This window comes from Amaranthus tricolor, chromosome 7, assembly GCF_026212465.1.
Source record: "Amaranthus tricolor cultivar Red isolate AtriRed21 chromosome 7, ASM2621246v1, whole genome shotgun sequence".
Classification (NCBI taxonomy): Eukaryota; Viridiplantae; Streptophyta; class Magnoliopsida; order Caryophyllales; family Amaranthaceae; genus Amaranthus; species Amaranthus tricolor.
Genome location: NC_080053.1, coordinates 11016496 through 11088584, shown reverse-complemented (window position 1 = coordinate 11088584; position 72089 = coordinate 11016496). Strand labels below are relative to the sequence as shown.

The following is a 72089-nucleotide window of genomic DNA, read 5'->3' as shown; positions in this document are numbered from 1 at the left end:
TACATCAAATATAGTCAAGACTCAAGAGCAATGCAACTTTACATTACCCCAAGCCATCATGTAGGTTCCACCTAAGCTTGGGGGCGGATGTACACAACTTTACCTTGTAAAAACAAAGAGGATCAATCAAGATAAGTATGGTTATTACAGAGATATTGGTTTCTCTTAGCCGTATTTCCCTAGAGTGGAATCAATAGGTCAGAAATGTTAGCTACCACCACACTCTTTCCTAAAGGAAGGAATATAGTGACATAAACACAAAGCAAGAAATAAATGTTACACAATCATTTATAATGCAGAGAAGCCATGGTTACTAATACGTACATAAACATAACTGTTGTACACCTTTTTCATCAAAAATGTCATCTAAAAAATCATTAAATGATTTGTCAAGCACAAAGTCCAACAAAATTTTTTCTTTTCAGGAGCGGAAAAGAGACCTTAAGACAAATATGACGAGCACCGGCCAACCAGTCACACAGCGCCCAGCACACCTAAACACCAACCCCTTTTTATAATCTTATTTTAAGGGTTTTTCATCCATTTCATCACAAAGTTTGCTTTTTCACAGTTCCACGAAGTGTTCCAAAGAATATAGAATAGAAAGGAAACGAAGAGAACAGAAGGGGAGGCAAGAGAATAGAAGGGGAGGCAAAAGAAAGGAAGGGTAAGAGGGGAAGGAAAAGAAAAAAGAGAAAAACTATTTTCCTTCCAAATCTTTCTGCTTTTGGAGAGATTTGGTCATCAAAAAAAGTAAGGGAACTAATATTTACAAATCTCTTCTTACCAAATTTCTCCCCTCCAAATTTGTTATCCAAAGAAAGAAAATTGTATCCATACAAATCCCTCCATGTCCTTTAATTCCGATTCTTACAATCCAAACAAAGTGTAATTGTCAATACAAAGCATACCTTTCCTCCTGTTCATCATATAGACAAAGTAATAAAAACTTTTCTTTGCAAGAAATAACAAACTAACAAATCACCATTACAAAATAATATAATAAATCCCTTGTAATAGTCTAGACTTTTCCAAAGGTTCTTCAAATGTCTCTTGTGCCCTTGTGTAGTTTCCTAGCATGACACCCAACTACCCCGTACATGTCCTAACATTCGTGATTAACATAACACATTTATGAAGTCCTGTTCACAATCTGCCATAGTTCATTTATGATCCAAACAAAATTTCTCTCACCACCACTTTTTTCAGATTCTTGAAAGAAAGGTTCTCCTTGTTAGTTGCTAGTGCAAGTATTACAATCAAACCTTTTGATGTTTTTTTAGCTAGGTATGACACATATTACAGGCACCTTCTATTTCTAATTAAGAAAATGATGTTCTAATAGCAAGAAGAGAATCAGCAGCATATGGTGAAATGGAAAATGAGTCATAAACATCCATATAAAGATTGTGAAATTTCATTCAATCCCATATTTAAGGAATATCCAACATCCGTAAAATGATCACGGCCAAAAGCCCAACATCATATGCTACTGAGTTGAGCTTATGAACAATCCCCTTGATGTTTAAATCATAGAGAACTGAAGGCACTCATATTCTCATAAAGAAATCTAAGTTCAAGACAGCAAACAATCAAATTCTTCCAGCAAGTGCTCTTTTAACCTTAGAGAATCATAAATGCAGCCCTCCTATGATAAATCTTGAAGAAAACAGATGTTTTGAGAAATCTTTAAGCAGTGTTGTCCCACTAGTATCCTAGGTTCTATAAAACATATTTCAAACTAAGTATGTGTTATACTTAGCTTTTAAACGTGTTTCTCCAATGAAGAAATAAAAACTAGGCCAAACACACTCATTTTTAGCAGACGAAATAATATTTGAAAAAGTCAAAAGTAACCTCTAGAGGGTGTAAAAGGAGAAGCTACAATTTATAGCTTCTAATTTTTACTTCTCTAAAAAATTGTGATTTATTATTTAATAACTTTTTATCACAAAAATTTACCTTGAACTTTTCAAAATTAGCCTATCATTTCCACCTTATGTCTCATAAAGATATTCTGAAATATATCAATATTATTTGTCAGAAGATGAAGTATTCCTCTATCTTCTCTCTCTGTTAAATGTTAAAAGATATATTTTCTACTTCCCCGCTCATGTGTTATTGAATTTTTTAAAACTTATGAACAAACTTTTTTTTAAAGTATTGGACATATTTAATTTGATCACTATCATAACTATATTTTTCCATCAAAAAATATTATTAAAGTGTAAGAGTGAAAAAGGAAAAGGTAAAACACACAAAATTTTTTCTGTTTTCAGACTCAATTTAGAAATATAAGTCCAAAAAATTTGTTTTAAAAAGTGTTTTCCCAAAAGCACAGTTTTCTACACGGGAGTTCTTTTCTAAATGTTTAGCCAAACATACATAAGGTATGTATATCCAACAAGAAGATGTGACATTCCATTTTACACTTCAAAGTTCAAACTAAGGAAACAAAGAATATAAATGTCCCTAAATTGTAAATTATTTGTTAATAGGAGATAGAAAGTAATTTGCAAAAACTTTAACACAAATTTCAAAGAATTTTGAAGGAGATACCTGAGGGAACTTTCGAAGAACCAACCCTAAGTTTCGTATGATGAACAAATCAACTGTTACAGTTTCTAGAACAAAAGGCCTTTGCACTTTAACAGCAACCACATCCCCATTCTCTTTCAATCGACCTTTATAAACCTGTCCAAGAGATGCTGAGAAAGCATTTCCAAGCCATATTATTAGGTATCTCAATGGCAATTTGCAAATGGATCATTATACTTCAAAAACCAAAAAAACTGTAAATACTCAATTACCGGCAGCGATGGGAGATGGTGAAAGCTCATCATAAATTTCATGCCAAGGTTTCCCGAGCTCTTCCTCTATCAAAGCCATTGCAACATCATCTGGAAATGAAGGAACCTAATGACACAACCAACATAGAGCAAAGACAGTCATCAGATAGGTAGAAGGGAAAAGGCTAAGTTTTAACAAACAAGACAAGCATTTTTGTTTGATATAGCAAAAGTTATGGTTTCAATATGAAATAAATCTGGCTAGGATCTCAAGGCTAACATCACAAAGCACATTAAAATTTTCCAAAATCATCCACATGACACCCTTTAACAAACCTCGACTAACACTTATAACATACCTAACCCATGCTCCATCAATGGGAAGATTAATTTGCACATATATAGAATAGAAGTTTAACTAAACGTAAGAGCTAAGTTAATAGGGACACTTTAGTGGCATTAGGATATTGTTTTGTAAGATTATAATATGGTCTCTTTCATTCTCATGATAGACGTCGTAATGACATTACAGTAATAAATAATAGGCAAGAAGAATGAAGCTAATAATCCACTGAGTTGAAAGACTACGGAGAATCAAAGAAACCGCGGTATCTAAAATCAACTCACTAGACAAAAGAAAAATAAAGTAAAAATCCAAATACCACCATTCCAAAGGCAAAACATATTAGGCACTCAGTATTCTAATCCCTTAAACTGATACATACTGACTAATAAATAAAATAATTTAAAACATAAAGAAGCGAGGAGCAGGTTGAACAACTTGCTTGAAGGCTTCAGAGTAGATGAACAACCATCAATGCGTACGTAAGCAGCCATTAAGAGTTTTTATCATAGCAATTGGTAGATCCAAACTTCAAAAAGGGGCAAAAAAATTTCAAAGAATTCCATCATATTACCCCATTGCCATTAAGTGGCTCCCACCTAGATTGGGATTTGGAGGGTCAGATGTACACAAGCCTACCCTTGTTGATGATGAAACTAACAAAGAGGATGTTCCCGACTGACCTTTGATAGCAAACGTTATGTGCAACTACACATAAATAAAAACTAGTCAAGATTTTATGAGTTATTTTTTTAATCCACTATAATCTGAAACCAAAGAACTATAAAACTTTAGCCCCATTGAAATTGGCATGAAAAAAATTTCAAAGCGATCAATCATCATTCAAATTGGAAACAAAACATTTCATTACCCCCAATGCCATTAAGTGGCTCTTACGTGGGGTTCGAAAGTCGAATGTACACCATTTCACCCTTGTCAGTGATAACAAAGTGGTTGTTCCAATTGACCCTTGGTAGAAATTAGCAAACATCATTAGCAACTTTCACATAAAAAACAAGCACATAATTTAATACGTCATTTTAATATTTATCCATTATCATCTGCAACCAAAAAACCATAAGGCTTTGACCCCACCAATATAAGGGACTCTTGATTCGGCTAAATATATTTTTCAAAGAATACCAATACAATTTTGCCGTTAAACAATAAGAATGTAACTAGAACTAGTTCTATACTTTTTTTTCCCATTTTTGAGATTGTGAACTTTGTCTAGGGTTTTGTGGAATTTCCTTCAGCTTCAAGTTCCTCATTGTCACACCAATTAAAGAGACAGTCACTTTCAAGCGTTGAGATGAGTTTTAAGCTAAGCAACTATAGTAACATACTAAAATCTTTTCCCAGAAAAAATGTGTGCACTTGTTGTGTTAATATGGAAGTAAAGATACTTTAAACTAGCCCACCTTAGGGAAAACAAAATTCCATATTCAAGATCATCTTCAACCACAAAAAGCATCCTACATTACCTTATCACAAAGCTTTTGGAGTTCCATCATTGCACTTGGTGACAATATATCCGGTCTGATGCTAAGAGCTTGCCCCAGTTTGATATATGCAGGTCCCAAAGAAGTTACTATCTCCCTTAATTCAATTGCACGTGCAACTTCATTCTGAAATAGAGGGGGAACTACAATATCAGCATCACATAAATCAGGATCCATTTAGAAATTGAAACTTGATAATTAAGTTTGGAGAAAAAATTTAGCAACACCTTTTTAGAATTAATTAAAACATTGTATGTTAGTTTTTGATAAAGAAAGAGAAAAGATAATAAACACAAAACCGCAGGTGAATTGTTGTTACTCTTGAGCGCTTTTTCTTTGAGCTCTTTTTGACAACACAAATAAAGCATATAAAGCAAGTACAGAATTCCATTTTCAAAACTACTGCTTAAGTAATGCTTGGGCAAAACCCACAGTTGCCACAACTATCAACTATTTATGGAGACTTCTGCTCTAACCAATAGATGGACAGCCAATCATCTAGGACAAGATTTACATTATGTTGGCTGTGAAACAAGATTCATAAAGTCAAAATTTTACTTTGTCAAATATGAGAGATACCAAGACACAAGCCTTGCAAGTATACAGAACTAATTAACCACCAACAACATTTTATTACCCAATGCCATTAAATGGCTCCCACCTAAGCGGGATTTTGAGGGGTGGAATGCACTTACACCACAACAAAGAGTTTGTTTCGGATCAACCCTTAATAACTAGCATTATCTACAACTTCACGTAGATAAAAAAAAGTGCATGTGATTCAACGAGTTTTTTTGATCATTGAGCTTATAAGAAGATACAATTGGACTTGTAAGACAATTATGTTACCTCCAGCAGATAGATACTTAATAACTTGCGCGAGAATAAAGAAAATAATACATTATCAAATGAGAAAACTAGATCCCATCCCAAACAGTGGCATTAACATTGTAATTAAAAAAAAAACTTAAAAAAAATATAATAAAAAAAAACAAAAAACAAAAAACAAAAAACATAAGCAGCTGAATAGCAAAAAATAGAGATGAAGGCATCTCTTGTATGATAGAAGTGAAAATGTTACCTCCTTGACTTTTTTATTGATGACATCCAATCCAAGACGAGAAAGAAAGCCACCAGCAACAGAAAGCAACTGTACAATGCGTGTGGCAACAGCACGTGGACGTTTACCCCAGTAAGAAGATATGCTAACAGGATCGTATACCAACGGCAGGAACTCGCTGCTTTCATCAACCTAGTAAACAATTCAAGTCCAACAAACAATCACCAACAAATTCTTCATCATAAAGTATAATTAAGATTCAACAGTAAAAAGGCTAAAAAAACTAACCTCAACCAAACGGAGTTGAACATCAGCAGCAGCAAATTGGGAGTCGGTCAAATTTTGTCCCCTTAGACCTCTCATCAGAATAGCTAACTCTTCATTCTCTTCCATCTGTGCTCTCACCCTCTTAATCTCTTGAGACATTTCACCAACTCTCTTCATCTGCAAATTGCAATTAATCAATTCAATTGTACGAGTAATTGTTATGAGCAACTGTACAAATTCAATAAAAAAACGGTGAAAACAAAAACCTTTCCAAGAGAACCAGGAACGGAAGATCTATTACTGGAGTCAGAAACAAGAGGGTCATTGCGGGAGCCGGGAGGAGTAGCAGTTGCAGTGGCGCGAATTACGAATTTATGGCGACACAAATTGTTATTGGAACTGGAGTAGTAGTGCGAAAACTTGGGGGTCTGCGAATGAAGATCACTCAAGTATGCTGGAGCTGGTGAACGCAGCGCCATTGTTGGACTGGTCTGTACTGGACAGGACTACACTAGATAGAGAAAAATGAGTCTTATTAAATGTGTGGCTTCTGAATTTTTTATTCCTGACTCCTAACTTCACTTTTTCCTCTATTTTTGTAGACTCCTCCGTCTCGCAGTTTTATTCCTGCGGTCTGTCTTTTCTTCACATACTTGTTCTTCTCACAGCCACTACTATTCTCATTTTCTTTTGCAAATCAATTAGTGGCAAATCTTGGGTGACATGGTCACGTACTACCTACAAATTTAGCCTTTAATTTAAAAGTTGTCATTTTTTAATTTAAATGGAATATTTTTGAACCTTGAAATTAACATTTGAAATCTTGAATTTGACAAATTTTAAATCATTGGAATATGTATTTTAAGTCTTGAAATAAATATTTTACATTCAAAGTAGGTAAGTAAAATATAAAAGTAATGGTTTCAGTATGGGATTTAAGAGTTAGAATTGCATTTTAAATAGTGGAATGAGTATTTTAAGAGTTGAAGTCGATAACTTAAAAATTAAATTAATCCTCTGAAGAAGAAAGATTGAGGCTTGGAGTAGGAATTAAGGCTTTGATGTTTTAAGGCTTGGTTTCGACAAGTATAAAAAAATTTTTGTCGAACGCATGAGGCGGCCGCATACAAGTTTTTTTGATATCTCACGTACGGGTCCAAAATAGGCTCAATGACCCGATCTTTACCCGACCTTGTAACTAAACTCGATTTGATCCAACATAAAAATGGATTAAGAATTATGTAAAAACCAACACGAATACAAGAATTGAATTTAAACAGACCAAAACCATCTGACCCAAAATCAACCGATGATACAAATAAACAGCTTTAGTCTCATGCTACTTCCATAAATTTTTATTTTGTCAAATACATCAACATTCAACACAACATTGATTATTGCATTTCGTCTAAGGGCTGTTTCACAACTGGTTGTTAATTATTGTTGTTACTTGTTGGTTAGTTAAATTAATATAATATAATGTAACCGAAGAGATAATAAAGTAAGAATATAATATAATAAGAACATATAATTTTATTTGTAAATGTTAAATAAAACTACGATTCTTTAAAGCTGAAAATGGGTTAAATAGTGTTCTAAATTAATATAAAAAGTTACTAAAAAAAATTTAATATTAAAAGTCAATTATATTCAAAATTTATTCCGAAAAAGTGTTTTTATAAAAGATTATTTCAAAGAAAAATTACTTAGAATAATCCAACCTTTTATGATTTTCCTACAATATTCCCACCTATTGAATAACCATGAATAATCCCAACTTTAGGGGGTATTTGCCTATAGTAAGCTTGGGTAACCCGATGACTTGCTATAATATGTAATTCACCAACAAAATAAAATGAAAATTGATGTAAAATTAGAAAAAAAATTTGAAAATTTACATAAAAAATTTTGAATAATAAAAAAAATCAGAAATTTTTTTAATACTTTTTAAAAATGTTTTTGAAATTTTATTGTAATTTATCTTTTTTTTCAAAAAAAATAAAACTTAGTACAATAAGTCATTTGGTTACTGAGTTTACTCTAGAAAATACCTTCTAAAGTTAGGATTATTCACGGTTAATCAATAGGTGAGATTATTGTAGGGAAATTATTAAAAGGTTGGATTATTCTAGTTAATTTTTCCTATTTCAAATAGGAATATATTAAATTACCGGATAATTACCTCGAAATAACAAAATAATGTATCAATTATAGTTAAAAATCTTTATAAATAACGAAATATGTTTAGTTGACTAAAATAAATTATTATGAGATACTCCATTCCTTAAAATTGTTTATTTAAGGAACATTTATGGAAATTAAGAAAAATAAAATATAAGAATATTATATATTGGATATATTATTTTCTTGAATAATAAATTTAATGGAGTGAAAGTGGGAACCATAAACATTAAAAAAGTATTAAAATAAAGTTAGTAGAAAAAATCATAATTATTAAAAAAAAATTTAAATATAGTTAGTGGAAAATATTCTTTTTGTCCCAATAGATTTGAACCAAAGAAAAATTTTGAGGTTTTAAAGAAATAGGTCATAAATGAAGAGAACAAATAAATTGTGTAAATGAAATTAAAAGAGTTTTTAAAACGTTGGACAAAATTAAAAGAAATTGGTGAATCATTATCTAAAAATAAAAATGATGCAAAATGAGTGAAAAGGACCAAAATGGTAATTGATGCAAAATAAGTGGGACATATATATGGAAACCATAAGCAATATAAAAATCTTAAAATGAAATTAGTGGAAGGTATAAGGGGATAACTTATGTTAAAAAAAGATATAAATTTAAATTTATTTAACAATTTGAATTCTTATTCTTATACATACTAAATGTAAACTGCAATTTGAAAGCAACAAGTTTAGGTTCATTTCTACAATATTGAAAACTCCAAGTTTGAATCTTCTCATTATTATCATCTACAAGTTGGACTATCAACGTCATCATCAAAAATAGAAGGAACCTGAAAAAATTGATGAGTTATCTATATTAGGAGCTTTTGAAGGTAAAAAAAGGCTTAAGAACAAGCAAAAGTGTGACAATTATGTCTTTGAAGCGGAAATTAGAGTAAAACTTACTTGGGTTCTTTTTCTTTTGAGTATTAGTTGCTAAAGAATTGACCTTTTGAATATTTGTGTATGTATGATCCTCCATTTGCCATTGATAAACAAAAAAAATAGAGGAAGATGAAAAAAATTTGAAATTTAGGAAACTTAAAGAATAAAGAAAGAAAGAAATGAGAGAATAGTTATGTGTAAACTTAAAAATGGAAAACATATTGAGAGAGGGAGTATAAATGGAATATAGAAAAAGAAAAATCTAAAACTTGACAATGAAAAAGAGGTAAGTGAGAGTAAATGAATAAAAATGACGAAGTGGGTTTTATAGAAATGAGAGGGTGATCATAATAGGATTGGTGATCTTAATTATGAGTGAGACAATCAAACGACTATGTACAATTTGGCAAAAGCTATGTTCCCTTAGCAAATATCACCCTTACTCTATCAATGCTTGTGTTGATTATTACTCAAATATTGTGTAGACTTAATTTGCAATCATTTGATTCCTTGAGTTGAGCTTATTACTTTATCTTCATGGTAGAAAATTTATTCTTTAAATTGCTCCACCAAATTGTTATGGTTTTTAGAGGATTTTAATTGGTGGGTTTTTTGATGTTCAGCTTGGCAACAGTTCTTTTGGCTATGTGTTGAAGCTATTGATTTGCTGCCATGATATAATTCCCACTTTGAATTGTTCGACTTAATTATTTTGATATAAGTAAGATCTGAGCCTTCTAGACATTCTTTTCCTTTTATTATAAAAAGCGTTAAAGAGTTTGACACCATTCATTTTGGGTATGGGTAAACCGCTTGTGCATGTTTATTCATTGCTTCTATTATAAGCAACAAGACAATAGTCTTGTTTGCTTGCTAATAATGGTTTCTTTTACATAATACCCGATTTTGTTATGATTTTTTTTTTGTGTTGTGAAGAATGAGTTGTGAGCGTATGGCTTAACCAAATGACTAAAGTGATGAGCTTCAATTACAATTGATGATTTGTTATCTAATTATGTGAATGTACCCTTTGATGTTTAGTGTTTTTATCCTTTGCTTCTTTTTGTTAGTTATCTCCAACATCTTCTCATTTATTGCCCTTTTTTTTTTTGTCTTTGTTTGTTCAATCTCAATTCTCAAATTTCACCTTTGAATTATGAAATTGGGCTACTTGTTGATTCATAGTTGGGAATTTGAATTTGATCATCATTATGATATTAGGTATTGAATTTGATAATATGATTCTATTGTGAGGTTGAATTGGATTTCGAAATTAGTATAAATTAAATGTTAAACAGTGGAAGATTGAATATATGTTGTAGAATGTGTGCTTTTGTCATGCAATTCATATTCACGCAGGAGATCTTTGAGAATGGTGTGATTCCTTATGAGTAGATAATTAATTAAGTTTCGATGATTCCTTATGAGTAAATAATTAAGTAAGTTTCGATACCTTTGTTTAAATATTTTTAATGTTGTGATTTTTATGTAGTTGGAAATTTGATGATTCAATTTTTGTTTGATTAGTTTAACTATTAAAAGTATATTAATTTATCTAAATTAAATTTTTATATTACATAGGAGTTCATGGGGAGCGCGTGCGTAGCAGGCGCCCCACCAATTAGTCATCTTTTAATATAAGTTCCCTCTAAAATGTCAAATCTTGAAACCTATTCAATAAATAAAATATTTCAAAAGTAAAGTGATAAAGGTAATATCCAAAAGAGTTAACTAGACTCAAGGAAAGCCTCATCTATATATGGAGTTAGGTCTGTTCAAGATGCATACAACTTAAGCATGATCGCACTTTCGTGATGGCCCTAAGACCCCAAGCCAAAGGAACAAAGAATCTCAAAGGGGTATCTTTCCCTAAGGTGTCAAATCCAAATAATCTACCCATAAGTTCATGGTTCTAAAAATTGAGTCAAAGTATCCAAAGAAATTCTAGGTCAAGTAAATATAAATAACTTGACAAACCAAACAAATCTCATATATGATTAAATAAAAATTTCAAAATCCAACTTTAGTAAAATTCATAACCATCCACTCTTTGGCTATTCTTTTCTTGAGAGACAGCTGCTTCTCTCGAACTAGCAGAGCCTTCTTCAAGAATCGATACCTCTCCTGCATGCCATTCAGGGAGTGACGGAGACCCTTATTTTTTCGGGTTAGGTTAATAACTTGATCATTTTTTGTGATCAATTTGGCATTAAGCTCGTTAATTCTCTTCTTAGCCGCTTGATAGTCGGCTTCCATAGTCTCTGACCCGAGCGCCGTGGTAATTTCATAATGCATACGAATGTTTACCTAACAGAAGAAAAGTAAAAGTGAGAATCGTAATAAGAACCGAATAACACTGTCCAGTTGGCTAAAAATCTACCTCAACCTGGAGGGCAAGCAACGCGTTCACCCTCGTCTTGGCAGGGACCAATCCCATTTGGGTCAGATCCTTGTCCCCGACTAGTTAACCCATCGCCCTTTTCCAGCACACCTTGAGCTCCTTTGGGGAGAGATCCGAGAACGCCTGGTCCGAGCAAAAGACCACCCCTGTGTCACGGCGGGTGATCTCATACTCGGAATCCTCAGCTGTGGGAGCCTGCCCCTTCTCCTTCGACACACCAGTGGCCTTCCCGTTACCTTTGTCTCCCTTTGGCAGCAGTGTCTTCTGTCGTTTTGGGGGGCTGGGTCGAAGGAGAATCACTCTTCTCTTCAGTCGCCCCACTTGGAGTGGGTTGGGCGGACTCTTCGTGTAGCTTCTTATTCGCCCCATCCTTAAAACAACAGATACGTGTTAGCCAAAGAAAAAAGGATCGAACAAGCCGGAATCCATAGGCAGTCCCAATTACCTTTGGGGGAGGAGGAAGAGAAGATTTTTTTGTCTGTGCGTTCCTTTTGCGAGACTCGGCCATCATTTGAGCAAATTTTAAGGAGTTCATGATTTCCGGATATTTCTTTGTAACTCTTTAAAAGCTACCATTGCAAAAGAAAAATTCAGATGAGTAGCCGAATACAAAAATAACAATTTATAGGGACTCCAACTCAACCTGATGATATTTCGGACTAAGGCATAGGGCAGAGAAAAATAGGTCATTCTGAAGATGATCTAAGTTCACTACAAAATTTTTCTGAACCAAAACGGGCTTAAAGCCACCTAATTCTACTTCCTTAGTAGCATGCTCTATGAGGAAAAATTCCTCTAAGTTACATTGGGGAACGCTGTTGTTGAATTGGAAATTCGGCTGCTCATCGTGACTCGTCTTGACGAGTCAAGGATCAACTTTGTACAAAAAGACGAAATCATTCCTGAAGCGCTTCATACTATCCCTCAATCCTTCAACTATCAAAAATCATTGCCTATGTTGGAAAGTTACCCAACCTAAGCTTTGAGCCGCTGTACACCTTCTAAGCCAAAATATGTACCTAAATGCCGTTAGAGTCGGCTCTACACCTATTGATATACAAATCATAGTAGCTATAATGCAACCCCAACCATTGGGGTACAACTCGGACACTGCGATGTTGTAGGACTTGAGAATCTCTATGGCGAAGGGGTGAAGGGGAAACATCAAACCCGTTTCCATGGCGTCCTTGTACACGCCGATGCACCCATCGGCCACATGTTTGATGTTGTCTTTCTTCCCCGGCTTCACTATGGAATACTCGTCCGGCAGGGACCAATGTTCCCTGACCAAGGATAATTCCTTATCCAATGTCGTGCTCCAAGAGGGCCAAATAAAGTAATTCAGGGGACCGAAGCCGGGACAATACTTCGGTCAGTCATAACGTGGGTTCTGACCCAAATCTATTGAGTTCCCTGTTGAAGTAGGATTCATTCTGATAGCAGCTCTTGGATACGGCCTGTATGATGGGGGAACGATCGTTATACCCTCTAAACTACTAGGATCAATCTCATATTGTCCGGGAGCAAAAGCAACAATGGGTTTCCAGGAAAGAGGGTGTAAAACTTAAGAATAAGATATAAGGGAGTCCATATTGATGAGTCGGGGAGGGGGAGTCCCCTCTTATTCGGCACCCCTGCTATATTCGGCAAGTGCCTCAACCTATTCGGCTCCTTCCTTGGATGGATTCCAAAGGGGTCCAACCTATTGCCTTAAACTTAGGGCTCATTAGCCCAAGTGTTTCAACCTTGGGGCTCATTAGCCCCCCATCTTGATGAGTCGGACTCCATAGGGGAAGGGGAGTTCCCTCTTATTCGGCACCCTGCTATATTCGACTGGTGCCTCAACCTATTCAGCCCTTTCCTTGGATGGACTCCAAAGGGGTCCGATCTATTGCCTCAAACTTGGGGCTCATTAGCCCAAGTGTTTCAACCTTAGGGCTCATTAGTCCCCATCTTGTTGTGTCGGACTCCCTAGGGTATGGGAGAGTCCCCTTTTATTCGACACCCCTGCTATATTCGACATGTGCCTCAACCTATTCGCCCCCTTCCTTGGATGGACTCCAAATTGGTCCGACCTATTGCCTCAAACTTGGGCCTCATTAGCCTAAGTGTTTCAACCTTGGGGCTCATTAGCCCCCCATCTTGATGAGTCGAACTCCCTAGGGGAGGGGAAGTCTCCTCTTATTCGGCACCCCTGCTACATTCGGCAGGTGCCTCAACCTATTCGGCCCCTTCCTTAGATGTACTCCAAAAGGGTCCGACCCAATCTTTTTGTTAATCTGTCATAATTTACCTCTTCAAATTCAAATATAAACTGTAGCAAATTTGAAAAAGTTAATCAGATTTTACAAAAATTTCAAGTTTAAACATTTGAAATCATTTAACTTATGTACTTAACAAGAAACCATTAAAATTTCCCAATAGTCAGTTGTTTATTTTACAAAAACACTTTAGTTTTCAAATCTTTATCATGATTATCAAAAGTTATAAACCTTACCAAAACTAAAATGGAGGTAATCCCTAATTTTTAATAAAGAAGAAGAAAGAAAGGGGCAAAGGAATGATGGATACTAGATAAGCACACATGAAGAAGATAAAAGGAGGAGAGAAGGTGAGGGATAATTTGGGTAACTTGGATAAGATTAAAGATAATTTATTTAACTGTTATTAAAAAGTTCTGTAATCGAATTCCAGTGACATTGTTACAATAGATACACTTTTCAATTTATAGTGACTATAAGTTGTTAAAAATGAATTTGCGACTATAAATAATAAGTATGCTAAACTATATGACAATATTTAATAAACGAATCAATCAATATATTGCTCTATCCGTTCTTTAAATAAGTTCCCATTTGCTATTTTGAGGTGTTATATTTGTTGTTTCAATAAAAAATCTTTCTATTTGTAACACACATTTTGGAAAAAAATAATATAATCATCCTCAATTTAATATTTTAATAATGTTGATGGTCTCCATATGTTTTCAATTAACTTTATAAACATATTTTTTTATTAGTTATGGTTCCCATATTTTTATTACTAACTTTTTTTAATATATTTTAATGTTCATGGTCTCCACCTTTCTCCATCAAATTTATTAATTAATAAAATAATATCTCTACAGTTTAAAATATTTTATTTTTTGGTTATTCTGTGTGGAACTTCGTTAAGAAAGAGCGAGTATATACTCCTGTCTCATTGAATTTGCAACATTTGCTATTTTAGTCCGTCCCACTTAATTTGCATTATTTCTATTTTGGATAATAGCCCACTACTTTTTTTAATCTCATTCATACATTAACTTTCTTTTAATTTCATCTATACACTTCATTTTATATCTTCATTTACTAGCATTATCCAATTCTTTTTTAAAAAATAATCCCATTTATATTTTTCACACTTGCCGAGTCAACATTTTAACCTTTAATATCTCTCATTATATTGAATTAAAAATTATGCAATTTTGATATTAATAATCCTTGCATTGAGACGAGTCAAATAAGATCCAAATTAATTATCTTTTAACTTATATATTAAGAATAAAATAAATATTAAAAGTTATAAATAAATAGTAAATCAAAATAAATAGGACTAATAGATAAACACAATCCTTAAACATCGCCACCCTTTTCATTTTATCGCCATCCCCCTAATGAAATTATGATTTTTTCCCTGGACTTAAAATTTCTTACATATACTCTAACCTCACTAAATAACACCTTTATCACACTTAAAAAACAAAATTACAAAATAAAATTTTTGGAGCAAAAGCTAAGGAATTCAATCCGCAAACAAATAATCGAGGTAATTTTTTTTCGAATCATATTATTTTTTAAAAAAAAAGGAAAAAAAATTGAGTCGCACTCACCCAATTTTTTTTTTAAATAATATAATTATTAGTATTATTATTATTATTATTATTATATTATTATTATTATTATTATTATTATTATTATTATTATTATTATTATTATTATTATTGTTATTATTATTATTATTATTATTATTATTATTATTATTATTATTATTATTATTATTATTATTATTATTATTATTATTGTTAGTATTATTATTATTATTGTTATTATTGTTGATGTTTATTACTATTATTGTTTCTAATTGTTTTAAATATTGATATTATTATTATTTTTTTTTTTTAATTTATTATTGTGATTATTATTATTATTATTATTGCTATTATTATTATTATTAACTTTTTATTTTTCCTTTAAATATTATTTTTATTATTTTTGTTGGTGATGTTGTTGTTATTATTGTTATTGTTAGTAAGTTTTTCTTTAATGTTATTTTTACATATTGTTTTTGTTATTAGTGTTATGATTATTATTATTTTTTTTGTTATATTGTTATGATTATTATTATTGTTATTTTTATTTTTATTGTTATTATTATTATTATTGTTAATTTAGAAAATTAATTACAATAAAAAAATCAATATTTTGTTAAATTATATTTGTTGATCATATTAGTTAAATATTGTTGTTGTTAAATTATATTTGTTGGTAATGAGTAGTTTAATATGTTAATGAATTATTGCCATTTGTTCATGTAGTTAATTTAACGTAACGTTTGATTATTTTTATTTATTATTAATAGTTAATTAAATTATCAAAATTGTAGTAAATGGCTGGTAGTCAAGAGAAAGAAAAGGGTTTTTTTACACTTGTTGAGCGAATATAGTTCTAGGCCTACCCTACTCAGAGGGGACCTCATGAGAGGGGGGTAACGAGTTCTGCTAGGAGGGCTAGGTAGAAAGAGGTTGCCAGACACAGTGAGGCCCAACGGTCAAGTACGTTGCACCATATGCGCACTCGGTTTGATGACCAAGCTAGCATCTAGACTAGTTGGGGGGGTTTCTAGTGATGATGATGATGATGATGATGATGATGTTGAGTACCAAGGCGATGTTGGTCGCCCAGTGGATTGGATTGTTGTCCGCGGGGTCGACGGTAAATTCACACATGCCGCCCGTAGTTCTGCAGGCACATCTGATCATGCCGGACGTAGTCACGTTGATGATGAGCCGCCACAGGGGAGCAGGCACTCACAGTCCGCTGGAACGGACTGGTTGGTCACATCGCCCCAGCCCGGGGGGCCCACAGATACGCGCCTGATACCCAACTATGGCGGGCACATAGCTAAAGTTATTTTTGATGGCTATGAGCATATGCTTCCGGTTTTGGAGTGCCGTAGTAGAAAGAAGCCGTTGGAGGTGATCATCGGACTGCAGGATATGTCTGATGCGCTTTATGATGTTCTACTTGCCACTCCCCTCGGCCGGCTACCCTACATAATGCACCAGCAATTTAACTAAGGTTTGATATCGACCTTCGTGGAGAGGTGACAGCCGGATACGAACACCTTCCACATGCCATGGGGGAGATGACGATTATGTTGCACGACGTGCAACGCATATTGGGCATAGGTATTGAAGGTTCACTGCCGGCTGAACCTGCTGAGGGGGAGTGGAAGGGCGCTATTGCTGGTCTGTTTTGGGAGCCCATGTCCGAGCTACGACGAAAGGGGATATTCGCCAGCGGTGGCATCAACGTTGTCGAAGTTATGCAGTTGTGCCATCGGTCCCAGGCTATGGAGACCCAGTCGACAGCCTATTACATAGCTATTGTCGACTCTACATTGCTGGCGGATAAGACCAGAACCGACATGCGACCTCACCCGATACTAACCGTCAACATCGATCAGGATGAGATCGCCTGGGATTCGGTGACGCTGGCCTACATGTATCGACAATTGGGAATGGCGTCTAGGGTTGTTTGCAAGACCATTGCTGGTTGCCTGACATTGCTTCAGACATGGATTTACGAGTACTTTTCGTCCTTCTGCCCTCATCCTCGTCAAGCAGATGTGCCTAATAAGACTAGGGCGGAGATGTGGTCCACGCCCAAGCCAAGTCGTGAGATCAACAGTGTAACGATCCGGTTTAAGTGACCGGAAAATCCATATGAAAAACCAAATTCCGGTTCACTCTTTGGACTCTAGAGAAGACTTTTCTCTAGGATCGTCAACGTTTCGTCGATAAAGAAATATAGCTAAAACGGAAACAGTACCAGCGTGAAAGAAAATAAGTCAGCGGAAGCTCTTACGTACAACTCGAGAGCCTAAAGGCCTCTAGACAAACTAATTGAAATAAGTGGAAGCGAAAAGAAAACTACACTATCTCTTGTTACATAAGTACAGAGTTTCTTTAATAAAAATCCAATACAAACAGGTAAAAGCATAGACTTGATGATTACGGGTTCTAAGTCGAGACCTCACTCCATACCCCACCTGCAATCAACCTACTAGTCGTCGTATGACAACACACAGTAGGTTCCAAAGAAACAAACCAACACGTCAGAGACTTCATACAAATATCAATTAGTTTGAATACAAGCAATATGTTTATCCTAGCATGCATAGGCTCTAATACATTAATTATTAGTTAATCCCAACTTGTAACGTTGCCCGTTCTGTTCGGGTCGTTCAAGTATAAATCATTCATTATTAGATAATTCCAACTTGTAACGTTGTCCGTCCTGTTCGGGTCATTCAAGTACAAATCCAAATCTTTTTGGAGGAATACACTTGGGAGAGCTAATCCCAAGGCAACCACCGACCTAAGACGTTGCCCGTCCTGTTCGGGTCGCCAAAGGCTAAAGTATGCATACCCCCATGGTGACCGTAATGATCCAAAACTGCCATGGGAACAATAATTGTTATAATCCAAACCAATACGTTAACCCCTTTGGGTAACATAATACAACCAAACGTCAACCCTTTTGGGTGACAAACACACAAATTCTCAATTTCAAAATTAATTTCTTTCAAATTATTTGAGGTGTCTAATCCTTATATGAATTACAATGCCTCGATTAGAAATGAAACAACACTACTTGCACAACCACATAAACAGTATGGTCTAAGCATATACCTTTAAGCGCTGCAACCAAACGATATTTAACCACGATAGAAATTTCGCCCTCTTATGAATCGAGGTCCTAAATATCACACACCCACAAAACAATCACGTATTAGAACGTGTTTATACATTTAATTTACTCCATACTACTAAGACATCACTAGGATTTGATAATTTTAAATGTTTTCTCAAATTCCTAATAGTTCCAATTTGCAAACTTTAACCAGAAACTTAAATGATCGATTTGGACAGTTTAGAAAATTCAAATGAAAAATCTGACTTCGCCGTTGCGTTCGGAACGCGTCAATTACCTTGGGTACCAAATTTCATAATTTCTAACATCCAATTACTATTTTTAATTATTTTAAGCGTTTAACGAGTTTTTTAACGCATCGGTACAATAAACAACAACGGAACACGACTAACATTTCCGGGTCGGCACCATCACCGAGGCAGAAACTGTTGCTGCCCGGAATATATATATATATATATATATATATATATATATATATATATATATATATATATATATATATATATATATATATATATATATATATATATATATATATATATATATATATATATATATATATATATATATATATATATATATATATATATATATATATATATATATATATACATTTTTTTTAATTTTATTATTATTATTATTATTATTATTATTATTATTATTATTTTATATATACATTATCAAATGATTAACCTTTTAAATCCCATGACCAAAATACATCTAGCAAGGCCACATTCACAAAATTCTTCAAGAAACTTAAAATTTCATAAATTATGATAATTAAATTAAATACTTAATTATCTTGACAAATTAAAATTTTGTAGAGAATCATAAAACCAAATCACCCTTTTAAATCAAAACGCATATGTATAAACACAATCCTTCAAACAAATCAAATTTTGCTAAAGGATTTATAATCTCTTGAATAATTACACTACTTGGTTTATACCATTTAAATTTCATCTAACAAATTGAAATTTTGTTAGAGAAAAGTAAACCATAAAAATTATTTAAATATTAATAAAACTTTAATTCTTAATTCTTATAACAAATTTAAATGTCGTTAAAGAATATTGCTCAAGAAGTTCTTTTCTTAATCCTTTTAACAAATTAAAGTTTATTAAAGGATTATTCGAGAAAATTTTCATATATAAAAGAAAAATATTCAATCCTCTTATAAGTCATAGGATATCATCATACATAATATATAATTCATTTTAGAAATCCTTGTATATAAAATCTATAATTAACAACTCAATTAAACTTATCCTTTGATCAAAAGATTGGATTGAACAACAAGAATTTTTTTTTCTTTTGAATGTGCCAAAATCAAGGAGCAAATGGGAGAAAAATTTCTGAATTTTTTTTGTTTGATTGAAGTTTCGAAATGGTGAGGAAAAACAAAGGAGTTTAAGGATTAATAGACACTTAAGATAATGGTCATAATTGTGCCATAATACACAATTTTGAGAGGAGTTACAAGACTCCTCCCATGCTTCCACCAACCGGCCACCCCCCAATTTCCCCTAATTATTATTATTTTTTTAAAATTAATTAATTAATTAAGTAATTATAATGATATTGTTAAAACAGAAAAGAAACGTCACGCGATGACATCGTACGCGATAAAACTCGTTACCGTTAAAATTTAATTTACTTTATTCTTTTAATTATATATGTAAAATAGTATAACTTAATAATCTTGTTTATATTTATCTTATTATATTTTCTTTCTAACCCGATAAATTACGGGGTGTTACAGACTACCCTCCTTAAAAGAAGTTACGCCCTTGTAACTTGCATGGCAACGAAAAAAACGTAGGACACACACACTATCTTAACACGACACTTGTAAAGAGGCAAGACTATAAGTCAAAGAGGTTACGCCCTCACAAAACACTCGCGCGAAATTCCTATCGCCTTCTACCCCCCTTAGGAAGTTACGTCCTCGTAACGCTACTAACCTGAAAGAGATGAGGATACTTTGCTCGCAACGAGCCCTCCGTTTCCCATGTAGCCGCTTCATGTTCGTGATTTGACCACAAGACTTTTACCATAGATATATCCTTCCGCCGTGTACTACGGACCTTCGTGTCAAATATTCTAACCGGTTGCTCAGAGTAAGACAAAGATGTATCCAAATCTAAAGGTTCGGGATCTAAGACATGAGAGGCTGCGGCATGATATCGCTTAAGCTGCGACATGTGAAATACGTCATGTACCTTTTCCAAGGAGTTTGGAAGGGTTAACCGATATGCCACCTTACCCACACGTTCCAAAATTTCATATGGTCCTATGAATCGAGGGCTCAAATTTCCACGAGCACCAATACGCATTACTCCGCGCATGGGTGACACGTGAAGTAATACCCGTTCGCCCACAATGAACTCTTCTGGTCGTCACTTCAAATCAGCATAAGACCTTTGACGATCCTATGCCGCTTTCAAACGATCCCTTATCAACTTCACTTTTTTAGTCATCTGAAATAACAACTCAGGTCCCAAGGTCACCGCTTCGGTGAAATCATCCCAATAAACCGGACTACGACAACGACGCCCATACAAAGCCTCGAATGGAGCCATCTGTATAGATGCCTGATAACTGTTGTTGTAAGAAAATTTGACCACGTCCAAATGTTCATCCCACGACCCTTGCCATTCCATGGCAATAGCGCGCAACATATCTTTTAGTATCTGATTTGTCCGTTCCATCTGCCCATCCGTCTGCGGATGGAAAGACGTACTATAAAGCAACGTAGTGCCCATTTCCTGTTGCAAGGTTTGCCAAAATTGTGACAAATACCGTGTATCTCTGTCGGATACAATAGTACGGGGCACACCGTGAAATCGCACGACATACTTAATATAAGCTCGAGCTAATTGTTCCATCTCCCAATGACAGTTCATAGGTATGAAACGTGCTGATTTAGTCAAACGATCCACTATGACCCATAACGCATCATTTCCTGCCTTTGTCCGGGGTAAACCCACAACAAAATCCATAGAGATATCATCCCACTTCCATATTGGTATCTCCGAAGGTTGCAGTAAACCTCCTGGTCTTTAATGCTCACTTTTAACCTTTTGACAAGTCAAACAGCGTGAGACATAATCCGCAATATCCTTCTTCATCCCAGACCAGCAAAACATTAGCTTAAGGTCTTGATACATTTTGTCACCGCCCGGATGGACTGAAAATTTCGTACAATGGGCCTCATCCAAGATACGTTCCTTCAAAGATTCTTCCCCTGTCGGCAAACACCAGCGACCATTGAACCTCAAGCTCCCATCTTCATGAACAAAGAATCCCTTCACTTTTCCTTCCCGAGCTTGTTCTTTCAACTTCAACAGTTTCGGGTCTTTATCCTGGGAATTCAAAATTTCTTCAAAGAACGAAGGTCGAATAGAAAAAGCATTCAGGCACCCCTGTAATTCACCCTTACGCACCACCTCCAAGTTCAACCTCGCAAAATCCCGATGCAACTCTTCAACTCCATCCAAGGCAGACAACGAGTGATTGGGCTTCCTACTCAACGCATCGGCTACTAAGTTCGCCCGTCCTTCATGATATATGAACTCCAAATCATAATCTGTCATCAACTCTAACCACCGACGTTGTCGCATGTTTAAGTCAGGCTGAGTATAGAGATGCTTCAGATTCTGATGATCAGTGTAGATCCTACATTCAACGCCATACAAGTAATGCCTCCATATTTTGAGAGCAAACACTATAGAAGCTAACTCCAGATCATGGGTAGGATAATTAACTTCATGTACTTTTAGTTGTCGTGATGCGTAAGCAATCACCTTACGGTCCTACTTCAGTACACAACCCAATCCTTTCTTCGATGCGTCATTGTAAACAGTATAATCCAGCTTTTGGTCAGGTAGAGTAAGAACAGGGGCCATAGTTAACCTTTCCTTCAAAGTCACGAAGGCCTATTCACAATCGTCAGTCCACTCGAACTTCTTCTCTTTCTTCATCAACGAAGTCATAGGCCAGGCAATACGCGAGAAATCCTTGACAAAACGACGGTAATACCCAGCCAAGCCCAAGAAACTTCGTACTTCGGTGACATTCTTTGGTGACGACCAACTTCGTAATTAATTAATTAAGTATTATAATGATATTATTAAAACAGAAAAGAGACGTCACGCGATGACATCGTACGCGATAAAACTCGTTACCGTTAAAATTTAATTTACTTTATTCTTTTAATTATATATGTAAAATAGTATAACTTAATAATCTTATTTATTTTTATCTTATTATATTTTCTTTTTAACCCGATAAATTACGGGGTGTTACAAACAGGCTGAGGGACTGCAGGAGTATATTGGACTCCATGACGAAAACTCAAGTATTGTACATCACATCACACTTTGTTATTCATGTTAATTTAATTTGTGTTTATTTTTGTATGTTAATTTTGCTTGTATGCAAGTGGAATGGACTCCGTACATGACTTCTCCAAGGGCATTGCTAAATGAGCACCCACGCACCACCTAAATCGGGGGTATCACTTGCTTTGATTTTGTCGAGGTGTATTTGCCGGAGAGGATAGTGCGACACGTCGGCTTTCTGCAGGCTATTCCCCCTCCTATCAGACCAACCCAGGCTGTACGACCGGCACACAGTAACTATTCCGTGACCTTTGCTTCTCCGCCTATTTACACGGAGGCATGGAGTAGGTTCCCTTATTGTGGGCGCTTTGGTGATCAAGCACTTCGTCAGGCATCTGTTCCATCAGAGACTGATCCTAGTTACGTTAACTGGTTCAGAGTGTCCTCTCACCCATACGTCCTCCCTGGCGTAGGACCGAGTGCCGGTTTCGGTCCAGCTGAAAGCAGAGTGGAATACGTTAGTTTCTTTAATTTATTTGTTTTCTATTATGTGTTTGTGTTATTTAGATGATGTTTAATATCTTATTCACACCCTTTTTCTTTCTTTTTTTTTTACAGTTTCTAAATGAATGGCCGAGTCGAGTCGCTCCATTAGTGAGACTGCCTCCTGTTGCGGAAATGAACCCCCGGGAAATACATGCTTTAGATGTATAAGTTTCTGATATTAGAGATTTATTTGCTGAATGGCAAGCTTTTAAGGGGCATGGCACTTCATAGACTGTTGGTTTTTGTAATTGAAAACTAATTTACATCAATGCTCATATTTATTTACATCAATGTTGTTTACATTATAGTTAAATTAATTTACATCAATGCTTTGATTAATTTACATCAATTCTATACATATTGAATTCCATCCACGTATTGAATCCCATCTATATGTGTACTTAAACTAAATAATGATGTACACAATGTGTTACACTATGGACTATCTAAATTTACAACATCTTCAGCGGTGTTATTACATTGTGGTGGTCGTTGCCCGTATAGTCTATTCTGAAGCAAAATCCTGCTACTAAAATGTGTTTCTATATGTCTGGAAAAATTGTCAACTGCTTCTCTCCATGATTGCTGAACTGGCTGCAATGGAGATGAATCGTCGTTCATTAATAGTTGAACAAACTGATTTCTATTCACCCAACATATATGTATAACTTTATTTACACTATGCACACCCGCTGCTTTCCTTAACAGAAGAACCAAACAGTTGTACATCGGATTACCGTCAGCAGAACCATAATAAGCAATGCCAATGTTAAGAAATGTTGCTGCAGAGTACAATGTCGTCGGTACTTCCATCAAGTGAATATAAGGAGCAGGTCCATTGTTGTGTGAACCAATTCTGAATATAGCATTTGTCTAACGCCTGCTCTGATAGATACACACGTAGGTAGTGCTCTCTGTTCATTTGCATTTCCATGCACATTGCACGTCTTAAAAGAGGCCATGCCTCCTCGCCTCCTAACTCTGTGACGACAATAGCTCTAAAACCACAGTTACCATCATCTATAACATCAATCCAGTCAAACAAGTAAGAAGGGAGAATGTGCGGGATGTGATTGGGCCATGGAAACAGTGAAAAATCACGACCTACTGGATCATCTGCAATTATTGAAAATAAAGTTAGTAAGATTAAGCTGTAAAAAACTAATTTAAATAACGGCAAGGAAAGTCATGTATCGGATAAGTTGAAACTAAACTTAATTCCAACTGAGGATTGTGTTTCCCGACCACAGATATACCACTAGATCTCACGCGGGATGAAGATCTAGACCCTCGACCATGAGAAGATGATCTATTATATTCTAATGCGCTTTTATTTCTTCTAAGGGTTTTGCTTCTGGTTAGTCTTCCCTTTCTAGGTGGACTTGCGTAAGGCTCAGGTATATCAGCTCCATCAGGGTGTAATTCATGTTCAAGTACACCTGAGACAAGTGTTGTACAACAGCCGAATCAGCTTTTAAGACTTCATCGACCAACGATTGAAAGTACTCTTTGTCATCGGGGTTTGCGTGCCGTAATCCTTCGTTGGTGTGATCTTGTAACGGCCCGGTTTAAGTGACCCGATAATCCATATGAAAATACAAATTCCGGTTCACTCCTTGGGTGCTCGTTGGTGTGATCTGTGTACGTCAAAGTACTCCAGAATGGATGAATGTCATCGAAATACAAAGCACCTTGTGAACCGATCAACAGATATAAATAACAAGCACACGACAATCCATGGGTGCGTTGAAGTACACAACCGCATTTGTTAAGTACATAATCACCCAAATCTAACATACGGTTATGCTCAAGCCGCAACTGCTCAAAGGCAAAAATAGATACATGTTGATATAAAGGTCTAAAGAAATGATGTCACAACGACCTTGAAACAGAATTCATGGCTTGTTGGTTTGTTATCTGTGCGTGTGCCCTTTTAAACAGGGTATCAAATGAGCTATTACCGCTACCAAGATAATACTTGAAAGACAAGTGTTGGCTTTCAACGCTGCTGGTAGTCTGGTTACCCATGTGTAAACAGTCATTCGTCCATGCACGCACAAATTTCTCTTTAAGTGGAATCCATGTTCCAACCAAGTATCGAACGACCTTTCTGTTCCTAACCGACCAGGTAGTCACAATCGATTGCCATCTCTCTTCAAATTCGTCGAGTGTAGAACTTTCAACCAAGGAGTTCCATCTACTTTTCCTGAATACTTGCCTTTGTTGATTTCTTTTCCCGCCACACAACTTGGCCATCATGTTCTCAACGTCGTTGGCAATATGCTACATGCATAACAAATGCCGCACATCTATATTAAACACAACATTGAACGTAATTAAGACATATTTAATAAAGAGAACGACAATAATCAATCAACAAAACCTTTTTACTTAGGAAGACGTCACGAATACCTGTAGGTAAACCCTCATCTCGATCAGTGACAATGACGCTAGGAGTCTGAGTTGTGCCAAAAATATCTCTCATCCCTGTAACACCCACGAATATGACACAGCCGCCTCATCTCGCATCAAATAGAACACAACCAAGAAGTTGTGATTGGTTGGCGTCATTACAATTACTTCACATAGTGGCCACTTTTGTTTGTTTGTTTCACATGTTGTATCTAGCAACACAACATACGACTATGTACGTATCATTTGGATTGAGGTAATGCAATTAATAATCTGCTCAAATCCCCTTCACTATCCAAGTCTGTCCAAACCACGTAATTATGCGTTGTGGCCATATAAAGACAGTGTTGAAGGAGAGTCCTACCATCCATCTCTTCTCTTCTAGTTGACTGTCTAACATTGTATATTTGATTCGTACTAGTAAAAAACCAGGAAAATTTTCTCTAATTGAAGTATGATAAAGGCAGGTTGCATGCCGGTTGCACTAAGCTGTCATATGTGCTGCCAAATATCTACATTCAACCTATTTGCCCTTACATAACCATCTCTGTACACTAAAAATCGGTGGTTATGTCTACCTTTTTCCCCAAGACACACCCTCACCGTCCAAGGTCTTTCTCCTGGTTTACGACTACTTGCTACAATCATAAATTTACACTGACATGTATTACTTTTAGAACCAGGTCGGACAGCATTATCTAGGTTATGCAAATCACTCATAATATTACCATAGCGGTGACATCTTAAATACAAACTAACTATAGAACGTCCTTCTTTTTGTTTATAAGAAGCACGTGTAAATTGCAAACCAATTGTTATTGCTATCTCATCAGCCCAACTATGTAATTCATCTACGGAATCAGATTTCCTATCCGTAACAAATCTACCAGAGTAATCTACATTGTCTCCTAAGTTTTCAAAGTCCTGCAAATTTAAAATATGAAATAAACCATACATTAGGTTATTAAAAAATTATACATACAAATGTTAATAATAAAAATATTCAATATTAAATAAAAATTATAATTTACTTTAATAGTTAATATTAAAATAATAATAATAATAATACAAATAAATATTAAATAAAAAATTTAATTTACTACAATAATTAATATTAAAATAATAACAATACAAAACATAAAATAAAATAATTATAATAATAATAAAAAAAATTAATATTAAATGGTAAGAAAATAATAATAATATATAATTATGAATTATTTAAATTAATATAAAGGAAATAATAATAATAATATTAATAATATAAATTATAAATTATTTACATTAATAATAATAATTATAATAATAACAATACTAATAATAATAGTAATAATAATAATAATAATAATAATAATAATAATAATAATAATAATAATAATAACGATAAAAATAATAATAATAATAATAATAATAATAATAATAATAATAATAATAATAAAAATAATAATAATAAGAAGAAGAAGAAGAAGAAGAAGAAGAAGAAGAAGAAGAAGAAGAAGAAAATAATAATAAATTACAATATAATAATAATATAAATAATTTAGTACAAGGTATATTAAATAATAATAATATAAATTACTAAATAAATAAAAAATTATTTATATAATTTACATAATAATAATGTAAATTAAAAAAAAATAAAGAGCCGCACAAAACGTGCGACTGGACCACAGAGGAGTCGCATAAAACTTGCGATTGGACTGCGGAGGAGTCGCACAAACCGTTTTGTGCGACTCCTCCTTTTTTTTATTTTATAAAAACACCCATTCAGATCGATTTAAGTACGTATTCGATCCGATTCATAGTCGCTTTCATTAGCCATAGTAAGTTGATTCCAGCTATCAGCTTGTTTAAAATCAAAGAATGTTTTTAGAGAGATTTTAGAGAGATAGAACCGCGTTTGAATTCATATATCATGCAAGGGCGCTACAGAAAATTCAATATATATAGGGTCGCGATAAAAATGTTCGAGATTACGTTTAAACTTTAAATTTAATTTTTAAGGTGATTATAGTGTTATTAAGTGAGATTTACATTTGTTAAGCAAATTTTAAATCTAGAGGCAAAATCGTAATTTCATTAAAAATAGCAATAAAATGAAAATAGTGGCGATGAATAATAATACCCTAGAAAAATAGGATGAAATATAACTTTGTCTCTGTATCAAATCAAATAGGAAATTGGGACCGTTAAGAGTTACACGACACGAAAAAAAAGGTGTTATCATTCTTCGCCACCCTTTTTATTTTATCGCCACCCCTCTCTATAATGAAATTACGAGTTTGCTCTTAGAGTTTTAAAAATTACAAAAATGCCATTGTACTTAACAGATGTTTAATAAATGTAAATCGCACTTAAGAGCACTATTATCACTTAATAACAATATTATCAAAACTTTATATATATATTGAATTTTCAAAGACGTTATTGTAGTGTATACGAATTCAAATACGGTACTATCTCTCTAAAACTCTCTAAACACACTACGTTAAGTTGAATAAGCTAGAACTCTGCATCGAACGACAATGGCATATGAAAACGAGCATGATAACGATTTGGTAAGTAATTAATCGATTCGAAATTTTAAAAAAATAAAAAATTTTTGAACCAGTCGCACAAATGTGCGACTGGCCCTAGGCTGAGTCGCACTTTTTGAGCGACTGGTTCAAACTATTTTTTTTTAATTTCTAACTATTAAATTTATTTTGTGTAATTAATATATTTTTGAAGTAGTTATTTAATAAATGTTGAGATAAATTCATTTATTTTAATATATTATATTATGATAATGTTATTTAATTAGTGTAATGTTTTGTTTAAAATTTATTAAAAAAAAAAATTAATAGTACCAGTCGCACAAAAAGTGCGACTGCACCTAGGCTGAGTCGCACTTTTTGTGCGACTGATATTATATTTTATTTATTTATTTATTTTTTAATTTCGAATTATTAAATTTATTTCGTGTAATTAATATATTTTTTAAGTAGTTAATTAATAAACGCTGTGACAAATTAATTTATTTTAATTTATTATATTATGATAATATTATTTTAATAATTAGTGTAATATTGTGTTTAAAATTTAAAAAAAAAATAAAATTAATAGTACCAGTCGCACAAAAAGTGCGACTGCACCTAGGCTGAGTCGCACTTTTTGTGCGACTGGTATAATATTTTATTTTTTTTTCATTTTGAATTATTATTTCTTTTAATTAAATTATTTTTTAAGTTATTTTTATTTCATAAATGTTTAATATATTGTTTTATTTTTATGTATTATTATATTATGATAATGTTATTATAAAAATTAAATTTAAATTGGAGGGATTAATATATTTAAATGTTTAACTATTTTTTCAAAAATTATTTCTTCTTAATTTGAAGTTACTATTATTTATTAAATGTTAAAGTAAATGATTTTATTTACTCATATAATTTAATATATTATTATATTACGATAACGTTATTATAATAACACCCTTATTATTTGCAGGACTTTGAAAACTTAGGGAATAATGAAGATTATTCCGATAGATTTGTTACCGATAGAGAATTTGATTATGTAGATGATTCACATGCTTGGGCTGATGAGATAGCACTAACAATTGGTTTTCAATTTACACGTGCTTCATATAAACAAAAGGAATGACGTTCTAGAGTGAGTTTGTACTTAAGATGTCACCGCTACAGTAATGTAAGGGGTGATTTGCATAACTTAGACAATGCTGCCCGGCCTGGTTCCAAAAGTAGCGCTTGTGTTTGTAAATTTATGATTATAGGAAGTAGTCGTAAACTACGGGAAAGACCTTGGCTGGAACATGGATTCCTCGCAAGGAGAAATTTGTGCGTGCGTGGACGAATGATTGTTTGCACTTGGGTAACCAGACTACTAGTAGAGTTGAAAGCCAACATTCTTCCTTCAAGTACTACTTGGGTAGCAGTAATAACTCATTTGATACTTTATTTAAAAGGGCACACACGCAAATAACAAATCAGCAGTCAAGGATAAGGCAAGCTCTGCAGGAATCTAGGAATTCCATTTCAACGACGTCGTGACTTAATTTTCTCAGACCGTTGTATCGTCATGTTTCCATATTTGCTTTGGAACAATTGATGATTGGGCACAACTGGATGTTAAACTTGGGTAATTGTCTTTTTGAAAAATGTGGTTGTGTCATTCAAAAAACCCACGGATTATGTTCAGCTTTTAATGAACGATGATTCATCTCCACTGCCCCAGTCCAGTAAAATTGGAGAGCAGCAGCTAACAATTCATGTAAAGACTTAGAGATACAGTATCGCAATAGGATATTACTTTGGAATAAACTGTTCGGCATACAACAACAACAAAATAACACCGCCGAAGACGCGGTCAATTTAGGTACTCCTTAGTGTTTATTGTACTGATTGTACTTGTTGTTATCATTTTATTAATTGTATTCATTGTAGTAATTATATTCATATTATTCATTCTATAATTAAGTTAGACAATAAATATGTTAATGAATCTTACGCAACACTAATAACAATTTTTCATCAATAAAGTTAAAAAAAAAAATTGTTCATTAATACAAATTCCATAAATGTCTATTAAGGGCTATGCCCTCTAAATGTCTGCCACTCCTCAAACAACTCTCTAAGTTCATCCATATACATATTAGCAGCATGTATGTCTTTCCCGAGGCGTCATTTGCACAATGGATGGCATCCTCAGCAGTGGGGCGAGTCTACATGGAAATTCAGCTGCAAACTATAAAAACAAAAAAATAACATTGTCACAAAATTTCGGTAATGACACATAAAAATGTAATTAATCAACATCAACACTAACATATTCAACTCTGTTGTCCGCAACACCGAACGCAACAGCAGGTCCTTCATCTGGGATGAGAAACGCGTGGGAAGACACCCTAAACCAGTCAATGTACTCAGGGGCAGCCTCTGATGGAACCGATGCCTGACGCAGTGTCTGCTCAACTACGCGGGCACAATAGGGGAACCTACTCCACATCTCCGTGTACATGGACGATTGAGCGAATGTAACTGAGTAGGAGCCCTGTGCCGGTCGCACAGCTTGGGTAGGTCTCAGCGGAGGGGGGGGGGGGGAATGGCCTGTGCAAACCCGAGCTGTCTGACTATCCTCTCAGGCAAGTATACCTCCACGATATCAAAACAGGTGATACCACCTATAAAGGCGGTGCATGGGTGCTCGTTCAATAAATGCCTACCGTAACTCATGTACGGCGTCCACTCCACCTGCTTACAAAGAAAATAAACATAAACAACATCATATAAAATTAAAATATTTAGTATAACGCTGTAAGAGGTCATGTACAAAACCTGTGTCTTTGTCATGGCGTCTAGTATGCTCCTGCAGTCTCTCAATCTGCTCAGCTCACGGATTGGCTTCTGCAGCGACCACATCTCTGCCCTAGTCTTGTTTGGCATATCAGCTTGACGCGGATGGGGGCGGAAGGCTGGGAAGTACTAGTATATCCATGTCTGCAACAGTGTCAGACAACCAGCAATAGTCTTGCACCCAGTCCTTGTCGCCATACCTAGTTGGCGATACATGTGAGCAAGCGTCAATGCACCCCAAGCAATGTCATGCTGATCAGCAGTGACAACAACAGGGTGAGGCCGCATCCTAACTCTAGTCTTATCCACGAGCAGCGTGGAACCCACTATAGCCATGTAGTATGCAGTAGCCTGAGTCTCCATGGACTGAGAACGGTGGCATAGCTGCAACAGTGCACCAATGTTAATGCTGCCGCTGGTGAAGTGCCCCCTCGCACTCAGCTCTGACAATGGCTCCCCAAATAGACCGCCCAGGCCAAACTGCCACTCACAATCAGACGGTTCAACGGGGAGTGAACCGTCAATGCCAATTCTTAAGATGCGTTGCACGTCGTGTAACATTATGGTCATCTCTCCCCAAGGCATGTGGAAGGTGTTGGTATCAGACTGCCACCTTTCCACAAATGCCATAATGAAAGCGCTGTCAATGTGCTGGTGCATTATATACGACAGACGACCAAGAGGAGTGGCAGGTAACACCCCGTACAGTTCATCAGACATGTCCTGAAGTCTGATGATTGCATCCAACGTCCTCTTCCTAGGACGACATTCCAAAATTGGAGGGGTGCGCTCCGATCCCTCAAATATAACCTTTGCTACGTGCCCACCGTAGCTCGGTATTAAACTGGTGTCAACAGGGCCCCCGGGCTGGGGTGATGAGATCAACCAGTCCATGTACGCGGACTGTGAGCGGCTCCTCCCCCGTGGAGCCGCATCCTCAACCTGGCTGGCTCCTGCGTGATCAGAAGTGCCAGCTGCGCTATGCCCTCTAATCCTAAACTGACCGACATGACCTCTGACGATCGTCCAATCAACAGGAAGACCGACAGATTCATTATGACCTACAGACTCTTCCCCACTAACAGAATCGTCGTAATCAGTATCATCGTAACCTGATCCAACCGTATGACTGTGCAGGCTACTTTGGCGCTTAAAGCGACTATGCACATGGTCTAGGGTTGTTGAACGTTGGGCCTGACTATGTTTGGCCGGCTGTTCTTGCCTTGATTGTCTTGCAGAACCCGTAACCCCCCCTCTCATGAGGATCCCCTCTCAGTGAAGTTGGTCTAGAGCTATTCCCGCTCAATAACCCTCTAAAAACCCTTTACCTTTTCCTTGATTTCCAGCCATTTACTACAATTTTCATAATTTTATTAATATTAATAAAAAATTAAATTAAATTATATTCATTTTAATTACACTATCAATGTTAATTTAATAAACATTTAAGTTAATTTACTACAAACACTTACAATCATATAAATTATTAACAACCAAAATAATTCACAATTACAAACACATCAACAATTATTATATTCATAAATATTTAAACAACTGAAATTTAATAAATTGATTAAACAAAAAAATATAAATTCATTCGAAGTTAAAAAATAAAAAAAATAAAAAAATAAAAAAATTTTCATTCGACATTAAAAAAAAATTTAAATCCAAAGTGCGACTGTACCTAGGTAATAATTATTTTGATTACACTTACAATATTAATTCAATAAAACTTTAAGTTAATTTATTATAAACACTTACAATCACACAAATTATTAACAACCAAAATAATTCACAATTACAAACAAATCAACAATTATTATATTCATAAATATTTTAACAAATAAAAACAAAATAAATTCATTCGAAAATAAAAAAAATAAAAAAAACAAAATTTTCAGTCATAATTAAAAAAAAAAATAATTTCATACGAAATAAAAAAAAAAAAATCTAGTCGCACAAAAAGTGCGACTGGATTTTATTTTATTTTAATTTTTTTCCTCATATTCAAATTAAATACCACTAATTACAACATCATTATCAAAATATAATACATTACAACATTTATTAAATAACAATAACTTATAAATTATATTAATTAAACGCAACAAATTGATACGAAATAAAAAAAAATATTCAAACCAGTCGCACAAAAAGTGCGACCGTACCTAGGTACGGTCGCACTTTTTGTGCGACTGGTTTGAATTTTTTTTTCTTTTTTTTTTCAATTTAAATTCGAAAATAGCACTTATAAAAAAATTATCATAGTATAATGTATTACAAGATTTATTAAACAACAATTTACTAAAATAAAAATTAATTACTCAAAAAAAATTTATTCGAAATTTTAAAAAAAAATTAAATTGTTCATACCAGTCGCACAAAAAGTACGACTGTTATGCGACTGTACCTAGGTACAGTCGCAATTTTTGTGCGACTGGTATGAACATTTTAATTTTTTTTCCTTTTAATTTTCGAATGAATTTGCTTAGATATTACATCGACTTCTTGTTAACGACTTCGATTCCAAAGTTTTAGCACCGATTAATTTTATGTGAAGATTTAGAGTTTTTGGAAGTGATAGGAGAGTCATTGAGTGAATATAAAGTGTTTTATAGAGGTTTTAACTGCAGTGACAATTTCATAATTTTATTAATTTCAGGGGCAAAATTGTAAATTTAATATGAAGATAGCGATAAAATGAAAATGGTGGTCAAACTTTAAGAATCGGGAAAAAAAAAAGTTTAATGAAGAGACGTAGGGAGACTACGTAGTAGAAAATCTGAAGGAAACAGGATGAAATGACGAAGAGAGGGAAACCTGGAAAATGCATCAAAATTAAAACGTAGCAGCATTATACTCTGAATAGTTGCAAAAATGGGGGATGAAGTTGAAGTAAAACAATTGTTGAATTTCATAAGGGAGCAAGTACCGGATTGGGACGACGAAGTGAAGGCTACTGCTAGATACAAGGCTTTCAGCGGTCAAAGGTCGGATTGGGAGTCTCTTTTCGTTTTCTGGAGGGACTTAATCATAACTATCGTTCGTCGATTCAATATTCTTCTTCTCTCCCCTTCTCTGGTATCCTACTTTACTATAATATTTCTATAAGACTGTAATTTTAAATTTAAATTTAAAATTAATTTTGATTTTAAGTTTATTTCTGATTTGCAGATGAAAAATTCCTGGTTCAATCGTGGAGGCTTGACCCCTTTATGTCTCGATCATGTTCTGGTTAGTGTCCTTTTAATTTATGTTTGTTGAAATCATTCTACTGCGGATTCTGTATTCCATCAGCACTGATCATTTGTTATGAACCCTACACATTCATGGAATCAAATAATGGCCATTCTAATACGACTCGGATGAGTTTTAACGGTTTTGTAAGAGACCGTTCACGGGTATCAAAAAATGCGAGTTAACTCGGATTTCGTGGGGTTCAGGCAAGTTGGAACGGGAGTTTGCGGTAGATGCAGGCGAGATTTTTTTTCTTGACGAGATACATAAAAAATACCAAATTTACAGCCTTTTGCAAATGGTAGTCACCCAAAACTTCAATATTATAAAGTATCTTTCAAATTCTACCCCAATTTAAGCGCCGCATGTCACAACAATTAAACACAACTAAAAAAACTGAAGGGAAGGTAATAAGAGCTTAAGTGTTTAGATATGGAATCTGAATGTCCTGAAGCTCCAATGACCTCATTGAAGTGTGGGAAGTGAGGATACGATGAGTCCATGATGCCTTATCTTGAAGCTCCAACTGCCTCCAAGCTTGAATCTTGCAATGAACTGCTTACTGCTTGTTTCACTTTGGACTTTAGAGTTTAGAAATTGGTGAGATAGAGATGAAGGATAGAATCATTGAACATAAATCAAAGAATAAAATTGTAGAAATAAGAGAGATGAATGATAGAAATAAATTAGAAATCAGAGAATAGAAATAAAAGAGATGAAGAAATAAGAATAGAAAAAACAAAGTAGGTGTAGGGCGATGGTGGGGGCGTGTAAAGTTCATTACTCTTGCCATTTGCCATTAATTGTTAATTTGTTATTATAAGTTTTTTACAATTAATATATTAATGAAAAAAGACCAACAATGTCTAAAATATATTAAATCATATATTCTTACCATTAGATGTATTTTTTATTGAAGTTTTTTTTAATTGTATGTATATGTTAACTGTAATTATATTCTTTTAATTGTATATATTTGTTAATTATAATTTATAAATGTTTTGTAACATATTAGTACATTATCATCAAAACAATTGTAATAGCGGGAGAGATATTAGATGGAAATTTGGTAAAATAGTTGATGGTAACAAAAATAAAATCCAATGCAATTTTTGTGTAAAAGTTATTACCATAGGAAAAACAAGATTAAAACAACATTTAGCTCATAAAAAGGTGATATAGCTCCATGTGGCTTGGTATCTAATGAGGTTAGGAAAGACATAATAGTACTTTTACGTTATAAAAAATTAGGATAAACAAAGAATGAATAGGGAACTTGAAGAAAATATAACAAATTCAATGTAACGTGTAAAATTCTTATGATGATGATGTAGAAGATTGAGAATTAGAATATTCTCGACAATTTAGTCATTATGAGTTTGAACATAGAAGGGGACCAATGGTGGTCGAGAAAATTACCACACTGATGAATGTAGTAGATACAATCAAAATCCTCATTCTAGATCTTACTCTGTTTGAGATGTTGATTATGCAAGAGTAGAACGACATGAGGTATCTAACCCCTTGACTAGATTACGTGCTCGCAAGATTGAGTTGGAGAAAGATTGTGCTAAGAAAAAACAAATAAAGCTCTCCACAAGTTTAATACAAAAGGCCAAAGAAATTATTGAAAGCTTTTGGAAGTTGGTTTATTGATACCAACACACCATTTGGAGCAATTGAGTCTGTCTTCACTAATCCGCTTTGGGAAACAATACAATAGGTTGGTGATAGATGTATAGCTCCATTGTGTGACTTAGCAGATGTAATATTACAGTATTATTTTAATAATTCATAATAAGTTTTTTTACTGTAGGTATTTCTCCCCTAAGGGCGTAAAGAAAAGAATACATAAAGAGTCATGATCCAATTTGGGATGAAAGAGGTGTTTTTATAATGTGTGATGGATGGACTGGTCCTAAAAGTTTGTCCATTATTAACTTTCTTGTTTACTTTGTTCGTGACAAAATTTTTTCAGAAATCATTAGATGCCACAAGCATTTGCAAAAAAGATGTTCCATACTACTTCAAGCTCATGAAGGATGTCACTGTATAACAAGGTCCATATAGAGTTATCCAAGTAGTAACCGATAATAAAAAACCAATAAAGTTACTAGGGAAAAAATATTGAAGGATGTTTTCCTCATATTTATTGGATTGGTTGTGTTGCACATGGGTTTGGATTTACTTTTAGTAGATCTTGAAAATCTGGAAAACATCAAACATGTGCTTGTTAAAGATAAAATGATCAGTCCTGGAAAACATCAAACATCAAACTGGATTTACAGTTACAAGTGGACAATATATTATACGAAGCAATTCATCAATGGTTGAGAATCGGCTCGTCCTGGCATTACACGTTTCGCCACACAATTTATCATGTTGGAATGTGTTTTGAGGCACAAAACTTCGTACAAGATATGTTTGACTCCGGAGATTGGTTGAACTCAAGTTATGGACAAATGATTGACGATTTAACTATAGGAATTCGTCAATTATTGTCTAAAAATCCTTCGACATCTGTGGCTGAATTTTGGGACAAGGCAGACATTGTCTTGAAAATTGAAAGATCCCATTATTAAAATATTAAGGCTTGTTGACGGAGATGAGAAACCAACAATGGGATTTATATACGAAGCAATTGATTGAATGAAATACGCAACAAGAACCTCCTTGATGTTCATTTTGGTTTTGATTACAAGTAGTTACCTAATATAATGATTGATGAGTACTCATTCTAAAACCATATGGTTTTGGGAAAGAGTAAACTTATGAAGTGTTGTATGCAAGTCAATGCCCATCACTCGTGGGTTTGTGGGCTCGAGCCCATGGGTGCCCCTTGGGTGTGTCCACACAAGTGCCTATGGGGCAAAGTTGTTAAAATCGGGATTCTACTTGAAATCGTTCAGACCTATAGAATTGAATCGTAGGATTGTAAGATTCTACAATAAACTTAAATTTGCTATTTAGTTATAATTATTCATCTCAAAAGTTTTAAGTTTATTAATTTAAGTTTTATTCACTTTATTTTTAAGAATGAAATAAAAAAATATTTAATAATTAGTTTAAATCTTCATACCGATGATGAAGAAATTTACTTTTTAGAAACTATGATGATGGATAGTTAATCGTAAGAAAAATTAATAAAAGATGGTATCTAAAAAAATAAATAAAAAATAAGAATGAATTTGTAGAATCGAATCGTTGAATTGTGTTATGATTCTACCTCTACAAATTTTATTTTAATTAGAATCGAAAGATTCTACCAACTTACAATTTTACTTACGATTCGAATTGCTCGCTTGTTTTTAGATCGTAAAATCATAGAATCGTACATTAGAAACGTGATTTTAACAATGCTGAGGGGCGATCACGTGATGAATTTTCATGACCTAGCAATTTGAACCCAAAAATGATTGTATCAAGAGCTTTGATCTTTTACATGGTGTCAAAGCAGACGATTTCCGATCAACTGGAAACAAAATAATTCTCTATCTTCCATAAAAACAATGTGCGGGTTCGAAAAGAATGACGTTCCCATCCAATTAAAAAATGGGCTCACATGTGAAGGAGAGTGCTGAAAGAATAACCTGCATGTGATCCCACAACGAAAGATTACAGACAGGTTGACTAACATATAAAGCTTGATGGGCTATTCTTCCTATAACCAATTTCTTTAGGATGGAACGTTTTCGGATATTTGTGCCGCCAACTCTCCTCTTATGCGCGTCTTGTGGTGGTCAGCATGTTAACAAACTTATCAATAAAGACCATAATATATGTGATGAAAGATGATTATAATAAGTTAATCTTATAGCCATTAAACCAAAATGACATGAATAATTGTTACCACAGTGTAAACAACTGAATATTTAAACAATTATTTAATACATTCCATATGAATTAAATTAATATTACAATGTTATTTTAGAAGATTAAGTGACTACTTGTAATCAAAATCAAAATGAATGTCAAGGAGGTTCTTGTTGCATATTTCCATAGTTTGCAACATAGTGAGCTCTCTAATGGCTGTCAAACAAGAATGTACCTGCATCATCCATTATGATTGGTCATTTTGACTTGAGCTATAACTACCTTTATATATGGTAGGGTTGTGATAATGTACTCCACTATAAATTAAAGCCCCATAGTTATATTTTGGACATTTTCAGGATTTCTGAGGTTCAAGTTGTCAGTGGAAGAACCATAATGATTTTTGGATTCTTATTGGTATGGTGAATGGAGTTGGTAAAAATATGTAGACAGAGTATGGTGTACCCTTGGAGCTTTCGACATTTGACCCTTGTGATTTAGATGACATCATTTGTGCAGAGAATTCATGTAGTGAATTACAATCATCAACAAAATCATGTGAATATTGCGCCGACAGTCTCTTAAGCCGCCCTTTAGATGTTTAATAGTGCTGTTCTTCACCAATTGAAGGTTGGGTTTAGAATCCATCACTATGTTGTTCACCAGGATTAGCAATCGCATAGTAATTGTATCCACCTCCATGTTCACCATCTTCATTACCATCATCATTACCCCCATCATCACCTTGGTCCTTCAACATAAAACACAATAAATAGGTTAATTAAAATAATAATTAAAATCATAAATGATATCTAAATAATTAAATAATGAATAAAATCATGTAAGCTATTGCATGTAAATCTGTATGAAGAAAAAGCTGTCTTTTGTCAACCTTTTTCCAATAATCAAGGTAATATGACATATTACTTTTGATCGATTCTTTCATGTGATCAATTGCTTCGTATATAAATCCCATTGTTGGTTTCTCATCTCCGCTAACAAACCTTAATACTTTAATTATGGGATCTTTCAATTTCAAGACAATGTTTGTCTTGTCCTAAACTTCAGCCACAAAGGTCGAAGGATTTTTAGACAATAATTGACGAATTCCTATAGCTAAATCGTCAATCATTTGTCCATACCTTGAGTCCAACCAATCTGCAGAGTCAAACATATCTTGTAAGAAGTTTTGTGCCTCACAACACACTCCAACATGATAATATTGTGTGGCAAAATGTGTAATGCTAGGACGCGCCAATTCTCGACCATTGGTAAATTGTTTTTTATAAGATATTGCCCACTTGTAACTGTAAATCCATTGACTGATCTTTTTTCTTTAAAAAGCACACACATGATGTTTTCTAGTTTTTCAAGATCTTCTCAAAATAAAATTTAAACCAATGTGTCGTACAACTAGTCCAATAAATATGAGGTTAATGTTCTTTAATTTTTTTTGCCAATTTTATAGCTTATTCATTATTAGTTACTAGGATAATTCTATGTGGACCCTGTTCTTTAATGACATCCGTCATGAGCTTGAAGTAGTATGAGGTATCTTTTTTGCAAATGCTTGTGGCATCTAACGATTTCTGAAAAATCGTGCCACGAATGAAATAAATAAGACAATTAATAATTGACAAATTTGTAGGTTTAGTCCATCCATCACACATTATAGAAACACCCCATTCATCCCAAATTGGCTCATGACTCTTTATATTTTCTTTTCTTTACACTCTTAGGGGAGAAATACGTACTAGTAAAATAAAAATCAGACTTTAATGAAATTAATTAAAATATTTTTTATGAAATGATTAAAATAATACTGTAATATTACTTGTGCTAAGTCATATGCAAATGGAGCTATACATCTATCACCAACCACTCGTATTGTTTCCAAAAGCTAATTAATGAAGACTAAAATAATTGCTCTGAATGGCGTGCTGGTATTAATAAACCAACTTCCAAAAGCTTTTAAAAATTTCTTTAGGCCTTTTAAACTAAACTTGTGGGGAGTTTTGTTTGTTTTTTTTAGTACAATCTTTCATTAACTCAATCTCGCGAGAACGTAATTTAGTCAAGGGGTTTGATACCTCATGTCGTCCTCCTCTTGCATAATCAACATCTCGAACATGTTGAGATTTAGATTGAGGATTTGATTGTATCTATTACATCCATCGGTGTAGTAATTTTCTTGACCACCATAGGTCCCCCTTCGATGTTGAAACTCGTGCTCAAAACGACTAAGTCGTCGAGAATATTCTGATTCTCAATCTTTACATCATCATCGTCAGTGTAAACAGGTCGCATTGAATTTGTTATATTTTCTTGAAATTTTCTATTTATTTTTTATTTATCCCTACTTTTATAACCATTTAATAGTTTTATTACGTCTCTCCTAGATTCCAAGCTTCAGCTTTTTCATGAGCTAAGTTTTAATCTAGTTATTCTTCGAAAATAACTTCACAAAAATCGCATTGAATTATCTTTTTTTACCATCAACTACTTACCAAGTTTTCATCCAATATCCTCCCAACCATTACAATTATTTTGTTGATGAGTATTAAAAAAAATGTTTTTTTTTAAACGCTATAATTTATATCACTCTTTAATCAACTAATTGTATAAATTCTAAATTAATTACAATTATTGAAAAACATAATTACAATTAACAAACATATATAATTGAAAATTATAATTACAACTAACACACACACACACACACACACACACATATATATATATATATATATATATATATATATATATATATATATATATGTATATATACATACAATTAAAAGATCTTTAAAAAATTAACAATGAATGGCAAGAATATATAAAGTATATGAGTTTGATATATTCTAGACATTGTCGGTCATTCATTAAAGTATTAATTGTACAAAAAAAACTTTAATAACAAATTAATGATTAATGGCATAAGTGATGAGTTCACTTTTCAATAACTTTAAATGCCCCCTAACGTCGCTCCCCAGGTACTCTGATTTTTTTTATTCTTATTTTTTTCATCTCTTTTTATTCTTATCCTCTGATTTTTAATCTATTTCTATCCTTCGTCTCTCTTATTTTTGTAATTGTATTCTCTGAGTTCTATCCTTCATCCCAAAGTCTAAAGTGAAAGAATCAGAATCTAAACTTGCGAGATTCAAGCTTGGAGGCTGTTGGAGCTTCAAGTTTAGGTCTTCAATGACGTGGACTCACAGTACCTTCACTTCCTACACTTCAATGGCGCCCTTGGAGCTTCAATGAAGTTCAAAGTTTAGATCTTAATATGTAAGTCTTATTTCCTTCCCTTTTAGGCTTGTTCTACTTGTGCTTGATTGTTGTAGCATAGGATGTAAGTTGGGTAGAATTTGGAAGATAGATGTATATTATTGGTGTTTTGGGTGACTAACAGTAACATCTGAAAAGGCTGTAAATTTGGCATCTTTTTATGTATTTCATGAAGAAAAAAGAATCTTGCTCTTATTTTCTGCGAAATCTCGTTCAAATTCGCCTTAATCGGATGAAATTCGAGGTAACTTGACGTTTTTTAATACCACGTTATATATCGCGTTATTTCGAAACAATCTCTTAGAAAACTGTTACAACTCGCCCAAGTTGCGTTAGAACGACTGTTATTTGATTCCATGATTACATTCCCGCCTAGAATAACTAGATAAGTTCATTAAGGGTTATAACATACTGCAGGAGAACTTGATCATAATAACTCAAATCTATGGTTCACTGCAAAAAAGTCAAATCAAGTTCCATTATAGAATTACACAGAAAAATAAGGTGTTTGAATATTCAATAACTCAAATATTCGTTTTCTCTCCTTTTGGTTTGGGTTAAAATCTTTGGAACATGTCGTAGATTTATGTTGAAAAAGGCAAACATATATTGCTTTATGATCATTTGAGTACAAAATATATGACATCATGTAATGAAAGAGGAAGCAATGCGAGCAAAAGTAAGTTGAACAGATTATGAATATGGTAAAGAGGTGGCCCACCAATATATTCCAAAACAATAATTTAAATAAAAAAAAAAATGATTTACATATACGTAGAAGGAATATTGTATGGGCGTGGTTATAAAAGTATAACAATGGAAACAAAGTAGTGTAACCACATTTTTTTACATATAGTAGGATCAATGGCGGACCAGAATTTTCAAATTGGGATAAGATATTGAAAAATTGTAATGTTCGCTGCAATTCAGATATTGCAGTGTATTGTATGGGCGTGGTTATAAAAGTATAACAATGGAAACAAAGTAGTGTAACCACATTTTTTTACATATAGTAGGATCAATGGCGGACCATAATTTTCAAATTGGGATAAGATATTGAAAAATTGTAATGTTCGCTGCAATTCAAATATTGCAGTGCTTGTTGCAATACTAAACACTTTTTGTAGGGTACTTTTAAAGGGATATGACGTCGTCCTCTCACGTTTTTTATTGGCATAATAAATATAATGCCACCTTTAAAATTGTATGATGATTGTTAGCATAGTAGTAATATAATATACTAAAATTGATAGGTTAAAGGTGCGAAACTTCACTCTCTTAAATTTTACCCTAAGTTTTGCCATTGACGTGTTAGCAAATAAACTATAACAAACATTCTTAGAAAAATTGTAAAAGTTACTAGCCAAATATATTAAAAATAAAATTTTGTAAATTATAACAAATTGTTGACTCCAATTTGTCAAAATTTTAAAACATTTTTCAATAGGCTTGTCACTCACCTAAAAATACATTTCTCTCCATCATCTAGCAATTGATCTCCCATAATATTATGTATTTTGAATCAAAAAATATAATATTAAATATTTTTTTCATACTAAAATGTTGTTTTAATGGGTAATGCTATTGTTTACTCATGAAAATCTTTTCACATTCTATGGGAATAACAAAGTTCTTAATGTTTACTCCATATTACTTGCTTTTTGAAAACTTTACGTTGGTGAATTGAACCATACTTATAATGGCACAAGAAAAATATAGAATATTTAAACAAGTACAAGGGCAATTTAGTTGCAAAATTCAAGTTTTGAGCAAGAATTTTTCATGTAGACATTCAAATATGATTAGTATGTGCACAAATAATGGTAGAAGTCTCAATCTTGTACTTCAGTATCTATCAACTTATCTTCAAGCTTTGCATCTTTGGAAACTAGATCACTAGAGATTTAAATCAATTTCATTGAGAATATGGTAAGTAAGAAAGATTAGAACAACAAAGAAGCCAAATCAAAGAGAGGCAAATTCTATATCAAAACTTTTTAGTGATGAAAATATATAATTCTATTTAGATGAAAAAAATCTCATGTTAAATAACTTTGATTATTGTAATAACTTTGACAAAAAATCATTTAAAAAACCTTTTTTTTTCGTTGTATTAGCTTCAAAGATTATTGCTAAAATCATTGCTAATTTTGGAAAATTTAGTTTAACTTTTGATGTGCAAGCGTAAGACTTCTCGTCCTTTTGATCCATTTGAATCGGATGTAATTCAATTTATGGAGGATAGTGTGGAAAAAATTCCACATGGACATCATTTACATATTGCTTGCTTTAATGTTTATAGGGATAGAACTTTTACTTATACTCAACACATGTGTACTTTTTGTTAACTTTTTGGCATCACAATGTTTTTGTTTGAGGTTTTCAGCTTGAAATGTACAACAATGGTGATCTTTTGCGATTAAGTGATTTTGAAGATCCAACAACTGGACGCCTTTCTCGACTTATGAAAATTATTCATTTTCCCATTGCCTTCAAATCACCAACTTCAAGTGATATTCTGAATGATCGACTCATTCTTCTAACTATGTTGGAGGTTCTTCTACCTTCTTACTATCTCTCATTGGTTTATTGACTTTTTTTGTCTTCGATAAACATTTTCATGAACCTTTAACCTGAATGCATAGACTTTTTTTCTTGGAGTGGGGAACTAAAATATTTCTTTTGGACCTTTTTGGATGTTAGGATCGAGCAACATATGTTGTGAAAGCATTGTCAGAAACCAACTGGACATCTTCATGCATCATAACGATGAAACATTTTGAAAGTTTGTTTAAAGAGCACGATGAAGCATTTGCAGTGCTAAGTTACTTGTCACGACACGGGAAAGCACTATATCTCTCCATCAAAAGCAAAGAGCCAATAATGGTATGTTCTTGAATTTTTTCTCTTGTGCACCTAAAATTCTTGCAACATATTTGACAAGTTTATTGCCTTTGCGGTACGACATTCATTCTAGGCTTTCATGAAATCAAAAAAGAGCCATGGTCAAGTCTCATGGGATTCTGTTGTTCAATTCGAATCTTACTAATAAATTTGGAAAACTCGAGCCTCTTAAACACATCTCTATATTATGCTCTTTTACCCTCGTTCTTCCCTTCCCCATCTCTTATCTCTTTCTTTTTGCATATTTCTTACTTATAAGTGTGATTGTAATTTTTTGACCAGTTTGGTGGCCTTTGCTGTACAACAATTTCATTACGCTATTGTAATTTGTATATTGCTCGTGTTTTCTTTTGGATATAAAAATTTACGAAAATCCCGAGTGTGTAACTTTTTTAGAACTTTAAGGCAGTAAAAAAAATGACTAAAACGATCCTCTTGGTGAAACTATAGTACACAATCTATTGCTGTAACGACATGCAAACCACTTTTGCGGTGAACTTGGATGGCTTCATGGTTATGAGACTATTTTGTAGTAGAGGTGAAAAACCTTTATAGTGGTTGCGATGTGATGACACGGTTAATATTTTGTACTATAAGTGTTACCCTTTTCTTGCCCTGATATATACCTAAAACTTTCCCACTTCCCATACTTATCTCTGGTGTTACCTTGTTTTGATTTTTCTTGCCTTCCTCTTCTTCTTATACCATCTCTCTTGCTTTACCCTGCAAGCGCACTTTCGATACTTTTTATGTGCTCTAGGTCCTTTCTCCTCATCATTGCTTCATTTTCTTATTTTCCCATCCGCTTCAGCAAATTCATGTGAGCAATTGTTTTTTTGTGTGTTTTGGATGATTTGGGTGACACTTTCATGGTTGTTATTTGGGTTAATGAGAAGAATCACTTCTTGAGTAACGATTTTAGTTACACCAAGAAGTGAAAACCAAGTTTATTTTCTTGTCTCTTTTCCTTTCTTTTTTTTTTTCTCTTCTTTTCCCTCCCCGTTTGTTCTCAAGATGTTGTTTCTATTTGTGTTGCTTTTCTATATTCATTTGTCATATGAACATTTGATGTATCCATAAACTCCATTTATTCCTTTTTAATATGAGAATATCATGACTCACTAGTAGGCCGGCATGCGGAGGAGCTTAAAACATATTTACATATCACAACTGAATGGTATTGGAAGGGGACGAGAAGACAAATCACAAGCCATGTGAAAGAATGTACAGTCTGTCAACTAGCTAATTCCTCATTACCAACATTCTAACAGACTCCTACAACTACTACTAATTCCCTTGCAGGTATAGGAGCATATTACCATGACCTTCATAGAAGGGCTGCCACAATCTGTTAGAAATGCAAGTAAAAGATTGAGGAATATACTTTCATTTCACGCAGAAGAATTACATACAGTTTGGTGAACAAAACACCCCTTTATATACAAGAATAAAAGTACAGCTCAACAGCAAGTAACAAACTAAAACAGATGTAACAAACTATCTGATATATTGTGGCTAACTTATCCTATTTTATCTAATTACTAATCTAGATAAATCTGGATCGTTGAGGAGAATAAAACAACACACTTAAATAAGCAAGCACATGGATTGAATAAGGAGGCACATGGATTACCTTTGATAGCTCGAAGGTAAAACAAATCTCTGATCAAGTGTGCACCTTTGTTGTAAACCTGCTGCTACTCGTTGACAAACACTGCTGCACTGCTGCTTACTCTTGAATGTAGCTGATATAAGAACAACCATGAACCATGTATATCAACAGTTTGTAGCGACAAAACTTTCTCCTCAAGGGTTTTCAACCTATGGCATGATCAAAAAGCTCTATACGACTGTTATATTAGGGCCAAAAAGAAAGTAAGAAATAGTGCAAGGAAGAGTTAGAAGCTTTAATGGAAGACGTACAGAAGAAAGGAAGAAGATTACATGGCAATATTAGTAAAAGAAGAAAGAAAGAAATGAGAGCACTAGAGATAGTGAACAGAACTGTATTATGTAATATAGAGAGCATAGTGCTCCCATGAGCTCTTTGAGTGGCTCAGTAACTCCCTAGTGTCTACAACACTCCAAAATATACTACCAGCATGATGCTAATCTATTCCCCCTTTGATTATATAGCTATTACAACATTCTAGACTACCCTGCCATAATATAACTCATCACTGTACCCGAAATATTCAAAGCCAAAACAGAAATCCGAATACAATGTATAACAAGTTTTTTGTTACTCTTGGGTAACTGATTTCTTCTCTTTTCTAGAACATCCATGTTGAATGGTGGGGTTGGGCCTTTCTTCCATGACAATACCTACCTTAATGAAAGACATCTTGTCCTCAAGGTGGAAATCAACTGAGGAAATGCTATAATCACCATTTGATGAGAACCTCAGAAGCAGTATCCATGACAGCATCATGCCCTAAAAGGTCCCTTAAGGTTCATCGTGTAGCAAATAATGTGTTGGATTACAATTAATTCAAAATTTTTTCACAATTTGCCAAATTCATCTCATATACATTTGATCACGTCCTTCTCCGCTTAGCTTTTTTCATGTTTCAACTTTATCTATACAAAGGTAGTTAAAACGGGCAAGAGGGAGAAAATTCATGGATGCTATTGTTCATGTTTTATATGGCCATGTTTCATAATGATGAAAACTAAAATAAAGATATGGGCCATTGACTTTTAGTACTGACTGGTTTGTGACTTGGTAAGCCAACCACTATCTACTAGTGGGAAGGGTTGGTAGAGAAGTGCTGTGAGGTATTTGATGATTTTTTTTCTTTTTGCTTTCTTGGAAAATTTTCGTAGAAATAAATAGTTGTTTTTGTTGAGAAATTGAACCTTTTTTTAACTCAATTTTGACATATTATCTAGTCATCTGAAGTTGAGTTTTTTCTAAGTTTTTCAAACTATAAGTCTATACCTCATTGTCATTTTTAGATATCTTGGGGCTCTGTGATTTCAAAAAGCCTGATATAATCTTCGTTAAAGTTCCATGTTGGAATTTTTTCGTTTGTACTTTTAACGTGCCTCTATTCACGATCAAGGTTCACAGAGGTGTTATTTCTATGTGATGCAGTATAAAGGGCAAGAGGGTCATTAACCTTGTCAAAGAGTAGTTAAAAGTAGTTAAAAAAGTAGTTATGTTTGTTAATTGTGTTTTAGTTGAGTTGTTATTTTTGGCGGGAAAGTTAGTTGGGACACCATGTCAGACTTCTTTCCTTCCTTAGCTATAATTAAGAGTTGTAAGCTCATTTGTTGATCATTGAATATAATAAACACATTCTCTTCCTCTCAATTCTCTCTTTTTCTTCCTTTAATTCTAGTTCCTTTAAATTGAGATATTAAAGTGTTAGGCCTAATCCAGGCAGTTAGCACTATAGGATCATCAGTATCCTATCATTGGTATCAGAGCCAATACTTTTATGTGCATTATCCTTGCTGTTTTCTGATCTCCCTACAGTTTATAGCGAGTTCTTTACAATTCTTGATTCAACTGGCGCCCACAACACACTCCAAGCGATACAATCCCGAATGGAAGCCGTGAAGGCTGACCTGAACAGCAAAATTGATATGCTGTTCACAAAAATCAGTGATAGAAATAAAATCTTGGATCAATCTGTGCCTACGAGACAAGGGGTTGATGAAATAACACGGCCATTATCCTTTGCTCCTAAACTTGAATTCCCTAAGTTTGATGGCACTAATCCTAATGATTGGATTTGGAAATTTAGTGGGGAATATTTTGAATTGTGTAAGATCCTTGAGAATCAAATGGTAGACCTGGCATCCCTGTACATGATTGATAAGGCTGCTGTTTTGGGCAGCTAGTTACTTGGCTTTTAAACCAAATGTAGGGTGGTTGCAATTCACCATTGCAGTGAGAGCTAGATTCTTGGATATAACTATTGATAAGGCTGTGGAAAACTTCAACAAACTCACTCAAATTGGTAGTCTAGAGGAATATATTGATTCTTTTGAAGGGTGTAGAGCCTTGTTAGATATGCAGTCATATGAGTTGTCTTCTATATTCATACTAGACAGTTTCATTAGTGGACTCAAAGATAGCATTAAACACTTTGTTAAAGCCTTCAACCCTCATACCATTCCCCAAGCCATTTCCTATGCAAGATTACAAGAAGATTCTCTTCATTCCTTGCAGTTAAAGACCTATAAACCTAATGTTACCCAATCCAATTTGCTTCTTCTTCTCTGTTAAAGCCACCTCTATTACCTTCCCCTACAGAAACTTCCACCTAAATATCCACCTAACCCCACCAAGAACTATAGATTTATCCCGGCCAAAGTAAGAGCAGAAAAAATAGCTAAGGGGTCTATGTTATTTCTGTGATAAACCCTTTGAAAGGGGACACAAGTGTGGTTTCAAGGAGCCTCAACTTTTCAAAGTTGAGATAGTAGATGATGATGAGCCCAGTGATGAAGAGAGCACTAAGGGAGAGTTTTATGAAGAAGTTGCACATACAAAGGCTTGCATTTCAGTGCAAGCACTTACTGGCACCAATGCTTATCAGACTATGAGGGTAGTTGGATTGGTTCAGAAAAGACCAATTCATATCTTGATAGACACAGGCAGCACTCATAATATTTTAGACTTTGAGTATGTCAAGTTGGGTTGTGTGATGGAGTCCATCTCCTTATAGTCAGTCACTGTTGCTGATGGAAACAAGATCCCATGTTAGTATGCGTGTAGGGATTTTGCTTGGCAGATTAATGGTAAATTGTTCCCCACAGATGTGTTGTTGATACCAATTGGTAGTTGTGATATGGTGTTAGGGATTCAATGGCTTAAACAGTTGGGGGAAGTTTACTGGGATTTCCATAGCATGGTTATGAAGTTTGAAGTGGAGGGGAAACCTGTCTGTCTCAAGGGAATAACAAATAATACTAAAGTTTACACATAAACCTTCTTGTGCAGCCATTCAATTCTGTTTAATGCAAATCACTGATGGCCACAGTGAAACACCATCTTTACTAATGCATTGTAGTGCAGAGACTTCTCCTGAATGTGAATCCAAAGAATTAACAACCCTTAAAACCCAATTCCAGCATGTCTTCCATGAGCTTGCTGAACTACCACGATCCAGGGGCCTCTTTGATCATTGAATTCCTATTGAGCTTGATGCAAAACCAGTCAATATTAGGCCCTATAGGTATCCACTCAAGCAAAGGGATGTCATAGAAGCCTTGATCCAAGAAATTTAGATAGAGGGGTCATTAAAGAAAGCAATAGCCCCTATGCATCCCTAGTTGTGCTAGTTGGAAAGAAAGATGGAACCTAGAGGCTTTGCATTGATTACAGAAAACTTAATGATCAAACCATCAAAAATAAATACCCTATTCCTGTTCTTGAAGAATTGGTTGATGAATTAGCTGGGGCTGTGATATTTAGCAAAATTGATCTTAGATCGGCTATCACCAGCTCAGGATGCATGATGAGGATGTGTACAAGATTGCTTTCAAGGCTCACAGTGGACATTATGAGTTCTTGGTAATGCCTTTTGGCCTTACTAATGCTCCAACCTCTTTTCAACATTGGCTGAACTAGGTTTTTAAACTTCTCTTGAGAAAATGTGTTTTAATTTGATATCTTGGTTTATAGCAAATCTTTACCTGAGCATTGGTCTCATTTGAGGCTAGTTTTTGAGCTTATGACACTTCATCAACTATATGCCAAGGCTAGTAAGTGTGTGTTCGAGATTAGAAAGATTGAATATTTGGGGCATTTCATATTAGAAAAAGGGGTAGAAACTGATCCAAGGAAAGTTGAGTCTGTTGAAAACTGGCCTATTCCTCTTACACTCAAAGATTTGAGGACTTCTTGGGTCTTGCTGACTACTACAGAAAATTCATAAGGGGATATGCCCTTATAAGCAGACCCCTTACTGATTTATTAAAGAAAGGAACATTCAAGTGGAACAATGAAGCAGACCAAGCCTTTGTGAGTCTCAAACAGGCATTGGTAACAGCCCCTGATCCAAGTATGATATAGTGATTGATATTGTTGATGATTTGCCACAATACAGCCTTCCAGTAATCATAGAAGAAGCCTTATGTGCACCAATTCTTGATGACAATCAGAATACCATCTACAATCTTGATTGATTGTAGTTGACACAATGGACAAAGACACCTTGCTTCACTCACAAGAGGCCCTTTTCTCACCCACAATCAAGGTTCACTCTGATTATTGAATGACAATGAAGAATCAGTTTGTTTCAGTCACAAAATCAGAGCAACACACAAGATCAACAACTGCAATCTTGGAGAATTTTTGAAACTGAATTACTTCTGAATTTTATTGAAATCAAAACGTGCCTTTACAATTGAGAGAAGAGGCTTATTTATAGATTTCTAATAGGGGGAAGGCGTGTCGTATCAGCCTTCTTAACAACCTCCTAAAATTAGACATAAACACTAACTAACTAACTAACTACTATTACATGTAAGTGACTAAGCTGATTATTTGAGGATTGAGCTTTGGGATCTTGGCTTCTGATTCTTGGACCCTTAAGTAGATGATCACCCTTTGTTGATTTAGTCTAGATGAGTGATGTGCAAGACACGCCTTGGTCCAGTTGTGCTAGGTCCATGTAAGATAGCAGTCAAATCCTCCTTTGCACTTAAGTTGGTTAAATTAGTTAAGTCCTGTGCTTGTGTAGTTGAACATCCTATACTTGGATCAGCCCCTATGCTAGCTATACCAGATTTTTCTAAGATATTTGAAGTGGAAACTGATGCTTCAAAAGCAGGGATTGGAGCTGTGCTCATGCAAGAATCTCATCCCATTGCCTATATCAGTAGATCCTTGGGACCCAAGAGCCAATTACTTTCTGTATATGAAAAGGAGTTATTGGCTCTGGTCTTTGCTGTTCAGAAGTGGGAGCAGTACCTTATAGGTGCTCATTTTATAGTGAGGACAGATCAAAAAAGCTTAAAATGGTTACTTCAACAGAAAATTTCTACACCTTTTCAGCAGTGTTGGCTCTCTAAACTGATGGGATTTGATTATGAGATACAATACAAAAAGGGTTCTGAAAATAGTGCAGCTGATGCTTTATCTAGGATACAAGGTTTAAAAAACTTATCCATGGCCATATCCCTGGTTACTTCAGATTTGGAGCAACAACTCAAAGATAGCTATCATATGGATGCTGGTTTACTAGATGTTATTCAGAAGTTAAGTTCAGGGGACTCAGTACACCACTACACACTGCTGCATGGGTTACTAAGGAGAAAAGACAAGCTTGTGGTGGAACCTGTTCCTACTCTTAGGAGAGCCATTATTGAGTGGCACCAGTCAAGTCCAGAAGCTGGACACTCAGGAAGAGATGCTACTGGAGTAAGGGTCAAAAGACTGTTTTATTGGAAAGGGTTGTTGAAAGATGTAAAGCTGTTTGTGATGGAATGCATTGTATGTCAAGCTGCAAAATATGAGCCCCTTGCATCACAAGGACTGTTACAATCCTTAGAGGTTCCTGATGAGGTTTGGAAAGACATCTCCATGGATTTCATCACAGGATTGCTTAAATCCATGAACAAGGATACTATACTAGTAGTGGTGGATAGGTTGAGCAAGTATGCTCGTTTTATTCCTTTTGCTTACCCCTTCACTGCTGTGCAGGTAGCTCAGGGATACCTAGATAATGTGTTTAAACTCCATGGGTGGCCAAAGAGTATTGTTAGTGATAGAGATGCTATTTTCATGAGTCTATTTTGGAAGGCCCTTTTCTCCATTCAAGGCTCTCAATTTTGCTTCTCTTCTGCTTATCATCCTCAGAGTGATGGACAAACTGAGGTTGTGAATAGGTGTCTTGAAATGTACCTTCGGTGTATGTGTGGTTATGAACCTCAAGACTGGTGCAAATGGTTACCACTTGCTGAATGGTGGTATAATACTCATTATCACACCACCATCAAAATGACTCCTTATGAGGTGGTGTATAATCAACATCCACCTACCCCATTTACCTTTTCTCTCTGGCAGCTCATCAAATGAAGCTGTAGATAGAAGCATGAACAGAAGGTAGGACATGATCCAAGTGGTCAAATTGAATTTATCCAGGGCTCAAGACAGAATGAGGAGCCAAGCTGATAAGCACATGACTGATAGGAAGTTTAAGCTAGGGGATTGGGTTTGGTTGAAGCTTCAAACCTATAGGCAGCTTTCAATTCAGCATAGGTTCAATCATAAGATTGCTAATAAGTTCTATGGCCCTTTCCAGGTCATCTTAGTAATTGGTAATGTGGCCTACAAACTCAACCTGCTAGTAGATGCTAAAATACATGATTTGTTTCATGTATCCCAGTTGAAAGCTTCCAATGGGAGACTTCCTCAAGCGACTCACATCTCTGCTTGGTTGACTGGCATGGACCCTAATGATGCTTACTCCAGAGCACCTGAGCCTATACTTGATCGAAGAATACACAAAGTTTTTAACAGTGCACAGACTCAATACCTTGTCAAATGGCATAATGTACCTAGTGAGGAGTCTACTTGGGTGGCAGCTGATTGGTTTCATCAACAATTTCCTACTTTTTCCACAGAAACTTGATGGCAAGTTTCTCTAAGGGGGGGGGGGAGTAATGATGCTGTATAAAGGGCAAGAGGGTCATTAACCTTGTCCAAAAGTAGTTAAAAGTAGTAAAAAAAGTAGTTATGTTTGTTAATTGTGTTTTAGTTGAGTCGTTATTTTTGACAGGAAAGTTAGTTAGGACACAATGTTAGACTTCTTTCCCTCCTTAGCTATAAATAAGAGTTGTAAGCTCATTTGTTGATCATTGAATATAATAAACACATTCTCTTCCTCTCAATTCTCTCTTCTTCCTGTAATTCTAGTTCCTTTAAACTGAGATATCAAAGTGTTAGGCCTATTCCAGGCAGTTAGCACTATAGGATCATCAGTATCCTTTCACTATGATACCTTTATGCTCTGTGTTAATAGTTCATCTTTTATTTTTCAATTACGTGTCATTTCTTCTCTTTGCACAAGATCAGATTGGCCTCTAATGAGGAGTCAACTGACACATTCATATCTGTTGCAGGGTGTAAAAGTATCGCTCTCTTCTGCATCTGTTTCTAGTTTTCCAAGTATTGATTCTGTTATTTTGCAATTGATGTGGACTCTAGAAGAGCTTCAACAGCAAATTTCTGTTATAGACAAACAATATAAAAGGTGTAAGTTCTGGCTCTGATACACAATATGTAAGCTCTTGATAAACTCCAGCTTGTATTGCTAGGCTTTTATAAATGTGAGTTCTCATATGTCAACTTATCTTAAATGGAGTGTTGCGAAGTTATCTCATTACTAGTTTAGCATATCTGATGTCACTCGTTTCTTCTTGATGGTTTTATTGTTACAAATGATGATTTTATTGTGTAAGTTAGCTTGTTATTCCTGAGTCCTGACTGCATTTTGTGGACATGATTTTTTCAAGGTGTTTCATAATTGTAGTGTGCTAATTAAGTGAGGACAATTTAGAAGCTTTTCATCGTAGTCTAAGAGAAGGAACTTATCATTATCATAATACCAATTTGACATGTTATTCATGGAGCTTGTTGCTTGCTCTTGTCAAAGTCTCAAGTACAATAGACAAAACTCAACTACGAAATTAAGATCAAACAAGGTCTGGATTGAAAGATTCAGAAAAATGTTTATTGGTAAATATATTTCGGATGCTTTTTACACAATTAGCATTGAGCTTAATCCAACAAGATCTGACATATTACGGAAATATATTAGGACGAGAATATGGTCAAATCAGACCTAGAGAATGATTTGACCTCAAATATTTATATCAAACGAAACTATGTTTAATAGATTTCACATTAAATCACTTGATGGTTAAGAGTGTTTATTTTCTCTTTGTTCAGGATCTTCTCTTAATTTCTATATTGCAGCCTGTTTTATATGATTTGTTTGGACTGCACTTCTATTTTCAACCATTTAATGATTTTGATTTACAGATTTAGAATATCTGCATTGGTTGCGTTGAGATCTGGAGACAAAACTTTAGCTCTAAGGAATGCAAGGCAGTTAAAATTAGCTTCTGAGAGTAGAGACAAACTAACAGCATATTCTGACCGAGTAGAGGAGACAGTCCGGGTTATTTCAGATGCACAATCTGCGAAAAAGGTTTTATGTTATTGTTATACTTTGGTCAAGTGAAGCTTGGAATGACTTCAACTATTTTTGTGTGTGCCATAAGAAGGATTGAGTAATACATGAATCAACTTTTTATTTTGTTCTTTCAGGTGTATGAAGCTATCCAGCTTGGTGCTCAGGTTATCAAGGAAAATAAAATGGAAGTAGAAGAAGTTCAATTATGTCTACAAGAACTCGATGAGTTTATGGTTTCTCAAGAAACCATCTATAATGCCTTAGGTGACTCAATCACTTGGCTTCTCTTGAACATTGCTCCCTTTCATAAATCTAGCATCGATATATGCTATATTAATATGTGGAAAATGTTGACATTTCCTAAGATATAACTTCCATTCTGCATTGGTTGCAGCATAAGAAGATGGTTCAAATTTTTAGAAGACCTATGTGGTGAAAAAGAGTGTGTGTCGGGGCCTTGCGGCCTTTTGTGGGGGGGGGGGGGGGGGCGGGGGGGGGGGGCGGGGGGGGGGGGTGTGTGTGTGTGTGTGTGTGTGTGTGTGCAGGGATGGAACAAAGAAAATAAATCTATATATACTTTTACATTTTTCAATGTCATTTCTAAAATTAAGTGATGGAAAAGGATGTAAATGATACAACTGTTGTCTATGAGGGGTTTGATAATTAGCTCAATTTATATGAAAAACGTGCTACTGAATATTTTTTGGACTTATATGTGTATAATGCTGATTACTTGTGCATCATTTGATGTGTCTTGTTTCAGAATCAAAATCGTATGCAGCTGTAGAGGATGAAGATATTGAAGAGGAGCTGAAGAAGCTTGAGTTACAAATAAGGAATGAAAACATCCTGGTAAACGCACCTATAACTATGGAAGATACAAAAGAAAATGTAAGGGCGTCGGCTACCCCAGATGATTTGTGTGCTGCCATAGCAGATCTTAAGCTTGAAAGTGAGATTGAAGACCATAGTATTCAGGGTTCACATTCAGGTTCAGGATCCCGGAAAGACTGTGCAACGCTTGAAGCTGCATAATCGATTTTGGTTTTTAGCTGGTGATCAAGGCTGAATCTTTTAATGTGAGGTAAGCATCCATAAACTATACTGTATACAATGTGCGCTGATGATTCTAAGGTTGTCCAAACTCAACAGTTTCAAAAAAAGGGTGCGTCCCTTGAGCAATGAGCAGTGAGTTTTAAGGTTATGTTTGTACAGCAACTAGGACTTTCGGCTGGTTCTTCCGCAACAATTTTGTTGGTGTAGAAGCTGCTGCGTGCATCAGCCAAAGGTCTTTGCAAATTATTTACTTACATGACTTGGATTTATTTGCCGATGATATTTTTCCCTTTGTTTTTTGTGTTACTATAATTATGGAGTTTGAGGAACAAGTTAAGGTTGTGATGAGTAATAACCAATGGTATTTGGGTCTTGTAATTTATCACTCGAATGGTCAGTAAAGATTGGTAAGTTCTCATTAAAGTTTATCAACCTGGGCTTCTCTTGTCCTTTTCTTTTTCCTTCATAATCTACATCTTTTAACATGCGGTCATAATATAGAAATTTAGAGTATAGAAGCTATTTTTTATTTTATTTATTTTTTATTTTTTACTTAAAAGACTGCGTTTGGGAACAAGTATTCCATTGTCAATTATAGATTTCAATTATGAAATCATTAATGTAGAATTTGAGAATGATAAGCTTTAGAATGTTATCCTCAAATTCTCATCTTTAACTATTTTTATAACAATTATAAATTTGACTTAAATTTAAATTTGAAATTTTTTTGTCAAACACTAAATTTGAGTTAAATTATATTTTCAAATGAAATTAAATTTGTATATCACAAAAATACGTCTTGTTTCAAAAATCATGTTTCAAAGGGACTATAAATTCTAGTATCCAGAATATTATTCGGTAACCATTTTCTATATTTCTTGAGAGACGATTTGACCAGATTTTTTAGTTTTATTCTTCCGTTGTGTTCTCTCCATATGTGATTGGAATTATGAAGTTACTACGATTTGAAAATGCTGCACATTTTTCGAAAACCCTGGGCTCATCTGTATCAATAATCTAAAACAATAATTAAAACACTAAAGATTTAATGTAAACAATAAAGAAAATCACACTGATAAATTTACGTAGTTCATTATCAATAAGATAGTTACATTCAATCAAACCTTCACTATTAACTGGGAGATTATAAGATGAAAATTAAAAACCTTAATAATGGTCCTCTTTGCTTTTTCTCTCTCTTAGTTTTTCGCCCTGTATTTTGCATGCCGTAACATTTATTACAAGAGGGGTTTATAAAGTAAATCTCTAAATAAAAAGAAATTAAGTTAAAATCTTAACAAACCAGCGCACAAAACAACGTGGAAATCTCCTGTGTAATTGTCGCCGATTCGACTTGTGTTCAAACATCCAAACTCGTTGACGGCTTCGTATACTAGAAACAACCCAATTTGGTCGGCAGCTACCGACGACTCGATGAAGCTCCACACATATCAGTCGTCTAGAAAAAAATCCATTGCTTCTTTTATTCAGCCGACTCGCCGCACATCACAAACACCAAAAGTCAATCGACTTTGGCTGCTGGAGAGTTACCCATTCATCTTCAACCTAAGTGTTCGACCCAAATGTTTGGGTCATCAACAAACACTAACAATCTCCACCTTGACGAGAACTCATATCTAACAATAAATCCATCAACAAAACCATAAAAATTTGAACTAAATAAGCAAATTTATATAACAAATTCTTAAACTAGGCATGGGGGAAACTTATTTCACAAAATAAGCACGAAATTCCAAAAGCTATGATTTGATTCCGTTCGCTGTTCTAACAACAAAGAACAAGGTAAATAAAAGTCAAAAACTTTGTTCGCTGTTAAGATGTTAGTCAATAAAAGTCAACATCTTTGTTCTCACTTACTAAGTGGGAACAAAGATGTAGACTTTTATTGACCAACATCTTTGTTCGTTGTTACTAACAGGAAACTGATGCATTTTATAAATTGTTCCAAAATCAGTTTGATTCGTTTTCCCCAAGGTCAACAAAAGTCAAAGACGAAGCTGTTACTAACAAAGAACAAATGTTTGACCCTATTTGACCAAAGCTTCATTTGTTCGCTGTTAAAAAGTCTTGACTTATTTTGACCACAGAGATTTGTTCGCTGTTATTAACAGCGAACAAATCCAAACCTCAGCTCTAGGAATTTCGTGTTTATCTTGGGAATTAAGTTTTCCTTATACCTGGTTTAATAATTTTTTATATAAATTTGCTAATTTAGTTCAAATTTTCACAAAACGAGTGAAACAAAACCGTTCTCAAGCCCACAACTAACACTTAGGTAATGCGTAAACCAAAGCATTCTAACAAGTCTCCAAACCAAGACTTGTCAACTTATTAGTTGCCAAGTAAACCACTCATAATGCTCCACCAATATCACGACTTCCTTATAATGCTCCACCTGCATCACGAGTCCATGAGGCAAGCTCCACCTTGAGGTTGTACGTACCTCCACATGAAGCTTCCATAACACTGCCCCTAAGGGCCTAAGCCAATGAAACCAACATAGTAAAGAAGCGACTAGACTGCCAAAACATCCTACCTTCTTTACTTTTATCTTCATGTACGTGCATTCCAAATGAAACCTGACCACATCGTGCTTCTTCCAAACATTAAGCTCCTGATCACTAGCCAAACAATCACAATACACAAAAGTAAAAACAATTTGATCATAAAGAACCATCACCAAGATCAGAAAACACAATAGAACATTTTAGCTTATAAAATTCTTATTTTGAGGTCGTTCACCGTACGACGGTCTCATACAAGACGAACTGTAAAACTTAGATTTGTTAGAATTAGTAGATTTTTCTTTGAATGAGAACTTAGATTTGTTAGAATTCCCTCCAACCATATTAATGGTAGAGATCGGAGTTAGATCCTTTTCTTTCTTTGGCTTATGAATTCTAGCTTCAATGTGAAGATGGGTAGCAAGTTGGGTTAAATCTATCTCCTTCTTTTTATGCTTTAAGGTGCTCCTAACATATTTCCAAGTATGGGGTATTTTATCAATAATACTAGAAACAACAAAAAGTTCATCCATTTTTATGCTATGTTGTTTCAAATTATCATACATCCTTTGGATCTCATAGCATTGCTCCATAATTGGTCGGTTATCATCAAACTTAAAGTTATTAAAATTATTCATATGGAAATTTTTACTAGAAGCATCTTCAGCCGTATATTTAGTTTCAAGCAAAGACCATATTTCTTGTGCAGACTCAATATTTTTATAGACATCAAATAAAGTATCAGACATACCATTAAAAATGTGACCCTTGCAAATGAAGTCATTATAGTCCCACTTACTCCTTGCATGGATATCCTCGGGAGTCTCATCCTCTTTCTCACTTGATCTTGGTGTATTAATGTAATACCCCGGCCCCTCGGACCGCTGGTGACTACCCATGGAGACTGTAGACTGGCCCCACAAACCAACACAGGTCTTTCCAGCGCACTTTGGCCTCACTCGTGCGCACCCGGGAAAACTTCCCAGGAGGTCACCCATCCTAAGATTTCTCCCCACCAAGCACGCTTAACTGTGGAGTTCTTAGCAAATGGGCTCCCTAGAAAAGAAGATGCACCTTGTTGATATGAGTAGTCTATCAATCCTTTTTCAAGCTAAATCTGGGGTATTACAATTAATCATATAAGCAACCTTTAGGGTGTCAAGAGAAAAAGAATTTTCTTTTGCTACCTTTTAAATTCATTCCCAACAAATTTGTTAAGTTGGACAAACTTTGTGCTTAAATCCTTGAGATTTGTCGCAGTAACTTAAAAGGATGATGTTTTAGATTGTTATGAAAAAACAAGTTTTTATAGTAATTAACTTTATAAAAACAATGATGTATACTTAGTAAACAATTACATATGACATATTCAAGCCCTTGCTTATTGTACACCAAAAGTAATCTTCGTCTTCACTGATTTTCTTAGCACGAACATAGTAACAAGAAGAAATTAAATTGACTTGTTACAAAATTTTAGGCAAGACACTCTATCTAAAACATCATGCCCTCCCTACTAAGTGCTTGAGAATGTATACCAGAAATATATTTTGAGATACAAATAATTTCACAAGATTCCTAGCACATGGAAACTAGAATGATGTTGGGAAACTTAGATGAATGAAGAAGACATAAAATTATATAAATGATTGCAAGTACTTTAATGTAAAGTGTAAGAGAGGAAGAAAAAATCAGAAATTGCATGTAGGAAATAACCCCAACACCTTTTATATTTATAAAAGTACTAACAAACATTCATGTAGAGATATGACACTTCATGAAATGGTACATCAATTCATGAACAAATGTAGTTCATAAATCAATCCATCCCATCATTATACAATCTATTTAATAACATAAATCGTAGAAAGTTAATATATATTAACAATGACGGAATAAATTAATTTGCGAAAAATCGCGCCAAGCATCAGGTATAAACCAGTTGCTCAACTGGTGCCAGTCGACCAAACCAATCGAATCGACCCACACCAGTCGAGGGTCGACTGGTTTGTACAAGATCTTGTCCAAATTTTTCCGACTCCCGAAATCGACCCCACTCGACTCCTTTGCAAGTTTTAAGATATTTATTTATTTAATTCTTTAAACCATTATACACTCTAAATGACAACTTTTAGAAAAACTTTATAGTTTGAAGTGCAAGTTCGGTCTTATATCTTTTATAAGTTTAATTTCTTAGAGTTTGTATTAGGTTATTTTAGAATTATAATTATATCTTTCCGCGCTTGTAATTTGTTCAAATTCTTCTTTTACACTATTGCGTTTTATGATAATAGCTTGCGTATTTCAAATTTCATGAAAAAACAATAAATTAAATGATCGCGAAAAATAATCTTCAAATCTCTTAGTTCAAATATTCTGTTAGACACAATTCTTCATTGAAAAACAAGATAATACGTCAAACGAATCAATATGCATTACAAAAGACAAACTCTAGGAATTGATAAACAAGTTGGGTTAACATACAACATAATATAAATATGTTAAAGAAATCCCCACAAACATCTTTCAGCAATTTTGGTGGATGGTTTTGTCCAGAATTTTCCAACACTCCAAATCATTAGACATGAAAATACAAATTCTGACGTTGAACACTTCGATTTAATTAGAAACGACAATAGATGGAATTTGTTAAATTAATCCCCACAATATTAATACAAATTAGAGACGACAAGATGTATTCTCATCAATTTAGTTGTAAATTGTTGGGGGAACATTTTACATGCAACAAGAAGGGTAGTGCCAGTGGTACCTCCTGCTCTGATCCAGTTGATATAGAAAAAGACGCAACAAGAACCTGGGTGATTGACAAGCCAAACATTCTAAGATCACCAGCTGACATGTTGTTGCCTGTTGATGTAGCTTCTAACGTGAATCCAGTTGTGCCTGTTATTGATGTGTCACTAAGGATTCCAAACAACTGCAATGTGAGGATTGTAAAGCAACAGAAACAAGTTGATACAGGATGACATTGAGATGCTACAACATCAAGATTCAAACCCAAAACTGGTCACAACGTTAGAATTACTCTGAATCGAAACAAAATGAGGCAAAATTGAGAAAAATTAAATAGATAAAATGCATAAAACCTAGAATTAAATAACTAGATATAGAGAAAACATCAAGAATAAAACGCAAACAAGAGATTAATGAGACTCATTTAGAACTGAAGCCAAATGGAGGTACTCATTCCTATTGAACGATGTCAAGTATTTGTTTATAAAAGCCTCCAGAAACTGCACAAGCAAGCAATAAACACGAATCATAAAATCAATCAAGAAAGGAATTATGTTTTTCAATGAAGCCCTATTTATTGTAGTATCCTACAAATTTAACAACTGAAACTATCAAATCAACAAAGATTGTCAAGATCAGAGAAGGAATTAATAGAAGTGATCCAATAAAAATATATCCTGCACGAACGTGAAAGAAAACAAAAAAAATTATCCACATTGTAAATGCTTAATCAAGTATAATCTCCAACACTAAAACTCAGCTCAAACAGGTGTATACTTATGAGAAAAAGTTTTTATTTTTAAAATTTTTTGAGAATCAATGTCTAATAGTAGAAGGCTCACAACATGAACAATCTGTAAAATCCAATGGATCGATGGCCCTCTTCTAGACTAAAATAAACTTGAATGGCTCGTTTAATAATCGGTACTAAATAATGGAAATGGTAATGAAAAATTAGTGTAATTTTGGTAGAAATATCTCTCGACAAATTTCTCCTTCAACAATCTCATTTTCTACACAAAATTTATTTCAATGTATTACCATTTGAAAATATCGTATTAGTTGGTTATGGAAAATTATTAAAAAAAAAAAACTTTTTATTTAACTTTCATTACCATGGAAATCACATAATACATATAATGAAAATTTACAATACAAATCATTCTCATTACCACCAATTAGTACCGATAACCAAAAGGGCTGGAATTGCCACACAAAAAGTACACTATAAGACACTATCTACTCTGTAATTAGACACTATCCACAGTAATTATTAAATAGCATCTCACTAATGCAAGTAGCTTCTACAAATTCATTGTTAATGGAACAAAGAGAATAGCTAAGACTCGTGAATACTTTTTCATGACATTGCCAACCGGATTGCCTTCCAGTCCGTCCTGCATATTGCACTGAGACGAGCCATAGATGTAGTATTTAGTGAATTAAAAGGCAACGCAGAAAGTGAACTGATCAAAAATACACGATGATGATATGGGATGTAGATTGATCATGTATAAATCTCAAAAAATCAGATTTACTACCTCCACAGTAATGAGAAATGTCATTGCCGTCAAAACAGGTAAGATGTACGTAGCATCAGGATTCGTAAGATCAGTAAGCCATAAAGCTCCACCATTGTTAAACGACGGAACGTTCTCTGCCATGTTTGTTATCTGTATACAAATAGTTCTGATATTAAACTACCAATAGCAACCCAAACACACCGGCAAATATTAAATCATCACCTTCAACTTATAGCAAAGAAAAAACTCGTGAAGACCGGACCTTGAATGAGTAGTCCCTTAAGTGGACTAAATGGAGTAACACCGTTTCTGCAATACTCCCTCCGATTCATTTGAGTTGTCCTATTTAGTTTTTGGACACTATTCATCGATCACTCTTAATTTGTATTTTATTTTTAATCTAGACATCAAAATGTAGTCATGGGATCTTGTATGATTTGTCTCAATGTAAATTTTATTAACATCAAATTTTTATAATTTTTAATTTGAATTAGTACACTGGATAGTGTGTCAAAACTAAATGGGACAACTCAAATGAATGGGAAGGAGTATACAAGAGGCCGTTAATGGCACATGATAATGGAATCTATGATAAAAAAACAACACACAATATACAAGAGACCGTCAATGGCTCCATGTTCATGCTTTCTTTACAAAGAATAAAAAATAACAGAGTAATTCTTGTATATTCTTGTGTATTCTACGAGATAATTGCAACAATATTTATACACAGATTGCTTCTAATTACAGCCCCCAATTACACTAATAAATTGGAGGTGATTGATATTCCTAACAGATGAAGGAAGTTTAAAGGACTTTCTAACACTCCCCCTCAAGTTGAATGGTAGCATCCCTAACATCCAACTTGCTCAATACTTGATCAAATACTTGTGTGGAAACAGCTTTTGTTAGAATATCAGCTAGTTGGTCTTCTGACCGAACAAAGGGTAGAGTTATTATTTTCCCGTTTAGATGATCTTTAATGAAATGTCTGTCTATCTCTACATGTTTAGTTCGGTCATGTTGCACAGGATTCTCAGATATTCGTATGGCTGCCATATTATCACAGTACAACTCACAACTTTTCTCAGGTGTATACCCAAGTTCCTTCAAGAGTTTCCTGAGCCAAAGAACTTCAGTGATACCTTTTGCAATTCCCCTGAATTCTGTTTCAGCACTGGACATAGCTACTACCTTTTGTAGTTTGCTCTTCCAGGAGACTAAGTTCCCACCCACAAGGGTGAAGTAACCAGAAGTAGATTTCCTACTATCACGGTCTGCTCCCCAATCTGCATCTGTGAAGGCATGTAGATTTAGGTGTCCATGATTTCTATACAAAACCCCTTTTCCAGCAATTCCCTTCAAATATCGCAGAATTCGGTATACAGCATCAAGATGCTGTTTTTGAGGCTTGTGCATGGACCTACTAACCACTCCCACAACATAGGCTAAATCTGGTCGGGTATGAGACAAGTATATTAGTTTCCCAACAAGCTTCTGATACTGAATTTGGTTTATCAACTCAGCATCTTCAAGGATCTGGAGTCTATGATTCATCACCATAGGAGTATCAGCTGGTTTGCAGTCTATCATACCTATTTCTGTCAAGAAGTCTAAGATGTATTTCCTCTGTGATATAAAAATACCCTTTTTTGATCTAAGCACTTAATTCCCAGAAAATATTTCAGACTTCCGAGATTTTTCATTTCAAACTCTTTGAACAGCTTATTCTTCAACTGTTCTGTTTCTTCTTTGTCATCTCCTGTTACAATCATATCATCAACATATATGATAAGACAGGTTACTCTCGTGCCTCTTCTCTTTAGAAACAGGGTGTGATCTGCATTGCTCTGTTTGTAACCGAATTTCTTCATTGCCATAGTGAACCTTCCAAACCATGCCCTCGGTGACTGCTTTAACCCATACAGAGCTTTTTTCAGTCTGCACCCTTCACCTTTACCAAAACCATGCGAGAATCCTGGTGGGGCTTCCATATATACCTCATTGGTCAGGTCTCCATGAAGAAATTCATTCTTTACATCGAATTGATATAAGGGCCAATCTCTGTTTGTTGCAATCGAGAAAAGAACTCTAATGGTGTTGAAGTTTGCTACTGGAGAGAAGGTCTTATCGTAGTCTATCCCATGAGTCTGTGTGTATCCTTTTGCTACCAGCCTTGCCTTATATCTCTCAATGCTGCCATCTGCTCTGTGCTTAATTGTAAAGACCCACTTGCAGCCAACAGGTTTTTTTCTAGTGGGTAATGTGCACTTTTCCCAAGTGTTGTTCCGGATTAGTGCATTTATCTATTCTTCCATGGCTGATCTCCAATTTTCACTCCTCAATGCCTCTTTTGTTGTGTTGGGAATGCCTTCTGAGTAAAGAGCTGTATTGAAGGTTTTTGCTTGTATAGACAAGTTACCTTCCCCTGCCTTGTTCATAGGATATTTTGACCGTTGAGATTCAAACTCTGGATCATACCTCTTTGGGGGAATTCCCCTTGTGCTCCTTGGTGGCAGTTCATACCTAGAACCCATTGATTGATCTGTGTGTGATTCTACATTTTCCCTTTCAGAAGACATATCAGCAGAATCTACATTTTCACTGTCAGAAGGTATATCAGCAGGTTCAGGTGTCCAAGATTCATTAATATGGCTCAAGTCTGAAGTACATACCTCAATGTCTTTCTGAACTGGAGACTCAGACACGGTTGAATCAGGCACGATATTGTTGAAATCGGACTGTATAATGTTATCAGTTGCCTTCGTGGTATCGCCTACTTGTTCTTTTGGGTCGAGATCACTCAGTTCTGGGTAGACTAACCAACTTAGATCTATATCCTCATTAGGGCTCTCCCCCTTAGATCGAAGGTGGTGGTAATAGAATTGTGTTTCAACAAAATCACAATCCATGGTAGTATATAACCGTTTAGTAACTGGGTTGAAATAGCGGTATCCCTTTTGAGTAGTCCCATATCCCACAAAGACACACTTAACAGCCCGTGGTTCAAGTTTATTTCTTTCTCGTTTAGGCAAATGAACATACACAACACAACCAAAGACTCGAGGTGGTAATGAATGAGTAGAAGGAATATTGACATGAGTTTTTAGGGTATCTAACGGGGTAGAAAAATTTAGGCTATTTGTAGGAAGGCGATTGGTAAGATAGGTGGCTGTGGAGATGGCTTCAGGCCAGTAATAAGCAGGAACAGCGGTATCTATCATCATGGCCCGGGTCATTTCCAACAGAGTTCGGTTTTTCCTTTCTGCTACCCCGTTTTTTTGTGGGGTATCACGACATGTGGTTTGGTGGATAAGGCCATTTGTGTCATTAAAAAGGTTCATGTCGATATTCTTATACTCAGTACCATTATCAGATCGAAGAATTCTAATTTGGGTTTGAAATTGTGTTTGTGCCATTTTATAGAAAGAGACAAAAGTCTTATAGACATCAGACTTGTTTCTAAGGAAATACACCCAACTCATTCTAGTGCAATCATCAATAAATGTAACATAATATAAAAAACCATGATTATTGAACCCAGGAGCTGGTCCCCACGCATCCGAATGAATTAAAACAAATGGTTTATCAGTTCTACTATCACTGTTCGGATAAAAATGTCTATGACTCTTAGCAAGAATACAAGCTTCGCAATCAAAAGGAACATTTGAACTAGAAAGATTAGGGAAGAGTTTCTTAAGGTATCCTAATGACGGATGACCTAGTCGCTTATGCCACATCTAAAGCTATTGTTCAATCGTCCTGCGAACAAGCGTTGCTTTACCCTGGTGAGGCATCTGAGTAACATAATATAGTCCACCCTCCTCAGTACCATGCCCAATAATCTCCCCTGTCCGAGCATCCTGAAAAGTACAACCAGAAGAATTCATGTTAACAATACAGTTTAAATCCTTTCACTAGTGGAAAAAAACGTATTTGCTGCTTATCATTTGCTGCGGTTTTTGTATATACGCAGCAATAACTAGAAAAAAGAATTAGAAAAAAAAAGAACCCTTAATTGCTGCGGTTTTGTGCCTTGACCGCAGCAAATACACATGTGCACCTTCAATTGCTGCAGTTTGTTTCATGCCCGCAGCAAATATAGCTTGCAATTTCTTAAGCTTCTGTTTATACGCATTAATTGCTGTGGTTTATCCTATTGACCGCAGCAAATAGGGTTCATAATATAAAACCCTTAAGCTTTTGTTTCATTACCAGTTTACCACAAACAAACGCACGCAAACAGCAGTTTCTTCAAACTTCATCTTCATCAAACTTCATCATCTTCTTCATTGAAAAAACATCGAACATTATCAAACTTCTTCAAACTTTTCAGACTTCTTCAAACATCGAACATCATCATCTTCTTCAAACAGCCGTTCCATTCCAGAATTCCCTCAAACTTCTCTTGTTCATTATCAAACTTCAAACATCGAACATTCTTCAAAACATTCTTCAAACTTCAAACTTCATTATCGAACATTCTTGTATTGTTCTTCAAGGTATTATTTTTTCAAGCTTAATTTAAATTCTTCAACGTCATTATGTTTTAGGGATTTAGTTTTTTTATACTAATTTTTTTTCATTGTATAGGTTATACACAACCCACCAAAACCCACGAAATTCAAGGTATCCTTTTCATTTTGATTTTGTAAGTTAGGTTTAAATCTTGTTTCATGTAGCCAATCTCATTTGTTTGGTAGATAATTACTTGAATTGCAATCCTTGTCCCCAAAATAAAGTGTTTTTAAAGTGTTGGACAAATCCACCAGTCGAAAAATCCATCTCTCCTAATGATGGCTCCACTTTGACCTCTTTTCCAGTTTCACGGAGGTTCCATCTCCAAGGGCTCAGAGTTGCAAATTGAGGTTGCCAAATTCTTCTGGAAAGACGTTCAGGTAGAAAATATAAAAGGAAACTAGTAAAATGTCTTGGGCACTTTTAATTCTTGAAGCTGACTTTGGTGCCCTCTTTTAGCTTGATGGCAGCATGATCATTATTGCTGAAAATGTGATGGCTGCTATGGGGACTGATGAAAGTGGGGAACCTGTATTAGAGTATGGTCACAGGTTATTTTCAAACCCGTTCTATTGCCGTCTATATTACATAAGGGTACAACTTCAGCTCAAGTATTTTATGTTTCTGTAGATGTGCAAGGTGTAAGTTGCAGAACGTCAGGGTACTGAACAAAGGAATTGACTGGGAATCTGAAGGAAATATCTTCTGGAGGCATGAGATTCATCGAGATGAGTGTTTGAAGATTATGCTGCATGGAAATGCTTAATTTGAGGCTACTGATGTTACTCTTGAGGTGAATTACTAGACATCAATATTTTTATGAAAATTGTCATAAAGTATGTGTGCGTATCATGAACAATATTCTTACTTTTGTCATAACTCATGATTGTAAGTGCGAGAACCACAAACAAGCAGAACACACCGACAGTCTAAACTTTAGCGTTGTCATGGGGTACTCTCTTGGGGTCTACTGATGTTTTAAATATAGACCTAGCTAACAACTTAGTATTTTAGTTTTTCAAATTAAGAATCTATTTAGTGATACACTAATTCACTAAAAAAAAGCAAACATATTACAAAGTTAAGCATTTGCTTTCCAAATAAAGGTTGAGAAAATTAATGATGAAATTGGCTGGACAACTAAAGATAAAACTAGAAAGGTTACCTCTTAACATTAAATTTGAGGAGTACAAGATGAAGATTCTTTATCATCACCGCTTATATCCTAAACTATGCTTATTCTAGTCAGACTGTGCCAACTCTTGGATGTTAACAGCAACTTGTTAGTATAGTGGACCTTCTATCAGTTATGGAAGCATCCTATTTATAACTGATGAGAAACAGTCAGTCTTCAAGATATTTTCTGTGTGCCTTAGATTCATATTTGAAAGTTTACTTCCTTGCCCCAAGTTTTTCTTTGAACTGGAGTAGTTGCTACTCTGTATGAGATAATTGTTGGCTCAATTGCTTCTAATTTCTATAATATTAGGCATTTGGCTTTACTGTAGTTGTATCACATTAAGGCTTATGTAGATGAAGTTACATCAGATAGTATGACTAATTCCAATGCATTTCATTGATTTTATAGATCCTCGCATTTCCTTAAATAACATCTTACAACGTCTATCTGATGCAGACCCTGTAGTTGCATTATACACAGTCACTTGCTAGTTTTGTTAAGTGGGTTCTTATAAGGTGATTGTCTGTGATGCAGGGGAATCATGTTTTTGAGGTTCCTGATGGTTGTAGGTTGAAGGTTACCTCAACAAATCCAGGTTTGTGGAAACACTTATATAATTGCTGATTGATGCATTGGAATTTCCAGCTGATTTTGTTACGTATTTTGGAAATACGAATGATGTGATATCCGCTGAATTGTAGGTGTATCAATGCAATTAGAACCCATCGAAGATGCAAAGAAAGATACGGGAAGCTGGTATTGGAGTTACAAGATAGATGGACCTCATGTAAAGTTGGAAATGGTAGAATCTTAAAGGACATATAGCATATATCTCTATAGCTGATGTGAATAATTGTTCACAGAACTCGGGATTATTTTTCCTTGATAAATTGTAATTAGTATAGATTATTTTTTATACTTTAATGTGTGTATATATATATATATATATATATATATATATATATATATATATATATATATATATATATATATATATATATATATATATATATATATATATATATATATATATATATATATATGTACGTACATGATATTATATTATATATACGAGCGAGAGTTTATTATTACAAAGAGATTAATGTTGATTATCTGTGATTATCATTGGATTAATCACTGTTATTACATTGTATTATTATTGCATTATTATAAGGATAAAACGGAAAAAGAAAAAAAAAGAGAGGTATTTGCTGCGGTTTTGCCCTTGACCGCAGCAAATAATGCCCCACTTATTTGCTGCGGTTTTGCCCCTGATCGCAGCAAATAACCCTCCTTATTTGCTGCGGTTTTTGCCCATGACCGCAGCAAATAATGCCCTTATTTGCTGCGGTTTTGAACCGCAGCATTTAAAAAAGGACATTTGCTGCTATCACTATTGCTGGGGGCCAAAACCGCAGCAAATAATGGCAAAAAAAACCGCAGAAACGACGTTTTTTCCACTAGTGTTTGTCAATTGTTAACGGAAAGTAATTTGTGGGATAAGTCTGGTATGAAAAGGCAATTTGGTAATTTGATGTTATCCGAAATTTTGACAACACCCGACCCCTCTGTTTTAATTACCTCTCCATTGGTTGTTTGTACATGATTTTTTTCTGGTGGGAGAATAGTTTCAAGGTCACTGGCATCAAACGTTATAGTGTCAGTTGCTCCACAATCAAAAATCCATCTGGTATTTTTGTTCGGTTTACAAAATAGTCCTACATGGTATGAGTCTGTTTCATTATTTTCATGTTTCACGGTTTGTGAGATAGGCTTGAGATTTGTATTGGGCCATAAAGGGAATGAGCTAGAGTACTTATTTTGACAAGTGGGATTATAGCATAAATGAGAACTTGAGCCATATAAATATAAATCTTGAAACTCATAAACCATACCTTCCTCCTTCGTTTTCTCTGTCATACCTGACGCAGAGGATCCACGGCCGCCTGCTGTTCCTCTGTGTTCTCCGCCAGCTGCTGGTACCTCACTGGTACCCACGGCCGCCGTGCTCCTTCTCTCTCCTTTCTTCTTTCGATCTCCCCACCATTCTGGGTAGCCGATAATCTCGAAACATCCCTTCTTGGTGTGTCTCGCACCCCCACAATGGGTGCATCTGAGTCCCGATTTCTCATCATCTCGACGGAAACTGGGTTTCTCCGTTCTTCCTCTCACAGCAAACCCACCACCAATTCCCGATGATTCCATTTGTGAGGGTTTTGGTGGTTCGGTGCTCATAATCCCTCGCCGGTTTATCTCTCTCCTTATTATCGCGAACGCCTCCTCCGGTGTTGGAAGAGGTTCTCGATTGAGAATATCCCGTCGATCCTTATCAAGAGTTTCATCTACCCCTGCTAAGAACTGATACAATCGGTTTTGCTGGGTTATTCGATTGTAAGTCGTTTTGTCTTCTGGACTGTTCATCGGATTCGGTGAACGTCTGTCAATCTCCTTCCAGATTCCAGTAAGTTTGCTGTAGTATACTTCAATTGGATCTTCTCCTTGCTGAATTTTGTTTGCTTTAACCATAAGGTCAAAAACTTGGAGTCCGTCTTTGGTCCCTCCGTATAGTGTTTCGATCCCTTTCCACAAGTCTCTTGCGGTAGGGTAATCCAGAAATTGATTTTGCAATTCTGGATCTATGTTTCCATCTATCCACGAGATTACTAATGAATCCCGTTGTGACCATTTTATGTAATCTGGATCCTCTTGGCTTGGCGGGGAGGCTATGATGTGGTTGAGCCTTTCCCTACCGCCGAGTTCCAGTTGCATTAGCTTTGCCCATTTTGTGAAATTTTTGTGATTCAATTTTTCTGGAATTTGAATTGGTTGGAAATTCTGAGTTTCTGTGGTGGATTTTTTGGTGTTTAACTGTGTAAACAGTTGCATTAAATCTTCCATGGTTACCGGGTTTTGAATAATAGCTTTGTTATCAGGTTCCATGGTAGATGATGAGTTTTATAGGTTGCCGGTCGCCGGAGATCGGAACCTTGCTCTGATACCAAGAATAAAAAATAACAGAGTAATTCTTGTATATTCTTGTATATTCCATGAGATAATTGCAACAATATTTATACACAGATTGCTTCTAATTACAGCCCCCAATTATACTAATAAATTGGAGGTGATTGATATTCCTAACAGATGAAGGAAGTTTAAAGGACTTTCTAACATACAACCTCCTTTTTTTCTACTGTTGCATATTTATGAAATGCAGTGTCACATAATTCCCCGATCATCTCGCGAATCAGAAATCTAAAAAAACGAATTATGGTCGGTTTTGGCTATTTTTGGGCAAATATATGATAAAAACACAACTCGCATTATTTAAGAGACCGTTAATGGCTCTACGTTCATGATTTCTTTACATTTGAAGAAAATATCAATTGACTAACAAAACCTACCAGATGAATAAATTTAATAGTTGAAAGTTGAAACCCAATGATTCAAACTAAATGGAAAAAAAATTGGAATTTTCGATGAATAAAAGCAATATAAACTAACAAATATTAGAAGAAACAAATCTAAACTCATGTAAGTTGCATAAAAACAAATCAAAAGCATTATATCAAGCCAAAAATCTAGCACTAACCAACATCAAGATAACAAAAGGTACTTCAAAAAAAAGAACACTGAAAAAAATCTAGGAAAATTTCTTATACCAAAAAGCACAAAACTAACAAAGCATAAGCTATATATATACCTGATTATTGATAAGGTAGAGGATGTCTGCTTTCATAAGGATGTCTGCTAGCTGATCTTTTGACATTACATGAGGAAGTTTGATTACTTGGGCCCCTAATTTCTCCTTTATGAAATGCCTGTCGACTTCTACATGTTTTGTGCGATCATGTTGGACTGGGTTTTCTGAAATATTGATAGCTGCTTGATTATCACAGTATAGCTCAAAACTCCTCGTAGGGGTGAACCTCGGTTCAGTTAGTAACTTTCTCAGCCATAGAACTTCTGTGAGTCCCTTTGCTACACCTCTAAATTCAGCTTCTGCACTAGACATGACAACCACCTTTTGTTTCTTCCTCCTCCACGTGACTAGATTTCCTCCTACTA

The 72089-nt window shown here is 34.7% G+C and overlaps 4 protein-coding genes and 1 long non-coding RNA gene across 8 annotated transcripts in view; 2 read left to right on the top strand and 3 right to left on the bottom strand.

The window, feature by feature from the left end:
* Nucleotides 1-6625, bottom strand: part of LOC130818712 (uncharacterized) — a 24345-nt gene extending 17720 nt beyond the window's left edge. For all 3 annotated transcript variants that reach the window (XM_057684883.1, XM_057684881.1, XM_057684882.1), the window contains exons 1-6: nt 6228-6625; nt 5983-6138; nt 5716-5886; nt 4617-4760; nt 2811-2916; nt 2560-2708 (exon numbers count right to left, since the gene is read on the bottom strand). In XM_057684883.1, the coding sequence (XP_057540866.1) occupies nt 2560-2708; nt 2811-2916; nt 4617-4760; nt 5716-5886; nt 5983-6138; nt 6228-6440 (939 nt within the window). In that variant the 5' untranslated portion in view covers nt 6441-6625. The remainder of the gene's footprint in view (nt 1-2559; nt 2709-2810; nt 2917-4616; nt 4761-5715; nt 5887-5982; nt 6139-6227) is intronic.
* An 11816-nt stretch (nt 6626-18441) lies between these two features.
* LOC130818482 (uncharacterized) lies at nt 18442-20747 on the bottom strand. The gene is made up of 2 exons (XM_057684654.1): nt 20376-20747; nt 18442-18456 (listed from the first exon to the last, which is right to left on the bottom strand). Exons 1-2 carry the CDS (start codon nt 20745-20747, stop codon nt 18442-18444), a joined length of 387 nt encoding a protein of 128 aa, XP_057540637.1.
* Nucleotides 20748-33820: 13073 nt separating this feature from the next.
* On the top strand, nt 33821-56066 carry LOC130818711 (uncharacterized). 2 transcript variants are annotated; one of them, XM_057684879.1, is made up of 9 exons: nt 33821-34150; nt 34244-34303; nt 43797-43964; nt 44114-44296; nt 53396-53526; nt 54318-54486; nt 54606-54735; nt 55235-55555; nt 55624-56066. In XM_057684879.1, the coding sequence occupies exons 1-8, from the start codon at nt 33947-33949 to the stop codon at nt 55504-55506; spliced, it is 1317 nt and encodes a 438-aa protein (XP_057540862.1). In that variant the 5' UTR covers nt 33821-33946; the 3' UTR covers nt 55507-55555; nt 55624-56066. The 2 variants fall into 2 exon arrangements, with proteins under 2 accessions (XP_057540862.1, XP_057540861.1); XM_057684878.1 differs by having other exon boundaries at nt 55235-56064.
* Nucleotides 56067-66087: 10021 nt separating this feature from the next.
* Nucleotides 66088-71011, bottom strand: LOC130818709 (uncharacterized). Its single transcript, XM_057684877.1, has 2 exons — nt 69920-71011; nt 66088-66189 (listed from the first exon to the last, which is right to left on the bottom strand). The coding sequence occupies exons 1-2, from the start codon at nt 70962-70964 to the stop codon at nt 66152-66154; spliced, it is 1083 nt and encodes a 360-aa protein (XP_057540860.1). The 5' UTR covers nt 70965-71011; the 3' UTR covers nt 66088-66151.
* Nucleotides 67020-68891, top strand: LOC130818710 (uncharacterized). Its single transcript, XR_009043968.1, has 5 exons — nt 67020-67224; nt 67304-67395; nt 67475-67637; nt 68559-68619; nt 68726-68891. It is a non-coding gene; the product is annotated as an uncharacterized LOC130818710 (long non-coding RNA).
* Nucleotides 71012-72089: the final 1078 nt, after the last annotated feature.

Coding starts and splice junctions, on each gene's coding strand:
- LOC130818482 (XM_057684654.1), bottom strand. CDS start 20,747: ATGCGTATTGGTGCTCGTGGAAATTTGAGCCCTCGATTCATAGGACCA.
- LOC130818711 (XM_057684879.1), top strand. CDS start 33,947: ATGGGGGATGAAGTTGAAGTAAAACAATTGTTGAATTTCATAAGGGAG. Junction 43,965..44,113: donor TTCTTCTAACTATGTTGGAG/GTTCTTCTACCT, acceptor TTTGGATGTTAG/GATCGAGCAACATATGTTGT. Junction 54,487..54,605: donor ATGCACAATCTGCGAAAAAG/GTTTTATGTTAT, acceptor TTGTTCTTTCAG/GTGTATGAAGCTATCCAGCT.
- LOC130818709 (XM_057684877.1), bottom strand. CDS start 70,964: ATGGAACCTGATAACAAAGCTATTATTCAAAACCCGGTAACCATGGAA. Junction 66,190..69,919: donor AGAGAAAACGAAGGAGGAAG/GTATGGTTTATG, acceptor TGTACTTTTCAG/GATGCTCGGACAGGGGAGAT.